Below are 61,884 nucleotides of genomic sequence, written 5' to 3'. Positions count from 1 at the left end.
TCACTGTGAAGCTGTGACTTATTAGTCAGGTTCGGCAGTGGTATTGGGCATTGGTCACGATGAGCTGACTTATTAGTCAGGACGGCCTTGGCGTGTGTCACGCAAGCCAGTAAGATTTGATCTAATCGATTATTAGCATTGAATGACTCAAAGAGCATTAATGCCAAACCGACCCCGAGGGTCGATGAATGAAATAAGCGCTTGGAGGCTAGTGGCTTACTCAGCAGCCACTCTCCCATTTGATTTAGTGACTTGCATGGCAGTCACTCAGTGTGGTTTATCGGAACCTCATGTGGTGTTTACCCATTGGTTTGAAAGCTTTATGCTCAGTGTGATTATAACGATAATCATTTGATAATGTTTATGTAAAGTGTTATGTTTTCTTGCTGGGCCTTGGCTCATGGGTGCTATGTGGTGCAGGTAAAGGGAAAGAAAAGCTCACCTAGCCTTGAGTGGAGAGCGGATGTGGTGGTGTGTACATATGCGGCCGCTTGACCGCCACGGTCATGGTGTTCTCAGAGGAACTAGGGGGTTTACCCTATTTTTGCCGCTTAGGTCGGCGGGTTTGTAAATTTAAAACAGTAGAGACCATTTTGTACTGAGAACAGCCTGTAAATGTTTTGTTTAGCTCTGCAGAGCAGTTGTAATAAAATCTCCATTTCCTTTTCATTGGTTTTATGCCTTAACCCGTTAATTACACTTAGAGCACGTTTTTGACCAAAGGACTCAGGCAATGAGTCAAATTTCTGGTCCACCGTTCACTGTAACTGTTCTGGGGTAGCCAGGGCGTTACAACAAGATGAAGACTTAAGCAAAATAATTTCTATAAATCTATAATATATTATATTAAAGATGAAAGAATTATTTTGAAGAGGGAAAATTTATAAACTTTATTGCACAAACATGAAAAATCAACATAGAACAAACATCATTTAGTTGTATTTAGCTTCATCCTCCTGTTAGATTAAAATAAAATATAGGCATATGAACAATCTATATATATGTAGGCGGAATTAATATATAGAATGAACATATACAAAAAGATGATTGAATATTGTATACCTCCAGCCATTGCAATTGATAACCTCGATCTAGCCTTAGATCTACAAAAGAAAAGAAACAGAAGTTAGAACGAGTACATGGGCTTCCAAGCTCTCACTAACTCTTTTAGATGGAGTTACTGAAAGTCAGAATGAGCAGCGAGCTTGGAGATCGGTACTCTATATTTATAGAGTGAGACCTACCATCAGAGTTTCTGCCACAGATTGAGATATTTTCTCAATCAGTTAGGATATGAAAAATCGGGTAACAACAAAATCAGGTAACAAACAATGTTGACCATTAATTATAATATTTTGTCAATAAATTAAATATTGACTTTAATATATTAAATCAATTAGTTGTAACAAATTGATTTTATATACCAAATAAATAAATATTCTAACATTCTCCCACTTGGTTAGCATTTAAATTAATGTATTACGTAAGTCCGACGATCATCCCTATTAGATAATAAACACATGAATCATGGCGATAAGTCATCTTTTTTATGACGAGTATTATCTTCCATATATTACAATATATTTATTATATAACAATGTAATTTATGTGGCTATGTACTTAAACGAATAAACCTTATGTTTATTCAGGTCCTATGAAGATAAAAATTTCTCAAATAAAATTAAGATGCGCATAAATATGAAACTCTTTAGCCATACACCATGCGATGTAGCCTCAAAACACGAAACAAACTCGACTTCCATAGTAGAAGTAGCAGTCAAGGTCTATTTGTTACTCCTCCATGATATAACTCCACCGGCAAACATAAACACGTAACCAAAGGTTGATTTACGTGAATCAGTACAACCAGCAAAGTCTGAATCTTAGTAGCCAATTACTTATAGGTTGTCGGTTCGTCTGAACATGAGTTTGTAATCCTTAGTACCTTGAAGATACCTCATAAATTTCTTTGCAGCTTTCCAGTGGTCTAATCCCGGGTTACTCTGAAATCTTCCTAGCATTCCGACAGCAAAGGCAATGTCGGGTCGTGTGCACAACAACAGAAGCATATGGGATGTTTTTCATTTCTTCCTTTTCAAAATCATTCTTGGGACATTGGCTCAAATTTAATTTATCACCCTTAACGATAGGAGCAACACTTGGTGAACAATATTTCATTCGAAATCTCTCTAAAACTTTGTTAATGTAGGTTTCTTGAGATAGACCTAAGATACCTTTGAATCTATCTCGATGGATCTTAATGGCAATGACATAAGACGCATCACCCATATCCTTCATCTCAAAGTTCTTTGAGAGAACTTTGAGAGAAATTGCTTCACCTCATGTAGCATGCCCTTATCATTGGTTGCAAGAAGAATATCGTCCACATATAAAACAAGAAAACAAATCTTACTCCCACTGACCTTCTGGTATATACATTGATCCATGACATTCTCTTCAAATCCAAAAGAAGAGATGACATCATGGAATTTTAAATACCATTGGTTGGACGCTTGTTTTAAACCATAGATGGACTTCTTAAGCTTGCACACCAAATGCTCACCATCACTAGAGGAGAATCCTTCTGGTTGTTTCATGTATACCTCCTCCTCTAGGTCACCATTTAGGAAGGTAGTTTTCACATCCATCTGCTGCAACTCTAAATCGAAATGAGCAACTATTGCCAGGATAACTCTGAGGAAATCTTTCTTAGATACCGGAGAAAAGGTCTCCGTGTAGTCAATTCCTTCTTTTTGAGTGAATCCCTTAGCAACGAGTCTCGCTTTGTGTCTCTCAATGTTGCCTAATGAGTCTTTCTTTGTTTTGAAGACCCATTTACACCCAATAGCCCTCACCCCATTATGCAACTTAACAAGATCCCAGACTTTGTTGCTCTTCATAGAATTCATTTCTTCATTCATAGCATTGTACCACAATTCCGATTCTTTGCTATTCATAGCTTGTGAAAACGTTTCTGGATCATTTTCGGCTCTAATATTGTAGTCAGATTCTTGCAAATACACAATGTAGTCACTAGGTATCGCCGATTTTGTTGTCCTAGTGGATCTTCTTAAGGCTACACCAGCAGGCTCTTGGGGAGCGGGTGGTTCAGCTTGTTGTTCAACAATTATAAGCAACTCTTGAACAACTTTATCCATTTGAACTTCAACATTGACTTGTGGATCTTCAAAAATTGGCTGTGGTGGTAACATCCATTTGGACTGCAGGGGTGTTATCAACCACAATCAATCTTGCTCTTGAGGTGGAGGGTTCTGAAGGATCTGTCTCAGAACCTAAGTCCTTGGATTGATCACTCCCACTAATCAATGCATTTTCAAGAAATTTTGCATTCCTTGATTCCACAATCCTAATGCTATTAGATGGACAATAAAACTTGTAACCTTTAGACCTTTCAGTGTAACCAATAAAGTATCCACTTATGGTCCTTGGGTCTAGTTTCTTTTCTTGTGGATTGTATACCCTAACTTCAGATGGACATCCCCAAATGTGTACATGTTGCAAACTCGGTTTCCAACCTCTCCATAATTCAAAAGGAGTTTTGGAGACTGCCTTGATTGGAACTCAATTTAATATGTACACGGATGTCTTTAGAGCTTCAATCCACAAGGATTTAGGAAGTTTAGGGTTGCTGCTAAGCATACTCCACACCATGTCCATCAATGTTCGGTTTCTCCTTTCTGCAACACCATTTTTCTCGGGTGTACTGGGCATGGTATATTGGGCAACAATCCCATTTTCTTGAAGAAACTTTGCAAAAGGGCCAGGTGCTTGTCCATCTTCAGTGTATCTACCATAATATTCTCCACCTCTATCTGATCTCACTATCTTAATTTGCTTATTGCACTGTTTCTCTACTTCAGCTTTAAATATCTTAAAGACATCTAACGCTTCACTTTTGTTATGAAGTAAGTAGATATACATGTAGCGTGAGTAATCATCTATTAAAGAGATGAAGTATTTCTGACCATATGAGTCCATGTCTGGACTACATATATCAGTATATATGATTTATAATAGGTCGGAACTCCTATGGATACCACTTTTCTTAGACTTGGAGGTATCCTTTCCCTTAATGCAATCCACACAAGTATCAAAATCAGTAAAATCTAAGGTATTGAGTACCCCATCTTTTACTAACCTTCTAATTCTATCAATGGAGATATGACCCAATCTCCGGTGCCATAATGTAGAGGAATTCTCATTCATAACACATCTTTTATAACCAGCATGAACGTGCACAGTATTATAAGCGGTATTGTTTTGTAAATTAAGGCAGTAAAGACCATCAGACAAAATACTATTTCCAACACATTCAGATTTATTATATAAATTAAAAAATTTGGTCGGACAATGTAAAGGAAAAACCAAAAGGTACAAGTCTTGAAACGGAAATCAAGTTTCTAGAGAAACTTGGTGCATAAAATGTCTTTTCTAACTTTAAAACAAAACCGCTTCCTAAAACTAAATGGCACGTTCCAATAGCCTCCACATGTGAGCCCATCTTGTTTCCGGATAAGATGCTTTGCTCACTTCCCACTGGCTTCCTTAGGTTTTGTAAACCCTGCAAAGAATTTGAAATGTGAATTGTTGATCCAGAATCAATCCACCATGTGTTAATATTAACATTAGCCATATTAGATTCATAACATACGAAGGAAATTGGATTACCTTTGTCGTCCATCCATTTCTTGAACTTGGCGAATTCCTTTTTCGCATGTCCCTTCTTTTTGCAGAAGAAACACTTGATGGAATCCTTCTTTATATCGCCTTGGGGAGGCACTTTATTTTTCCCCTTGTCCTTCTTGGATGGTTTGCGTTTCTTGCCTTGGGTGGCCATGTGAGCACTTTCACCTTGTTCCTGCAGGAGCCTTTATTCTTCTTGAGCACACATGGTTATCAGTTCATTGACACTCCATTTGTCCTTATGTGCGTTGTAGGAAATTTTGAAAGTCCCGTATTGAGGTGGAAGATGGTTAATGATGTAGTGGACCAGGAAGGTGTCAGGAATGACTACATCAAGCTTCTTCAGTTGAGCAAAGATGTCCCTCATCTTTGAAATATGTTCTCTAACTCCTTTAACACCAGTGAGTTTTGTGGATGAGAACTGGTGGATGAGGTTGTTGTAAAGTGGTTTGTCCGAAGTGTCGAACTGCTCATCGATCAGTTTGATCAAGTCTTTGACTTTCTCAGGTTGCTCCACCGATCCACGCATTCCCAGAGGGATCTTGGACATGATGAACATGATGCTGAGGCGATTGGACCGCTCCCATTTTTCATATAGTGCGATCTGAGCAACAATGCTAGTCGTAGTGATTGCAGCAGGTTTGTCCTTCCTTATTGCGTAGTCCATGTCGGCGCAGCCTAAATGAAGAAGAACTCGTTCCTTCCAGATTTTGAAATTATCACCCCTAAGCTCAGGAATTTCGGTAAGGATTTCAGCGAAAGTAGAGGATGATGAAGAAGCTGCATGAATAGGATTAAAAACTTAGATTTAGAAGATTGAGGCTTAATGAAGTCATGTTTTACCAATGTATAACATGCTGAAGAATGAAATTTTATTAAACAAAAATTGCCTATGGGCTAAATTTTTAATTTAATAAAATTGGATGTAAAGGATGATAGATTATTCAAACGAATTATTTTGGCTAAATTAAGGTTTGATACTTCTATCTTTATTAAACTTTATGATAAAACTATTAAATTAATTTTCATAACTCGTAAATTAAGAAAATTAATTTAAAATATTATCCTAATTAATTATATAAATATAATAAAATCCCTGTGGGGTAAAATTATTATATCTATATAATTAATCACAATTTATGTCCATTATGTGATTCTTTCAAATTAATATATAATTTTATATGATTAAAGATGATGTGGCTACTCCTTAATTATGTAAAATTATTTGGTTCACTAGACATTATGCTTCAGGCTCTAAGAAAACCTAAGAACAATTTCATTATAACATAACAGACAATCACAAAGAGTAGTGCTCCTAGTGTGGTCGTCCGAAGATCATTAAAAACCGTTCTAAATTGAGTATTTGTCTTAGTTTCATGCGTTCTTATGTCAACCACAAAATTGTTTATGAATTATTCATAATTTTATTCACCCTAAATGTTTTATGAATAAATTATGAATATTAATATGCTAAATATTATTCAACCTATCTTAATGTTTGAATATAATCTAAATATATCTAGCAAAATTATGGAATATACAACGTATTTAAAATTATAAAGTCATACAGATAAAATTAAAGATAATTATACTAAGAATAAATTTTGTATGAAGAACAACAGAATAATCATACAAATTAGTATAATTAAATATATGTACGAAAATAAATACAATAATTCCATATATATACTTAATGGCAAAAAAAATCATGCTAAATAAGACAATAAATTATTTACTGATTTGGTGAATAACTAAAATAATTGCACAAACTTAATTGTAAAGTAAAATGTAATTACATTCTTAAAATAACACAATTATTTAATATTGCATGAATAATGAAATTATATCACCAAAATCAAGTAATTGCACATTTTAATTAATTTCCATAATATATAATATACCAAAATTATATGTTTTAATTGAATTGGCAAAAGAATTAAAAAAATAAAATTTATTGTCTAAATAAGCATTAAAATGAAGAAAATAACAAAATTCCAAAATAAATCAAAATTTTAATTTTCGTAATTTTCTTCAATTTTTCTTAAATTTTTTTTAAAATCTGCCAGTCGTTTTCCCCTTATTATTGTCGTATGACCCGACAAACGACGGGTCGTTTTTCTGCAGTAGGGGGAAAACGACATGCCGTTTCCCCCGTCTTCTTCCTTCAGCCGGGTCGAAATCGACCCGATTTCTGCGTGCGGGTCGTACGGACCCGATTCAAAAACCCGATCGGAAAATAGCATTCCGACGACCAAAATACCAGTTTCAAAGCCCAGAATTCATGGAAATGAATAGATAAAGATATTCATGGCTTTAGATTGATTAAACAACAACAAAAAATTGAACTTTAATATAAAAATAAATAAAAAATAAAAATTCGGGCATAAACGGGTCCGAACAAAAAACCCGATGGAAAACAATGATTTTCACGTCCAAATTCATAGATTTTTGCCCATATTGAATCTGAAACAATGTCTAAAGAGATTCATGACGTTTTATTGTTGTAAAAACAAATAGAAACTAAACTTTAATATCAAAGAAAACTTTTGGCCATTATCGGGTACATGAAGGTTTCAAAGCTGATTTTAGATTCTCAAAACTTGATTTGGAAGCATAGATCATTAGAAAAAATAATCTGAATGATTTCTAATGGTACTTATGTGGAAAATTAGTTTTGAAACAAAAATTCAAAAAATATGAGGCATTAAAACCCTCGATCAAAATGAAAAAAATGTTATGAATATGGTCCTAAAACAATATATATATATATATATATGAAGATGAACATAAATATAAAGGCATATATAAAACAAATAAATATATATGCAGATAAGATTAGCAAGGCAGAGATGTAGATTAGGCGACTGATACCAAATGTTAGATTAAAATGAAATATAGGTATATGAACAATCTATATATATGTAGGTGGAATTAATATATAGAATGAACATATACAAAAAGATGATCGAATATTGTATATCTCCAGCCATTGCAATTGATAACCTCGATCTAGCCTTAGATCTACAAAAGAAAAGAAACATAAGTTAGAACGAGTACACGGGATTCCAAGCTCTTACTAACTCTTTTAGATGGAGTTATTGAAAGTCAGAATGAGCAACGAGCTTGAAGACCGGTACTCTGATGGACCCGAAACGGGTATGTTTAAATATTTATACTCGCAAGCGTACGAATCGTATTTATAGAATAGTTTTCGTGTAAGCGCGAGGTCGAACCCAAAGGAGTTGTCTAAAATAAAAAAGAAAACTATTTTAAATCAAAAGTAATAAATTCTAACCTAGTTCCAAAGATTGATGAGTTTTAATATTATGAACATAAAATAAAAGATTGAAAAATAAAGCTATTTAAGAGAATGAAAATAAACCAATAATGATTTGACAATAAGTGTTAAAAGAAAAGATTATTAAGATACTAGAATCCACAAAATGTAAGTTTAATAATATTTATTAGTATATTGATTCCTAAGTTTTAGTGATAGTTAAAATAATTTAAACTATCATTTTCCAAAAAGATTTATAATTTTAAACACAAATTTCTTATAAAAAGATAGAATTTTTCTTCACTTTTCAAAATTATAATTTCAAAGCATTTAGTGTAAATCAATCTAATGAAATAACAAATAAATCAATGAACATTATTTATAAGGCAAAACATAATATTTTTGTTCTAAGCATGGATGTGTACAATTTAATGACACACCTTACACAAAGAATATTATGTTTATGCACTAATGAAGAACAAAGTGTAAATATGTTCTAACAATCTGTTATACCCAGATTTCGAGCCATAGCAAATATGACCTCGAAAGCTGAGTTCGCATTAAATGGTCTCGTGAGGGTTTGGGTATGCTCTACGATTGTAAATCGGAGCCTGCAAAGTATGATACAGACCTCGAATGTACTGACCTCGAAATGAACTCGATCTCGAAAGATAGCTCTGAGAGCCCCTCATCTTCAGGAACAACTTCGGAGCAGGGGTCTCGAGCCCGATATGCTATCTCGAAAGCGATGTTAGCTCGGGAAATGTCAGTGGCTCGCACAATGGCATGAAACTTTAGATGCTGAAGCCTTGGAGATGCGCTATGATCATTTTGAATATCTACAAGTATTGTAGATATAGGATGTAATCCTCATTTATTGATGTAAATCCCCAAGAATCGTGGGATATTGTTTAGTCAGTTGTGCGTTTCCTAATCTTTGGGAAACGTTTCCTTGTATATCTGATTATTGGCATTTAAGGCCATTTATTTTTATTCACAAAAGAGTAACTACCCAAAATATGTGGGATAGTATTCTGCATCCTTCTCTATAAATAGAGAAGTCATGCACCATTGTAAAGGGCCGAAATTCTGATCCTTGAGAGAAAACTCTAGAGAATTCATGCGAAAGAATTGTTCAGAGATAATCTTGAGATTAATAACAGAGACTCGTGGACTAGGCAGATTTAACTGCTGAACCACGTAAAAACCGTGTGTCTGATTCGTTTGTTTGTTTTAGCTATTGTCTTTAATTGTTTACGTGCTCTCTTCTTTTATCTGTTGACGATAAACGGCGTCAACACAATCTAAAATACAAGATATTTAAGATGAAAGAAATAAATGAAGAAGAAAAATCCATAGACTTTGTTGCATTACAAGGGAAATCAACATACAACATAAATATTACCTAGTTACAAGTTGCTTCATCATGATCTTAATAATCTTATGAAAAAGATTAGAAGCACATAACTAGAGTAGAAATTACAAAATAAAAGGCATACATACTTGCAAAATGCTCTTGAAAAACCCAAATGGAAGAGAGAATGGTAGAGAGAAAATGAGAGAAAAAGATGGTAACCAAAACATTAAGCACCCCAAAATGGTCTTCAAAACCCTTATTTATAGTCAAAATGAGATTATTAAAATAATCAATTTAAATTAAGTAAATTGATTAAATTAATAATAATATGGTAAATAGGGGTAAATTGTAGGAGTGATGATGACTTTGGGTAAAAAGTGTGTAAAAAATGGGTAAAAATGTGGCATTTTAGACAAGGGGACAATGAGCAAATTTATGGGCTCAAGATGATTTTGGTGAAGGCACGGACAGGCGGCTGGGGAGCTGGGTTTCGGTGGCAATTGTTGGAGGCTTCAAGTGGTGGGCCACGGGTTGGGCTTGGGCCGAATTGCTGATGAAGACTGCTGGTAGGAGCCAGGCGAAATGGGAGTGGGCCTTGTGGGCTGAGTGATCTGAAGAGGCCCAAGTTGGCTTGTTGAAAATTGCTGAATGGTGAAGAATTGCTGAATGGTGGGTCACGTGAAGGCTGAAGCTTGCTGAAGAGAAGGAGCTTGTGGCTGCTGGCAAGGACACGTGGCTGGAGGGAAAGAGCCAGCAGTGGAGTTGGGCCGGCGTGGGCTTGGGCCGAATGAAGGAGATGGCTTTTTGCCACAATTTGCTTATTTTCTCTTCATAAATGCCACTTCTATCATTGATTTCCTTTAAATAAAAAAATGCAAATTAATTTCTATAAAATAGTACAAATTAACATCAAATAAATATTTTCAAAATACAAATACATCTTATTAATTTAAAGAAAATATTAATTTAAACTTAATTTGTTTTGACACTTAAGTTGAATAAATATGCATCTATTTTTACAACTAAACCCTCAACAATAATTCAAATAATTAAATTACAACATATTACAATATAATAACTATAAAAACATACAAATACATATAAAATCAAAATAAACCTAATAAATTCAAAATTACTTAAAAACTTAATAAATCAATTAAAAACTCAAGAATTAAGCAACAATTAGCACATAAAAAGCGGTAAAATAACTCTATTTTGTAGAGTTATCATACTCTATATTTATAGAGTGAGACCTACCATCAGAGTCTCTGCCACAGATTGAGATATTTTCTCAATCAGTTGGGATATGAAAAATCGGGTAACAACAAAATCAAGTAACAAATAATGTTGACCATTAATTATAATATTTTGTCAATAAATTAAATATTGACTTTAATATATTAAATCAATTAGTTGTAACAAATTGATTTTATATACCAAATAAAGGAATATTCAAACACCTCCATCCTTATAACTTTAGATAGATTAGAAACCCATAACTATAGTGAAAAACATTTTACAAAATAGAAACATAATTTCTTGTCTTGAAACTTGAGAATTCTTACAAAAACAAAAACTACAGAGAAAATGAGAAGAAAAGGATGAAGAGTGTAGCCAAGGGTTCCCTCATTGGTCTTCCAAAGGGCTCTATTTATAGCCAAAAATCCATAATTAAATAAATCAAGATAAATAAATAAATTAATTAATTTAATTAAAGCTTTAATTAATTTAATTAAAAGATATAAATAATTTGATTAAATTAATTAGAGAAGAAAGTGATGGAATGGTGTGAATTTAGATGTAAAAGAATGATGATTGGAATTTTGGGTGTAATAAGGAATAAAATGGGGTATTTGAGTGAGAAAGTTGGTGTATTTTCGAATTTATATGGGGTATATGAGGCATGATTATAATGGGGGGAAATAAAACTCAAAAGAATTAAATAAATGTAAAAAAATTAAGAGTATGGAGATAAAAAGTGTTGCTAAGGATGATATATGATGATACTATTCATTCAAAAAATGATTAAAAAAAGTGAGATAAACTCATTAAATTATCTAAAACCTACTAACTTTGCCAAAGAAGAATAATAGTAATGTAGTCACAATCAATACAATGAAAAAAAATATAGATGTTCTACATGAACCTCATTAAATAAAAATAACTAAGACTACAATATGGTGAAAAACTAAAGCTAAATTATTAATATCGTAATAATACTATTAAAAAAGATATCAATTTCAAATATTTGTCATCTTAGTGAATAAAACCAAAATAACTCAGAGTAATAAACATAAAATAATAATAATAACAATAAATATGTATTAATATTTATAAAAATAAATATTTAATTTTTATTTAAATTATGACTATTTTATTAGGAAATGGTGTATTAAAAATAATAAAAAGAAAAGAAACAAAACTTAAAAAGAAATAAAGAAAATGACAAATTTGAAAGCCAAAATATATAAGGTAGCATTTTTGTAATCCAAAACCCAAACAATTTAACCAAAGACCCATCGACCCGTAGAATAGTCATATATATATAGTATTAAATGAAAAAGCTGACAATTTGAAGGATCTAAAAAAAAATTAAAAATCTGCAGGGATGCTGGCGTTTCGTACGCCCGCATGAGATTTTTCCTATACTTTTATTGGTTTTTGTTGCTACCCAACCTTATAGAGTTGTTGACTATACAAGCGACAATTCTTCATTGCTCAACTTATAATTTTATTTAAAAAATTATTTGTAAAATAAAAATGTATATTAATTAATAAAAAATATAAATTTACATAAAAATAATTAGAAAAATATAATAAAAAAACAAATAAGAGTATACACGTGTGAGCTCTTTATTAGTTCACCTTATACTTTTATATAAAAAATTATTAAAATCTAATTAACAAATTATTTAAATGTTGATAAAATAATTAAGTATTTTTTTGAGGTGAATAAATTATTTTATTTTATTTTTACCAGCAAAAAATTCATTTAGGCATTAAAGTGCAATATAGCAAGCTACATAAGTATTTATGTCACAAATTTTTCAAAAACGAATTTCGACGCTAATCAAGTGCTGTCATGTGTACGACTTGATACACTTAGAGAAACTTCAACCTGGCATCATTCTACTATTTTGGTGTTGATTTAACACAATATCACACCCAACTAAACTGCAAATATTCCACCATTTTGCTGAAATGCTACAATGCCCCACCATATATAGTGCAACATTGTAGCAAAGACATAATAACTTTTTTTTTTTTTACTTTTTGTTTTATATACTAATATTCTATAAATAAAATAATATACATATATATATTTATAAGAAAATAATATAATAAAATAAAATACATTTTTTTGTGTAAATTTTAGTGTTGTGATTGGAATGAAAATAAGATATTGTGCTAAAATTTTAACATTTTGATGGTGATTCAACACTAAAATGACTTTTGCCATTAGAGTTGCTCTTAACAGTTAAGTGCTACCAACGTGCACATCAAATGTGTAACGATAGAAATATTTATCGCCAAAAAATTTATATAAGGATTTAAGTACAACAAAATAAACTACATTAGAATTTATGTTGCAAATTTTCCTTGTATTAATAATTAGCTACATTTTAAAAAATTAATAACAATTTTAGTTTAAAAACTAACAAAATAAAGCACGGGCAAAATAAATGAAACACACATGGATTCATTTTAAAATATAGTGAAATATATCTACTGGATATCAATTGAAAGAAAGATAGAAGAGTGTAAATATTTGAGGGAAGATTCTTTATAAAATTAAAATTGTTAACCAAATAAATTAAATTTAAAATCTAAAATCTTAATAAATCAAATAGGAAAAACTTATTTAGGAGTTGAAGCAGTACATCGAAGTAGCAAAATTTTTATTCACACACAATAACAACTTATAATAACAAAACTTCAAATAACATAACATAAGAAAAGAAACATAAGATCGTTCTTCATCTCCAAAATCGATAACTATGGATTCTCATGACATATACGAGCTTTAAATAGTTATTTCTATATCACTCAAACGACGAATTTCAAGAAGCTTTAAGATCCCTCGCTCCTTCTCTTCTTCCCATCGAATGAAAGCGCTACTATTAGAGATGTGCAAAGCTTTTTACTATCAATTCAAACTAATTCGAAAAAACAAATAAAAAAAATTCGACCTTTATTTCGAACCACCAAATTATTATATTAGGCGAGTTTAAATATTTTGCAACCTGCACAATAAAACTTGACCTACCCAATCAAAGATTTGTCTAGCTTTTTTAATTTTATATTTATTAATTATACATTATATAAAACTAAATTCAAATTATTTAAAAAAAAAACCCTCAAATTTAAAATAATAGTTATTTAAGTTACAAGTACAATGTAATAGAGAAAATAATATAAAAAAATAGCGAAATATAATTTTTTAGAAAAAAAAAGTTTCAACAGTTACCGATGGATGAATTAAAGTTTAATTTTTTTAACTAGGCAGGTTAAGGATTGGAAAATACCAACCCAATTATAAGTTTGAATGGTTTGAAAATCTATCAAACCCCCCTACAAATCATTCTATCAATGAACACCCCTAACTACCATGGTTTAAGACAAAAACTTTTCATTATACAATGTAATAATTACGATGAGCCCAAACCACAAAGTCAGTCTATTTTTTTTTTTTTTTAAAAGTCAATCTATTTAACTCTCTTTTCTCTCCCTCTCCTAATTCGCTCTAAAATTTGCTCTCAAGTTAAAGCAATTTTATTTTCTAACATTAACAATAATATTTGTAAGGGTTTATATATTTTTAGACTTTATGTTTGTCTCATTACTTGTTTGAATCCTTGTCTTGATAAATTATATTGAACATTGTGTTTTGTAAAATAGTTAAAATAGACTCCTAAACTTAATTTTGATGAAGAAAAAATTGAATACCTAATAACTATGTTGTTGTATTAATGATTTATATATTTTTAGATCTTGTCTTTTGTCTCATTACATATTTGAATCTTGTGTTTTGATAATTATTTTTTTGACCTTGTATTTTGTAAAATGGTTCAAATAGACTTATAAAATCAATTTTGATGAATAAAAAATTGAATATAACAACAGAGTTGTTAGGTAGAATGATTGTGTTTTTGTTCTGAATTGTTAGTTTAGTAAATTATTTGTGATTTTAGTTCAATTTTTTTTTACCAAAATCAAGTCTAATAGTCTTTTTGAACCATTTAACAAAACACATAGTCCAAAAAGTAATTTGTCAAAACACAGTGTCCAACAGATAATAAGACAAAATACAGAACTTAATAAAGTATAACCCTATTTTTAATCTAATGATTCTAATAAAAATAAATCTTATTATCTCTCCTTATGCTAAAATTATCTTGACTATATACTCCCTATTAATAAATTCATGACAAAAATACTCCTGAACAAGTTATTTATTATTTTCAATAGAAAAAAATTCTTATTTTAGTTATAAATTTTTTTCTTAATTATTATATAACAAATTATTATTTTGGTGGTGTGTAATGTAACTTTAACCGTAAGTGTAAGCTTATTTAATTACATTATGCATAAAACTTTGTCTTAATAATATATATGTGGCCTATCACTAAAATTAAGTCGTTATAATAAACTTATTGTCAACAAACTCTTAGGTGACAATTGGTTAGGGGAATGAAAATTGAGGAATAAGTATGATAATGAAAAAATGAATAAGAATCGAATGGAATACAAATTATTATGAATAACAAAATTTAATAAAAAATTATTAAATTTTTTTAAATCTTGCATTTGAATGATCTTTCCTTCTGTGTTCAAATAGAATAGTATTTCCATCAAAATAGTGAAAAAACAATTCCAATACTTTAAAATGTAACCAAATAAAAACATGAAATGAAATATGTTACAAATCTTAAGTAAAAAAATTAATAATTAATATCCAAGATTACACAACTAAAATATGTTATTCTATTTAAACTCCTTTACTTCTTAGAGGTACCTAAGTAAAAAATTTATAAACAACATTTACAGATTAATTTGTAATTAAAAAATTATATTTTTTGTAATAAAAATTTACATAACTAATTTCGTAACTCATATTTACAAACTTAGTTTGTGAATTTAATTAACAAACTTGTAACAAATATTTATAGAACTAATTTCATAACTAACATTTACAAACTAATTTACAACTAAAAAAATTCATTTTTGTAACAAAGGTTTACAAATGGTAGAAAAAATACATTTAGACTTTGTCTAGAGCTTGAATTTGATAGAAAAAGAAAACGAGGATAGAAAAGGTATGGAAAAGGGGGGAAAACTACGGTGGCGTTTGGTTGCAAAATAAAAATAGAATGGTAATGGTAATAGAAATGAAATTGAATGAAATGAAATTTTTTAATTCTTTTGTTTGGTAGAGACTTTGGAATCACTTACTAAATAAAGATTATTATATTTGGTATAGTATGAAATGGAATGGAATGGAATGAGATGAAATTTATATTATTTTGACCAATTATACTTTGCTCTTATATATGATTTTTTTAATCAAATTATCATTATTTTTAAATGTTTCTTTTACCCTTATATAAATTAAACAAATAAATAATATATATTATACATAATATAAATGTTTTGTAAAAACGAAGTACAATAAAACAAAAAATTTGATTAGATATTAGTACTTAATCAAATTTTTTATTTTATTAAAAAAATTTGTAAAATCTAATTTTATTTTAAATCTTATTAAGATATATATATATTGAATAAAAATACAATAAAAAATCATTAGTACTCCACATTTAAAAAAAAGAAACAAAAAAAAAGTAACAACAATATATTTTTTAAACAAAGTAACAACATGATGCATTGAAAATTAAAAAAAAAATAATAATTGATGCACAAAAAAAAGACAAAACACATTTTACATTTAAATGACAATTCCATCCAATTTTTAATGGAATCTCAATTCTTATGGATGTGTGAAAACCAATTGCAATGAAAAAGTGATTCCATTGTGAAAAAGTGAACTAAAGATTTCCATTTTCATTCCATACCAATAAATTCCTATCCACAAAACACTACTTAAGGCTCAATATTTTTTCTTTTTTTTTCTTCCACCTCGTTTGGTAGATAAGAAATAAGGGCCGTTGGAAAAGGGTAGAGGAAAAGAGATGAAGGGAGAGGTGAGATCCCTTGTTTGGTAAAAGGGAAAGAAGAAGGGAAATGAGAGATGGAAGGAGAATGTCACCCTCCAAACCCATAAATTTCAATCCCTCCAAAATTAAAGGACTCCAATAAAAGGAAAAATAAATACATAAAATGTTATGTTTATCCTTAAAAAAATAATACATATTTATATTGGAAATGATAATATGGTAATTTTCATAACTAATTTCTTTTTCATCATTCCAATTTCAATTTTAAATACCAAACGACATAGTAATTATTTCCATCTCCATCCATCATACTCTACTTCCTTTGTAACATATTCATCGATCCTACTCTACATCATTCTTACCAAGCATAGTGTTAGTTTCAGGAAGATGAAATTCCTGTTTTATTTATAAAAAAATCCCATCACTTTCTCGTCTTTTTGCTTCTGGGGTGTAAGTGTTCGGCAAGGCCAATCACATGTTTAATGCTTAAACGTGACTTCTACTAGTGGTAGTTGTAATATAGATGGACGGTTGATTCCACAACGAGACAAAGAAACAAAGTTTACAATAAATATAATAAAAGATAAATAATGATAGAAAAATAGAACAATTGATATTTTTGTTGTTTTTTGAGTTGAAAGATTACAAATAAAGATAAAACAAAGATAAGATAAATATGTGATATAACAAAAAGTAACAATTAGGAATGAGCAAGAGTTGCATACATGCAATACTTATTTATTTGAATATTTTATTTACAAAATTTATACAAATAAAAAGTTTACATTCCAACTATTCATTTGGAAGATTTAACATATAAGCATACATGCAATACTTATTTATTTGAATATTTTATTTACAAAATTTATACAAATAAAAAGTTTACATTCCAACTATTCATTTGGAAGATTTAACATATAAGCATAAATATATTTCATGAAAATATATTAAAGTGATTAGTATTATTTACCATGGAAATATTTGGACAGGTCTTATGAGAAATCCAAAAATGGCAATATATCATTGACAATAATGCAATAAAATATTGAATATAAAACCAAACACAAATATTACTTCTACCATTTATACAATACTTAGATTCTATATAGTTTTAGCAAAAGTAAATATATATGAATGGGACAGAGAAAATGATGAAGATATGATGTATATTATTTTTACTAATTTGATAATACATAACGTTGACTACCGTTTTCGCTATCAACCAATTAAACATAGGCTTAAAGAAATGCAGCAGAGAACACATATTTTTACGTGGTTCAAATTATTAATTAACTCTAGTCCACGAGTCAATTGTATTAGGATTTGAGAAGCTTGAAGTCTCAAGCTTCTATGAAGTTCAGGCAACGTTTTAGCAATGCTCTAAATACAAAAAGTGGGGATCATTTACAATGTGTGCTATAGCCCTATTTATAGATGGTTGATGATAATTAATTTCGTTAATGAGAAATTTATTACAAACATTCTCCATTGATGGGCTTATTCAAAAGGTTCCAACCCACAACTTTTTGGGGAAGCACGTCCCTGACAACGTCAAGGGATAGCTGCATGTTTTTCCATGTCAGGCGGCGTCGGGAGACATTCTACTTGTTGCTTGTACGGACTCAACACCACGGCTTGAGTAACAGTGAAGTATCAGACATCTGCTTGTGGTCCAGGGTCGCTGTGCTTGACACCTGACACTCTACTCCAAGCCCAGAGGACAGTTTTCACATGCCTGAAGGACTTTAATGGAGAGGGCATGGAGGACGTCCTAACTGTAGTCCTCCTCGAGGACATACTTCTTCGGAGGCAATGCACAGTCAACACGGGGAGAGGCTTTCCTCTCGAGGAGTTCTAGATGAACTCGCAAGGGCTTCATTATCTTCTGTGAAGCTTAATTACTCCTTAATGATTGTCACATGTCACTTAGCGAAAATATGGACAACACATAGAAAATGTTTGACAAGATCTATATATTATTATTAAATATAAATAGAGATAATAAGATGAAAAAAAGATATAAAAGAAAATAAATCACTCAACTATGTGAACTTGAAGCACATGGTGAATCAAAAATACCAAACAAAGTCATAGTGCATATATGATCGTTAGCCTATTATGCTACACATAAAAATGAGACTAAAATTTGGTATAATTTTGCTACTTAAAAATTACATGTCAAACTAATAAAAAGAGCTCATTTCATAAAGCCTAAAAAAGGATTGAAATGTGAAACAAACTAAATTTGGGGATTACAAATAAATACTAAAAAATGTTTATACTTTTTTGGACCATGTGTTTTGTTCAATCACCTGTTTGGTCCCTGTATTTTGACAAAGGACTTTTTGGACCTTGTGTTTTGAAAAATGGTTCAAATAGAACCCTAAACTCAATTTTGGTCAAAGTTTTATGAGCTAAAATTACAAATAATTTACCAAACTAACAATTTGAAACAAAAACAAAATCATTTTACTTAACAATTGTAACGCCCCACATCACTATGACTACTTTCTGGAATGACGACTGGCCCTACAAACCAACATGAGTGTTTCTAGCATGCTTTGTCCTCACTCGCACACTTCCTGGGAAAACTTCTGAGGAGGTCACCCATCATGAGATTACTCAAGGTCAAGCACGCTTAACTTTGGAGTTCTCAAGTGATAGGCTGCCGAAAAGAAGATACATCTTGTTGATATAAGTAGTACTCATCAATCAATTTAAGCTCTCTTCAATTGTGTAAACCCATATCTACATAATCTTAGAATCATCACACTTGACATTCCTCAGGCGGTGTGGGATTGCACAGCTTTACCCGGTCTTTCCCCTTACGGATCACGGGATTCTTACTGTCACAACAACTGTGTTGTTATATTCAATTTTCTCTTCGTCAAAATTGGATTTAAGAGAATGCAGAATCTAACTGTTAACAAGACAAAATATAAAGTTAAAAAATATATAAAACCTACTAACAATAAATATAATATTATAAATCATTTTTATTATTAATATCATTTGTGTGTTTTTTTTTTATTTTTTATAATTGCTATCTTGCACGTAGGTGGAGTGTGAGGGACAAAATAGAGCTAATGACATTTAGATTGATCTAACGTGTGATTGATAAGTGTGCAGGTGTGGCCGACGTTGACCAATGGGAGGACACCACTTGGGTGTGTGACATGTTGCCTGGAAGGAGGCAAGACACGGGTCACCAAGTGGGCAGGTGGAGCGGGTAAGGGGCCGAAAGGCCAGGTCGATGGCTGGACGAACGTCGAGTTGTGCGTGTCGGAGACACCAAATGGCAGACCCTGGCAGCTAGGCAAATTATTGGGCTTGGCTGGTGCTTCATACGGGCCTCATTCTTGGGTGCATCAAATTTTCTTTTTCTTTCTAAAAAAATGTGAGCTTTTCTTTCTTCTTTTTAGGTTTATTTTTCTTGTTTTTCCAAATGTCAAAAATATAATTTAATTCTTACAAAATAATAATAAATTTAGTAATAATAAATATTTTTATTTAAAAAATACATGATATTAATTTTATGAAAATACTAATTAAAACTTAATTTATTCTAATTATTCAAACCAATAAATGTATTTTTTTTACCATAATTAGCACATCACCCTCATATACCTGGTAGGAAACATGTGGTTGTTTGACTCTGCAAATTGTACGACCAGGACACATGTCCTTGGTCCGAGTGGGTCCATTTATATTGCAAAAAATATGCATAACAAACTTACATATGACTTGTTATTTCAATTAAAAAGAATTTGGAGCACTATCTCCTCTAAACAACATCTCTATATCCTAGTATCTTACCACTAAAAATAATAGCAATCCATCTAAATGCATGAGCACCTAAAACAAAATAAATAACCAATGTCATCACGAGGTACATATAGATTATTAACATGCTCACCCCTTAAAAAAGAAGCCTCGTTAGCCTTGCGAAAGGGTAGTGGTAGTGGATGACGACGGAGAAGGGGTAGACGACAGAGTATCCTTGCAGTAACGGATCACGGCCTTGATATTCTCTTCTTGCTCCTGAAAACTACTCTTTGTATGTATGTCAACACAGCTTAAGTTTTTAGAAGTGTACAGCTCCACCTCCACCTCCACCTTTTTTTTCTTTTTATTCTTTGAGGCTACTGATCTTCTTCTTGTTCTTGATACCACTGCATGGTCTTGATCTTGATCTTGATGTTGACCTTGATGATCATCAGATGGTAATGGCATCCCCAAGCAGCAGGTAAAGTAGCGTCTCAGCCTCTTCCACAGCTTTCGATTATCGAGGTACCGTTGGAGCCCAAAAAGGCCCAGAGACTCGGCTGAGGAGGAGGTGATCACAGGTGATGATGAAGACACTACTGTTTCGGCTGCCGTGGAGTGTCGTTTTTTGTGCTCAACAGAACCAAAGGAGATGATGTGAATAGGGTCTAGAACCCAGCTATCAAACGTTCTGTCGTACTTCAATCCTATTATAGCCATTGTTTTGTTCTCTCTTTTATTTGAAGAGCAAATACTTGTTTTGCTTTGCTCTTTCTCTTCTAATTCTTTCATATAGAAATTGTAAAGCTCTTTTGGATAGGGATGATTTTGTTCATTTTCTTCAGACCGATGGGATTTTATAATTTGGTGAGAAATCTCATATGGATCAAATTTGTCAACAAGTTTCTTTATTTGCAAAAGAGGTAAAGTTATTGGGGAGAAATTATAGTGCTTGATAGTGAGATTTTATAGCATAATTCATCACAACCACCTTATTTTGGGGAACATTTTTTTTATTGGACCCAATGACAAAGAAAATTAAATGAGTCTTGCTTGGTTTATGCTTCCTTGATAGGCTCTCCTACTCACCGTATTCATATTTAGGAGAAATGTCCAATACAAACTATCTTGAATGTGACTTTTTTTTTTCTTTTTCAAAAACCGTTGAGAATGGGGACACATTCAAAATTAATTGATATCAAAAAGTAAAGTGAAGCCATGATTTTGCAAAAGGGTCAACTATTGATAGTTCTTTTTTCAGTTTTAGTTATCTAATTTTCAATCCTAAATTATTGTTAGCTACTCTTCGAAAAAAATTGAAGTTGTCACCATGGATGAGGTCGAATAAAAATAATAAGTCACAGTGGATATGAATTATGTTATATATATATATATATACATAAAACTTGATCTTATAAAAGAAAGATTTTGCAAAATGAAGAAGAAAAAAACAACCAAAAAAGTACTTACTAATAAAGTAATTTGATCAAACTGTTCAAATTTAATTATTTAATTTCATATAACTAAAGGTATGTAGTTTAATCATATTCACCAAATTTGAGTCAAATATATAAACTATATATGATTTTAAATTACATGAGACCAAATAATTATTATTGAGAACATATGTTAGTAAATCTGTATTTTGATAAAATACAAAGTACTAAATAAGTTTTTTTTTTTTCATCTTTCTTTAGTAAAGTTAAAACTTTATGTACGTATATATAAAATAATTCATCCACTTCAATTTTTTTTCATAGAAAAGCTAACAATAATTTAAGAGTGAAAATTAGATAACTAAAACTGAAAAAAGAACAATCACCCTTTTGCAAAATGAAGAAGAAAAGAGCATTCAAAAAAAGTATTCCTAACACTCTTACAAAAAAGGGCAATTATGTCAGTCAAACGTGTCAGTGAACGCAGTTGACTGACGCTGTTGACCAAAAATTAGCATTTGTGACAGTTAGGCACTGCCACAAATGATGGGGCAATTGCGTCATAACATACACTGACGCTGTTTAATGGGGTCGTTTGCGTCAGTGTCCCATTGACGCAAACGGGCCGTTAACAGCGTCAGTGGGGCACTGACGGTAACGACCCGTTTGCGTCAGTGGGGCACTGACGCAAACGCCTAAGTGAAATGCGCGTTTCACTATGGAGCGTTTGCGTCAGTGCCCCACTGACGCAAACGGCCCGAATAACCTAAATAAACCCTCATCGTCCCGTGTACAGACCCATTTACCTAATGTTCAGACACGAAAATGCTTGAAAAACCAGAGAAACCAGCGGCGCCTCCTACCACATTTGCTCACCTAGGTACGTTTTTATCAATTTTTTTTTTCAATTTTAATGTAAAAATAGTGATTTATATATGTTTATGTAACTTATATATAGTTTTTTTTTAAATTTTTTGTATAGATTTTGTATTTTTGAAGATTGTAGTTTGAAAACCCATAAACTTTCTTGGTTTTTTGGGGTTTTCTACATCAAGAACCCACATTGCTCAATTACCACAAGTAAGTGCAATTTTATTAATTTTTGTGATTTAAATTTAATTTTTGTGATTTTTTTTTTTATAAGTTGACATAATTTCGGATTTTTTAATTTTTGGATAGTTTTATATTAATGATTATGTAATTGTTTTAGGTTTAAACTTTGCATTTTAATATTTGATTTTTTTAGAATTTTTTTATTATAATTTATTTTATTTTTATTAACTTTTTTTTAAAATTGAATTTAATTTCGAATTTACTTATATAAATGAGTGTATATATATATTAACGGATATATTTTGTATAACTTTCATTTTATTAATTGTTTAGTTTGATTATTATTAGTAAATTTTTGTTTATATTTTGTTTACTTTTTAAATTTTGGGTTTAATTGGTTAAAAATGTATATATTAAAATTATTTGTTTTTTTAAGTTATATTTTATTATTGATTTAGTTAGGATATTTATAGTCAATTTTTCTTTATGTGATTTGTTAACTTTTTAAAAAAAAAAAAACTTTATTTCGGGTTTAAGTATATAAATGAGTACATATAACAAATTATTTGTTGTTTAAGCACGTTATTGTTTATTTAGTTACAATATAGCTTTAATATATTTTTCTTTATATTTTGTTAACTTTTTTATTATTTTTTTGTTTATTGTTATATTTGAGTAGGTATTTTGTTGACAACTTTGTTGGTGAGATCAAGCTTTTGGAGGATTTTATATTAGAGGTAATATTTTAAACCTTAATGTATAATTAAGATATTGAACTTAGTAGAATGTACGAATTATAAAATAGTGGAGATAGGATCTGGGACTGTGTGCTGCGGTGATATAAGATTGTAATTGTGCATGTTTGATTGATTACTTGATTTGTTGTATTTATATGATGAATATATGTTTATTTAAATTTTGGGAAATATGATAGAAATAAGAGAAATATTGCCCAATTTTTTGTAAGATTTAGTAATTTGAGCAAGTTGGTGAATAAATTTTAGTTTAAGTAGGTTTAATACTTAGAAATTTAGAACACACAAGAGTACATATATTAACTTTGATATCTGAATTACTTTTATAGTTTTGATCACAAATGTTAACTCTAGATAAATGTTTTAAAAAAATTATACTATTGTTTTTCTGTTTCTGTTGCTGTTTTTTTGTTTCTGGTGCTGATTTTTTTTATCAAAATAGGCCAGGGAAATTGGCATAAACATTTGCAATTTCCCTGGTTAATACTTTATGTGACAGTGCCCAACTGACGCAAAACATACTCATTTTTAACATTTTTAATGGGCAATTACGTCACATATCAAACTGACACAAAAAATCAATTGTGGCAGTTATAAACTGACGCAAATGGCCTTTTTTGTTATAGTGTAATAATGAAAGTAAACAAACGAATACAAGAAAAATGTTCCTTTTCATATTATAAGTATAATTACTTTTTTAGTATAACAACTGATAGTACCTAAAAAAATAAAATGAGTAAATTTAAAATATAGCTTCTCAAAAAATATATATATTTTAAAAAAAAGATAGAAATTGTAACTTCTCATAAAGAACATTTTAAATTAAAAAAAACCTTAAAATAAACTAACTAATGTATATGTTTAGGACTATTCTCAAAACATAATCTAGCCCAAAAAGCTTTGAGCCATGTTAGTTTGAAAAAACCAAACAGTCAATTTTCTTTCCATTGACTCTTTTAATCTCATGGAGCAGACCGAGAAACTAGATTGATCAAATTGTAGCATAAAAAGCAAATTCGACTTGTAATGGAAAGTTGATTACTGCGTATCAAACGAAGTAATTAGATAATTACTCCAGGCCTGCTGATTGGTTTCTAATTTTAAAAATACTAATTTTACACCATTAGTTTGAAAATACTAATAATTTTGTTCTATACTGGTAGTTGTTTGACTGTTTCCATATAGGTAAAATAAAGAAAATATGAAAAATTAATTTTCACTTTTTACAAATGATTCAGTATTGTGTTTTTTAGGACTTCTACATGTTGATCGGGTTAAAGGGTATTTTTACCCGTTTAATGTCATAATCGGGTTAAAAAAAGTGAACCCGTAACCTGCCCAAATAAGAAAAACATTATTTTAACCCGTCAACCGAAGTGTGAAGGATTTTTTTTTTCAAATTATATTTTTGTAGTATTTTTTTCTTCCAATACTAGTATTAATAGTGTAAAATTTATCTTTTTAACCTTAAAACAATATTTCAAATTTATAGTAAAAAAAATAAAACAAAACTTAATTAATATAAAAATTATAGTCCAACCATGAAACATCACAAATCATACCATGATAAAACTTCCAAGATTAAATACAAATATAAAAAGATAATACCAATCCAAGTATCTAACGATCCCATGATTCCGGGTTGGTTTAAATTTAATTATGTATGTAATATAAATTTAACTATGTATATAATATATTAATATATTAAAATATAATAAGTTCTTAATTAGATGGGTCAGGTTATATTGGGCGGGTCAATAATTATGTTCAACCCGCCCAAAATAACAATTAAGCGGTTTAAATTTTTATCGGTTTTTTCGGGTTGCATTTTTTTTTGCAATTTTTTCGGGTTAGTTTGAGCGGATTGTAAATTTTTTTGCACAACCCTAGTGTTTTTTAATTTAATTTTCAATATTTTTCTAAACAATCAACCAATTATCGATCCCACTATTTAATGCTTTTAATTTATGAAAGGGAAACAAACCATAATGTTTTTTTTGTTGAAATACTTTTTTTTTTGTGGGTATGAAACTTTAAGATGTAAAATAACAAAACTCATATTATAATTATAATTATTATATCAGTAAGTATAGATATAAAAGAGAAATTGTTTATGATTCTGATTACAATTCAGATTCGTCATTTGATTACTATTCATATGAGGATCCAGAGATAATAAGAAGAATGAAAGATAAACAAGTTAAAGATAGACAATACTATTTGAATGAAATTAAAAAAATAGAAAAAGATAAAAAAAAAGAAGATTGAGAGAATAAAAATATAGAGAAAGAACCTATAAAAGAAGAAAAAGGGAAAGTGAAATAAGAAAAAAGGAAAGTGAAATAACGTAGAAACGAAGAAAAATGGATATAGAAAAGAAAATAGTAATGAGACTTAAGTGAAAATGATTACATTTTGTGAAAATTACATTTTGGCTTTTCAATAAAATTTTAAAATATATGGTATTTTTTTATAAGTATTATTTTATGGCTTTTTAAAATTTGTATACCTTTTAATGAGAGTTTTTTTCCATATTTTTGTAAAAAAATCATTATTATGTTATATTTTTGTAAAAAATCATTATTATGTTATATTTTTTTCCCCATAATCTAATTTTTTTTAATTAAATTTATCAATACAAAACAGAAAAGGTTTAATTATTATATTTATAAGAAAAAAAACCAACATTTTTAGTATAACAACTACATATTATCGAACGTGTATTTTCAAATGGTAGTAAAGAATTATGATTATTCTCAAACAGAATCTAGCCCAGGAAAACGTTGATTCGGGTCAGTTTGAAACAGTCAAACTCAGTCAATTTTTTCCATTTGACTCTTTTGATCTCATGAAGAGGAGACTGGGAAACTAGACTGATCAAATCATGCATGTTATGTCGCTACATAAAATAGGTAAAAGCTGAAATTACTAGGTAACAATTCAAATTCAAAACTTACAAGTGAAGCAATATTGTAATCAAAAGTAATTAGGTAATTACTCGTGGCTTCTGATTGGTTTCTAAATATAAAATAATAATTTTATATTATTACTTTGAAAATAATAATAATTATGGTTTCAAATCAATCAAAGGATCCCACCGTTTCATGTTTTTAATTTATAAAAAATAAATCGAAATCCTTAACCAATAAGAAAATACAAAAAATGGCTTGAGAGTCACGCATTGGGAAGATTATATATACTGGTCGGTTAAAAGAAGAATTTATACAAATACACGCCCAGTATTTGTTTCTTTCTATCTCCAAGGCGAAGAAGTTATGGATTTCTGCGTGCAAACCACAACTCAATTGATTCTCAATGAGATGAGGAAGAAGAAGAATGAGAGTGCTAAAAACGTTATAATGTCTCCTCTGTCAATGAACTTGATGCTGAACATGGTGGCCTCTGGCTCTGAAGGTAAAACCTTAGAGCAGTTCTTGAAGTTTCTTGGTTCCGACGGAATCAAAGAATTGAACAACATGTCTTCTGTTATTATGTCTCTTCTCCTCGCCTCTGCCTCTGCCTCTACCTCTTCCCCTCCTGCCACTTCTGGAACCCAAAAACCTCTGATGCAACCAAAGCCAGTGACCACCTTCTTCGATTTCAATGACCAACATCTTTTCTCGAAGAAGACAGAACAACAACAACAACAACAACAGCCTCTTTTTTCTTTGGTAAACGCCTTATGGGTTGATAAACGCTTTCAGTTGATACCATCTTTCAAAGAAATCACGGAAACCATCTACAAAGCCAAAGTAGAAAATGTTGACCTTTATAATGAGGTAAAAGTTTCATCTTTTTGTCTGTACTTGTTTTTCTTTGTATTTGTGAAATATTTTGTTGGTTTTTTTAATCCACATTGTCAATTTTTCATTTTTATATGTAGGCTGATCATGTTAAGAAAGCTGTGAACTCATGGGTGGAAAATGAGACGAAAGGTCTCATCAAAGAACTTTTGCCACAGAGTGTAAAATTGGAGCCGCCACTTTGTCTTGCAAATGCATTATATTTCAAGGGAGCTTGGGAAGATCCCTTTGATGCCTCCATGACTCGAGACAATAAGTTTCATCTTCTTAACGGAAGAACAATCCAAGTACCTTTCATGAATAGTCATAATGATTACCTCTGTTATGCATCCAATGATGATTACAAGGTTCTCAAACTCAGATATCAAAGAGTAGGTGAACGCACTGACAAACAAATACAGTTCTCTATGTACATACTTCTTCCTCATGATAGGTATGGATTACAAGATATGGTGGAAAAGTTCAATTTGGATACAAAATTGTTAGCACCCGAGAATCTTAATCATCATCTGAGGAGAGTGGAACTTTCTCATGTATCAATCCCCAAGCTGAAATTCTCATATGATGTTGATGCTAAGGAGTTACTTGAGAAAAAAGGATTGACTTTCCCTTTTAGTGAGAAGGATGCAGATTTCTCAAACATGGTTTTCTCTCCTGCCATTAATGTTTATATAGGTATTATGCTTCACAAATCTTGTATCGAAGTAAATGAAGAAGGGACAGAGGCTGCTGCGGACACCTTTGCTGGTACGATGTTCGGCTGTTCTGCATATTCTGAGCCTCCTCCACTTCATAGCTTTGTTGCTGACCATCCATTCGTGTTTATGGTTGTCGAAGAGTTTTCTCAACTTGTTCTTTTCACCGGAGCAGTTCTTGATCTAGAAAACTAAAAACCTTCTTGTTTATGATGATGCTTTGCCAATCATTAAATAATAGTCTCTAGATTTCGTTTTCAGCTAGTACGAGTAAAAGTCCTGTGTTTTTTGTTTATTTCTTTGTAATAAAGTATTTTCAAATGGTAGTAAGAAAAATTATGACTGTTCTCAAAACAGAATTTAGCCGAAGAAAACTTTGACTTGTGTCACTTTATAACAATCAAACTTAGATAATTTTCTTTTCATTTGGCTCGTTTGATCTTATGGCTGGAAAATAGACTGACCAAACAATGCATGCTATGTTTTTACTTAACTTAAGTAATGCTGAAATTACTGATAACAATTCAAATTTACAAGTGAAGCAATTTCGTAGCATAAAAAAACAATTGCCACTTGAATATTTATGAAAGTTTTATTAGCAAGAAAAGTTGATCCACGTCAAAGCTCATCATGAGAGCTTTCTTTGGGAGACTTGGGTTGATTCTCCAGAAGGTATGTTACAGCTAATGATGCATGTAATGCTGCTCCATATGGAAGAACATCTTCATTCAATGTAAACTTTGGTGAATGTAGTAGTTCATCCACACTCTTTTTCTGATCCTTCATCCCAATGAAAAAGAAGTATCCGGGAATTGCCTCTTGATAGAACGCGAAATCTTCTGCTCCCATCAGCATTGGCATTTCATGTATCTGCCTTTCTCCCACCAGTTGACTTGCAACATTTAGGAAATGTTTATGGAGATTTTGGTCGTTTACAGTTGCTGGATTGAAAGCCTTCTTTTCTGAATCGAATAGGACAGTTGCATTGCACCTGTGTACACTGGCTTGCCTTGTTATAACCTGTAGTAAAACATGGTAGGACATTGCTGATTATGCTATGACTATATATAATTTAATTATCTGTACAGTAATTAACCGGACAACTTGATTGAAAAGAAAAGAAACAATATACCTCTTCTATTCGATTTTTAAGTTGAAGAACGCTTTCTTTTGAAAATGCCCTGAAAGTGCCACCAATTGTTACAGAATCTGGAATAACATTAAAAGCAGCACCTCCTTGGAATTTTGATACAGTAACTACCTGCAAGATTATATTCATTAATTCAAATGTCCCATCTGTTCGTAGTTTTAATTGCACAATTAAGAAACAATTATAAATCCGCTCACAAAATCAGTAAATTTTGAAAAGGAAAATACAAATTTGACAGCTTCTCATATTCTCATTCTGATTCTTTTCATCAGGAATAAATAAAAAAGTGTCCTGCAAGAACATAATCTTAATTTGTTTGTTTATTATAATTCAAAGGCTATAAAAAGATACGAAAAGATGAGGAGAGAGAGAGAGAGAGAACCTGTGGGTCTAAAGGATCAGCTTCACGCGAAACAAGATGTTGCAAACTAACAATTACATTTGAAGCAGCTAAAATAGGATCTATTGTGAACTGAGGAATGGCAGCATGACCCCCCTTTCCACTTATTTTTGCCTCAAAAAAACCGGCAGCGGCCAAAATAGGGCCGGACCTACAAGCCACTGAGCCAATTGGGAGACTAGGAGAGACATGAATCCCGAAGATGGCTCCAACATTCTCTAGTATTCCTGTGTCTAATATTTTCTTTGCACCGCCACCTCCTTCCTCGGCTGGTTGGAAGACAAGGAGGACTGTTCCCTGTAAGAATTATAACAGAAATAGTTGAGAAATACTTGTCTGAAGATGACACGAATGAACCAGTTAAAAATAGCATGAGCAATGACTTGTGAGTGTGTGACAACCATAGTACAAATCCACTGGTTCTGTAACACTTCAAAAAATGACCATGTGAGATGTATCATGGGAGCGAGGCTAAGGCTGCAATTACTCATCTTTCTTACTGTTAAAAAATAGACTTAGTACTTCATGTTGACAAAGTAATAAATTTTTAGTCACTAATAATCACTGAAGGAATGTGAGTTTTGGCAATGTTCGAAGCAGACAAATCCAACGGTAAAGCAAATGATTATTAAGAGCAGATAAATACAGTTTTCATGATGTAATACATCGAATTGCTCAGTGACATCATCCAAATGGGGCCAGTTATTTGTATTACCCAATAAGTTTTTAGTCAACAAAGTTGACCATTCACTTCTCAAGCACGGTAAAACTTGTAGATAATTTAGTGTAGTTCATTCGAGATTACCAACAAGACAAAATAAATAGCTAGAAAAATTTAACCTTCAGTTCATGTTGATGCCCTTGAAGTATCTTTGCAGCTCCAAGAAGCATGGCAACATGTGCATCATGCCCACAAGCATGCATCTTTCCTGGGATTTTACTCTTGTGCTCCCACTCCACACTCTCCTACATTAGCAGTCAAAAAAGCCAATGATGTCCAAAGATAATTAATCACAAAGGAATAGTTTGAAAATACATAAATACATACAAAAAGTCAACAGGGCCAAATTTAGCAGGACTGATAAAAGTAAAATAAACCTGCACAGCCAGAGCATCCATATCCGCTCTGATTGCAACAAATGGAGGTGAACCAGTCCCGATGAAGCCAACCACCCCAGTTTCAGCAACTGGGTATTTGTAAGAAATACTCATTTTCTCAAGCTCAGCTCTGATAAGCTTACTGGTCTCAAATTCCTCGAAACCCAGTTCTGGGTTTTCGTGTATTTTCCTTCTGATACCCACCATCCAATCAAAAAATTCATTTTCTTGAATCAAGTCAAGGAATTTGACCGGGATTAGACCCAGCTCATGAGGGTTTAAGAGAGGATCATCATAACTTGACGAAGAAATGGCTAGTGGCATAAACACTAGAAATACGACAATCAAAGAGACCCGCTTGTTGTAATTGTTGATGAAGAAGAAGTCCATGACCTAACAGAGAGTAAAAAGAGAGAAGTGTTTGATTGGTGTTGATGTGAAAACAAGGAAGGAATATAACGAGTGTTAAGTGTCGTTTTTGGAAGCACTGGTTTAGTTTGGCCCCAAAAAGATAACACACAGACATGACACATTATAGTCTAACGCAGCTGACCTCAGGGGGACAGAAAACGACATTTGCGGCTGGTGCATCTGTGTGCATGAGTAGACACGTGTTTAATATGGGGCGAATGACAACCGGGCACGTTGTTAGTTGTTAGAACTTGGCTCGAGATATTTTACTGACACAGTCTTTGATATTTCAAACACATTGATTATTCTTATGCCAAAAGGAAAGACAAATCAGCCCAACTTATAATAAGAGGGAAATAATACACAGTGGAGTAGGGTGCTGGAAGTGGAAAAGTGACAACCCTATGATCTGAAAAAAAAATAGGGGGAAAGAAAGTAAGAGAAAACAAAATATAAGTTTGATACGAAAAAAAGATAGCAAAAAAGGAAATGGAGCATACAAATTTAAGTACGTCTCCAAAGCAACTTTATATGTTGGCCAAATGACCCCTCGAATTAGTTTCAACCCATCATTATTATTCTTTAATAAAATGGAAGAAATAATAAATAATATTTTTAATCCCAAAATATTTATCATTAACATAATATGCTTCCTAAATTATATTGTCTGTTAAAATTTACCTCTCAATTATTGGTATTCTTAAATCGTGCTCTTTATTACGATTTGCATAAAATAATTAGCATTTTCAACCCTTTTATTTATAGATTTTTAAGAACTAATAGAAAAATAGATTTTTAAATTTTTATAATTAAACGGGGCACAATTTGGTAGTTCTCAAAGTTCGGGAGGCAAAAATGTTAATTATTTTATGCAAATTGTAACAGGAGGCATGATCTGATTGTAGCACCCACATTATTTTGATATAATATAGTCATAATCTCATGATTGCATTGCATTACATATTATACAATATGTATAATTTGAGCATATGCATATTCTTATAAGTGTTTTCATGTATAAGTATAAAAATTGTGTATATGATACTTATGTGTATGTTGAACATTATTAACCATGTGGCGTTTGAGTTGTCTTTTATGGGTGTTTGATGAGATATAGAAGGCAAAATAAGTTAAGTGGTGAAAAATAGTACAATGTCGATTACTAGTATTTCGGTGTAAAATTGAGTATTAGTGGATTTACCAAATATAATTGAGGTATGATTAAGGTCTCATTGATGAAGTAAAAATGGTTTTAGAACCATTAGATCAAGTCTTGATGGGAAGTATACATAATCAGTAGTGTTGACGCAAACTCAAAACGAGCTTAGCATAAGTGCGCTACGCTCAATCGGGTAAGCATAACTATTAGGTATGAACTCATATGGACCTAAGGTTTGGTGTGAGTGTTTCACACATTAGGAGAATAGACCTAGCAGATGATTAAGTCGAAATTATTGAAGTGATAAGGTTTTCATAAGTCAAAAAGTTAAATGATAAGGTGAAATGTGTCAAATTTTAATACAATAAGGCCGAATCATTGAAAATAAATGATTGTCATCAACCTTATCACTTTCCATGACCAATGTAACGCTCTACTTCCTTAGAGTCGTTACTAAGTGAGTTAAAACCGTGCCATTAGCTCGCTAATCGAGGTTTTAGGTTAAAAGTGTAGCAAAACTGGAATAAAAAGTCATTTAAAGACATTTAATATAAAAATGGGGTCATTCATTGAAATCGTAAACTTAAACATTTAGGATCCCAAAATATTGTTTAGAAAGTACTTTACATCTCAAAAAAATAGTTACGGTCTACCTAAGCGACAAATAACCCAATACATTACATTCTCCAAAAATAACCCTGGCCGTGGTGGCCAGGCAGGCCGAACATGTACCCGTCGCCCCACACTCTCCATACTCATGGTTGGTCGATCTTTCCTTTGCCCTTAACTGCACCATAGATCACCTGTGAGTCGAAGCCCAGCAAGAAAACTCACCACAAAACAAATAACATATGCATATCTATCAACAACATATAACAAAGCAGCCAACAGGCTAAACACATAGCAATCATGCCCTCCCAGGTGCTTTACCAGGCCCTGGGTTTGCGGTCTTCACCGAGAAGATGTCTCCAGCATCCTAGGAGGGTCTCACCCTAACGGCCTGCACTCCGCGTGCTCAACGTCAATCCCGGTCCCTTGCCGTACTCGGCTTCTTGCAATTCTCGGCCTTCCCCGTTCCCGGCCTTCGTCGTTCACTCACAAATACTCATCACATATCACAATATCAACAAATATTTAAACATATACTAAATATAAACAGTAGGGCTACGCACTACAATTCAATCATTAGGGCCATGCCCTGAAGTACAAGCATTAGAGCCATGTCCTGCTCTACGGGTACAACTGTTATATTATTTTATAATATAATGTAATATTATATTATAATATAATGTTTTAGATTAAATAAATGTGACAAAGAGTGTCACATATTGTAACATATAATAGATAGTTACAATATTTAGATATATGAGATATATCCAAATATGTAACATATTTGGTGTTACAAATTTGTAACTTCCAAATATTACCATTTATTGTGTAAATTTGGTGTTACACAATATTGTGATGAATTTCATAAAGTCATATGTGAAATGGCTGTTAGAGATATGATTTTAACCCCAATAATGTGTTTTGGGGGTTACAAAATCAATTGGGAGAGTTTAGAACCATTTGGAAAAACAGCACAAATTGGTGTGCTGAAACTAGAGCTGTAAATACGGGTCGGGCTTTCTAGCACGGCACGAAACTGGCACGAGCACGACACGGCACGAAAAAATATGGGCTTGGGCTAGGCACGGCACGACACGACAAGCCCGAAGGCACGACACAAAAGCACGACACGTAAGCACGAATACAAAAAGCCCGAAAGCATGGCACACAAAAAGCCCGAATTAAACTCAAATAAATAAATAAATTATTATTATATCATCATTTTTTAATAGTATGTAAAAAAATCATGTTTTGATGATTTTATCCTAAAATTAAGCCCAATCCAATTGCAGCCCATTAAGTTAAAAAGGCCCTAGGGTTTCATCTTTTCATTTCCTTCCCTCATTCCCTCTTGGTTCGGTCAATCACTTACTCTTACACTCTCTCTCTCTTAAACGCACGGCGACAAAAACTCTCTCTTAGACGCACGGCGGTAGCAGCAGAAGCTCTCTCTCTCTCTCGCTCTTCTCTTTGATGCACGGCAGGCCAGGGCAGTTCTCTCTCTCTTTCTCTTCTCTTAGATGCACGGCAGCAGCAGGCAGGGCTCTGTCTCTCGCTCTTCTCTTTGATGCACGGCACGGCTGGGCAGCTCTATCTCCCTCTCTTCTCTTAGATGCACGGAAGCAAGGTAAACTCTTAGTTAGACGTTGTCTCCCTCACTCATGAATATGAATTGATTTTTTTTGTGATTTGAAATCAATTGATTTTCTGTTCTATTTTGGTATTTTGTTCTTTGCTGTGTTTTGGTTCCTGGATTGTGTTTTCAAATTTGATTGTTATCTATATGAATTAAGTCATTGTGTACTTGTCAATGTTGTTACACGGAACTATGTGAAATCTCCAAAATATGTCACTGAGCTATGTATCAAAAAAAAAAAAAAAAGCAAAGCATGCAAATGGTAATATATATTAGTATGACTAGCGTGAATGATTTATAGGCACAAGATTTGAAAGTTTTGGGTTTTGGAATATGCGAAATAGCACACAGATCAATTGGGCACTGTTTTCTGTGTTTACAATTCTTTGCAATGGAAATGATTCAGTGTGCTGTAGTCATTGATTTGGTAAAACTCTGGCTCAACTTAGCATAATTTAGCAACTCCAAATTGACAGGCCAACTAAAGATCAACAATGCTTACATGCATGAATATGAAATAATAAATATACACTTTGCTTATTTTTTATCTTGATGTTTATATTCTAGTTTTGTGTTATATAAAAGAAGCTTCTATTAATCACCTACATGTGAAAGTGAAACACTAGCCAAAATATTATGCACAAACTATATTAACTTACACTTACATTTGCTAATTAATATATATATATAAAGATATTTACATGCGAGTAGTTGATCTAAAAAGAATTACTTAAGTAGTTATTAATAATGTAAGTTTGATTACCTAATAAAATAGAAGAAAGTTAGTCCTTGGTTGTCAAATGTGCCTCTTATAGAACTCATGACTCTTTTTTTATTTTCTCAAAAAAAATTATAATGCAATTGTTATAGTTTGATTGGATGATGATATTTGTGGCAATATATGATGATATTTATATATATTTATTCCATATTTCTCTTTTTTATAGGCATTATGTTGGCTAATACAACTAGAAATCTAAATGAAGCACAAGATGATTTATTAGCTATTCCAACACATTCTGAAAGTGTTGATGATGCTAGTAATACTATTACGGGAGAAAGTACAACAAGCACGGCCAAGCGAAAGAAAAGACAGACATCAATTGTGTGGGAGCATTTTGAGGATGTATGGCAAGTTCAAGATGGAAAACAAGTGAAAAAGGCTAAATGTAAGTATTGCAAATCTATCCTTGTTGGTGAATCATCTAAAGGGATTGGCCATTTAAGAAGACACATGAGTAAATGCTTAGAGAAAATAAACTTGGGTAATGATTCAACTCAGAGTCAACTTTTTGTTCAAAAAGATGGAACATGTGTTCGTTCTTGGAGTTATGATCCTCTTGTTGCTAGGGAGTGTCTGGCTAGATACATAGCACAAACATATTCACCAATTAATATTGGAGAAAGTGTGTGGTTTGAAGAGTTCATTCAAAATGCATTTTGTCCACAATTTAAGTCGATGTCTAGAGCAACCACTAGAAATGATTTGATCAAAGCCTATAAAGCTATGCGTGCACATTTGTTTGGTGAATTGAATACTTTGAATGATTCTGTTGCTTGCACATCTGATATTTGGAATGCTCGTTCTAAACAAGATTATGTATGTGTTACTGCTCATTACATTGATTCAGACTGGAGGTTAGAGAAAAGAATCATTGGGTTCAAATTAATGCATCATGAGCATAATGCCGAGAACATATATAATGCTATCACTTCTGTCATGGATGATTTTGGGATCTCTAAAGGAGTTGTGTCTCTTACTTTAGACAATGCATCTGCAAATACAAAGTCAATTGAATATTTTAAGGCTTCTGGCTTTTCATTGAATGGTGGACTTTCTTTTCACCAAATGTGTGCATGTCATATTATAAATTTGATTGTTAAAAGGGGAACAAAGCTGGTGAATAACAGAATTGAGCGAATAAGAGATGCTCTTGCTTGGATTAGTGCTTCGAATCCAAGGATTGCTGAGTTTGGACGGTATTGTGTTATTGATGGTCGAAGACCAAGAAAGTTTGATATTGATATGCCAGTTAGGTGGAACTCGACTTATCTGATGTTACAAAATGCAATTGAGTATCGAGACACCATTTCTCTTTTCTACAATTCTAAGAAGGAGAAAGGGACTACCTTTTTGGACAACAATGACTGGTATGTTGCTCAAAAGTATCTTGAATTTATGAAAGTCTTTTATAATGCAACTGTTAAGCTTTCTGGGGTTTATTATCCAACTTCTCCACTAGCCATCACATTGTTCAAATGACACATTTATTTAAAACACATAGAGAAGATGAGCTTTTAGGACCAGTAGTGGCTGCCATGGAAGCAAAATTGAAGAAATATTGGTGTGAAATTCCTCTTTTATATGCATTAGGTCTTGTCTTGGATCCTAGAGCTAAATTACTTGGTCTTGAGAATATTATTCATCATATGGGTGTTAATTTGAATATGGATTTTACTTCACAAATTGCTTATTTGCACAGCAAGGTGTTCGATGTGTACAATGTTTATGAGATCAAGTATGGTAACATACCTAGGACACAACCACCATCCCAACCAATTGAACATGATTCAACATTTGTGAGTTTGAGCTATGTCAAACCAACTAGCTCAAGCGAAAATCTTATGCCCCCTCCATCATCAAGAACTCCTAGATACAACGAGCTCAGCAAATATATTGATGCTGATTTTTCTTTAGTTGATCCTGCTACTGAAAATCATAGAGAGGATTTTGATCATTTGGGTTGGTGGAAGAAGCATGCATATAGGTTTCCTGTCCTTTCACAGCTAGCACGTGATGTGTTGACAGTCCCAGTGTCTACTGTTTCTTCAGAACAAGCATTTAGCACTACTGGCAGGATAATTGAAGAGAGATGAACTTCTTTGTCTCGAGAATTAGTGGAAGTTTTAACTTGTATTAAAGATTGGGAACAAGCTAGGAAGCGTTTCCAGCATGAAGCAGAGAATATAGATTTGGTTCATCAATTTCAAAACTTATTTACTGAAGAACATGGTGATGGTGGTAGTGGAAGTGGAAGTTGTAGTAATACTACATGTGTCGAATCGGTAGTGCATTGATTTTTATTTTCTTTGTTTGTACTTTGTTGAAGTAAACTTAGTTAACTTATGATTGCACTCTTTTTTCTTTACCAAGATTTTATTTCATTAACTTTTTCTTGGTAAATTTTTTAATGAGGCAATGCTTATTTTATTTTTATTTTTAAATTTGGAATTTTTATTGTATTAATTAAGTAAATATACATATATATATATATGTAAAAAGTAAAACAAGGAAAAAAGTGGGCTCGAATTGAGCCCAAATTGGGCCCATATTTTGGCTGACTTAAGGCCCGTTTTCAGGGCACAAAAATAGCCCATTTTAAAAAATGGGCTGGCACGATCTGGGCCTGGCCCGGCCCGGCACACGGCCCGTTTGGGCCGTACTTATGGGCCGTGCTGGGCTTATATATTTATATGCGGGCTGGCCCGGCCTACTTTCTTACACGGGCCGACCTGGCCCACTTTTTTCGGAGGCACGAAAATGTGGGCCGTGCCGGGCCGACCCACATTTACAGCTCTGGCTGAAACTGGGCTGTGGCCGCGACCACTGAATGATGGTGGCCGCAGCCTGGGGGACAGAGAGCAGTGGCCGCGGCCACAGGTGCATTTCAGGCAAATTTTTCAGTTTTTTCCAAATATATTGAACGGTTCCAAAAATCCAAATAACTCACAAATTGTTATATTATTTCATATAATATAATATTATATTAAATAATGTGACAAAATATGATTTGTCACACAAATGTGATTTGTCACACCTTGTAACATGTGTGTGCCCAAATGTGACATGTTTTGGAGATATAAAATCAGTTACAAATTTGTAGCTCTCAAATATTACCCAATAATGTGTATATTACTTGTTACACATTTGAGATTGGATTTCATAAAGCCATAATGAAATATGGATGTTGGAGACATGTTTTTAACACCCAATAGGTGTTTGGAGGTTACAAAATCATGTGAGAAATGATTTGGGACGTTTTGGAACGATTTGGAAAATGACAATATTTGTGCTGAAACTAGGTTGTGGCCGCGGCCACTGTCTTTCCCTGGCCGCGACCTGGGGGACAGAGGCCAGTGGTCGCGGCCAGTGAGGCTGACAGCCTATGTGAATTTTCAGTTTTTTCCAAATTGAACGGTTCTAACATCCCAAATAACTCCCAAATCTCTATTTTAATTCCATAAACATCAAATTAAACATTGGTAACAGCCATGGGGGTTGGTGGAATTTTAAATTCAAAGGGGTATCTCAAACTCTATAAATAGGAGCCTAATGCTCACTTGTAAGACATTATTTTCCATCCACAAAGCACTTGGCTGGAAAATACACCTTGAGGCTTAATTATTCCAGAAAACATTTCCAAAAATCTGTGAGAGATCCCTTAGTGCTTGAGTTAGGGGGAAATAAGCTTTTGGACAAAGGTTTTAAACCTTATTCAAGTTGGTGATCCTCAACCCTCTTCACTTAGGTTGTGTAAGTGAGAGTTTACTATTGTTTTGTTCTTGCATTTTTTCTCTATTGATTTTCTTCTTATTTTCATTTTCTATTTACTTGTAACTTTTGTTTAGAGTTGTAATCTTCTTTTCTTTTGTTTCAAACACCTATTGACTGGGCTTAGAGTGGCGAAGGAGTTGAAAGCCAGGGTCGTCCACTGCTACAGTGATTCCCAGCTCATGGTAAACCAAGTGTCTGGGGAATATCAAGCACGGGGGGCCCAAATAGCGGCTTACCTGGCCAAGGTCAAGAAGGAGTTATCCGAGTTTGAATATAGCCTAGTCGAGCATCGCTACCTCCAAAGAAGTCGAGACTCTGAGCATAGTACCAGTGGAATTCTTGGAAAGCCCGAGCGTAGCAGGAAGTGCGATGGAGGTCGAGATGATCGATGCCAGACCGACCTGGATGACGCCCATAATAGAATATATTTCGACAGGAAAATTTCCTGGCGAGCAGAAAGGCGCGAGGAGAATACTCTATCAAGGTCCAAGGTATACAATCATACATGGGACACTATACCGACGCGGCTATTCCTTACCTATACTACGGTGTGTTCTGCCAGAGGAAGCCAAAACTATTTTCCAGGAGGTGCACGAAGGCTTATGTGGGGATCACGCTGGGGTGCAAAAGCTGGCCCTGAAAATACTAAGGCAGTGATACTTTTGGCCCACGTTATCAAAGGACTCCATATCCTATGTCCAAAAGTGTGTTAAGTGCCAGCGGTTTGCCACCATCGCCTGAGCTCCGCCAGTCGAGCTAAAAATGATGTCATCCCCCTGGCCAATGGCGGTATGGGGAATCGATTTAATTGGAGCCCTGCCCCCGGGGAAGGGAGGAGTTCGCTATGCAGTAGTGGCCATCGATTATTTTACGAAGTGGGCGGAAGTAAAGCCCCAAGCGACAATCACTGCAAAAAGAGTCATCGACTTCGTGGTCAAGAATATTGCTTGCTGGTTTGGACTGCCAAGAAAGATTGTATCAGACAATGGGACACAGTTCGATAGCGATCTCTTCATTGAATTTTGTGAAAGACACTGCATAATCAAAAGCTTCTCCTCGGTAGCCTACCCGCAGACCAACGGGCAGGTAGAGGCTGTGAATAAAACCCTCAAAGCAAGCCTTAAGAAGAGGTTGGACAAGGCCAAGGGAGTATGGCCCGAGCAGCTACCGCAGGTGCTGTGGGCATACCGGACCTCCCACCAAAATTCCACGGGGCACACCCCTTTCTCCTTAAGTTTCGGAAGTGAGGCCATCCTCCCTGTCAAAACAAAGATAGCCACACATAGGCTTCAGACCTTTAGCCCGAAGCGGAATGACGAACTACTCAGCGCGTCCCTCGACCTGATTGATGAAAAACGAGAAGATTCACAACTACGACTCGCACATTATCAACAAAAAATCACTTGTTGTTTTAATTCGAAGGTCAAGAAGCGTGTCTTTGGTTTAGGAGACCTGGTACTCCAAAGGGTATTTTTAGCAGGCAAGGACCCCAAAGATGGTGCCTTAGGTCCGAGCTGGGAAGAGCCCTATCAGATAGTGGAAATCATACAGGAAGGTACTTTTAAATTGGCCCTTACGGTGCCACGAACCTGGAATGCTATGCATTTGAAAAAGTACTATCAATGAGCCACATGTCTATGTAAGGCTCGAATATAAAAGCCATTTAATTTTAGAAATATAAAAAAAAAATTATGGTATATTTGTATCTTTGTATGGTTCCATCTGCGTGTTAGTTCACATGGTAGCGTTGATCCAAAATAACCCAGAAAGTCCACTTCCTGATTACTTGGGGGGCAGATAACCTGAGAACCAGGTTTCGAAACTTAGAAGTTGGTAAAATTGATTAACCAGTGTTTTTCTAAAAAAAAACATGAGGTGTCAATAAAACTAACGTGAACTAAGTTTTTAATTAGATATCCTGGACACGACCAGGTTCCGAAACTTAGAAGTTGGTAAAATTGATTAACCAGTGTTTTTCTAAAAAACGCGAGGTGTTAATAAAACTAACGCAGACTAATTTTTTAATTAAATATCCTGGACACGACCAGGTTCCGAAACTTAGAAGTTGGTAAAATTGAATAACCAGTGTTTTTCTAAAAAACGCGAGGTGTCAATAAAACTAATGTGAACTAAGTTTTTAATTAAATATCCTGGACACAACCAAGTTCCAAAACTTAGAAGTTGGTAAAATTGATTAACCAGTGTTTTTCTAAAAAACGCGAGGTGTCAATAAAACTAACGCGAACTAAGATTTTAATTAAATATCCTGGACACGACCAGGTTTTGAAACTTAGAAGTTGGTAAAATTGATTAACCAGTATTTTTCTAAAAAACGCGAGGTATCAATAAAATTAATGCGAACTAAGTTTTTAATTAAATATCCAGAACACGACCAGGTTCCGAAACTTAGAAGTTGGTAAAATTAATTAACCAGTGTTTTTCTAGAAAACATGAGGTGTCAATAAAACTAACACGGACTAGTTTTTAATTAAATATCCTATACACGACGAGGTTCCGAAACTTAGAAGTTGGTAAAATTGATTAACAAGTGTTTTTCTAAAAAAATACGAGGTGTCAATAAAACTAACGCGAACTATGTTTTTAATTAAATATCCTAGACACGACCAGGTTCCGAAACTTAGAAGTTGGTAAAATTGATTAACCAGTGTTTTTTCTAAAGAAAAAGCGAGTTGTCGATAAAACTAACGCGAACTAGGTTTTTAATTAAAAACCCTGGGTATGACCGGGTCGAAAGCCTGATACTTAACAGGTATGATATAAATCGTCATTTTTTATTACGGTCAGAAGTATCTATCTCGACCTAAGGGTAATTTCATAAGGCTTTAAACGTGCACGTCATGAGAAAGAAGAAATACACAAAAAAACCAGTAAAAGAAAGTTCCAGTAGAATAGAGAACTTACAGTGTGTTCGTCGACAAAAGGAATGTGCAAAATATAAGGAGAGTTTGTAAAAAAATCCTTGGTGGTTGTGCTTACGAAGGATTCAGTGGCAGATTTTTGGGATTTTATGAGAAAAGGAAGAAGGATTTTCGAAGTTCAGAGGAGAGAAAACTAGGAAAAATTTCAAATAAGAGGATATGGACACTGAAAATTGCCAGCCCTATTTATACGTAATAAGCATAAAGAAACATAGATCGTCCGATCAAGCTAGTGCGAGATGCGAGGGTCATGTTTCGAAAGATTAAACGGCAGAAAAAAATGTGGCCAGGCCATTTAATGCAATTATCGAAACCTGAACAGGTGCCAATCGCGGCGTTCCACGTGTCCAGTAGTCAAGTAATGAACAAACATGGATAATCGCAACAGAAGTTTAAAAGTCCCCACCGTGTCAGTTAGAGAATGATGTCATAAGACACGGGCAGGGACTTGGGGGGCAAATGTACGCTCTGATATTCAGCCCGGGTATTTTATGCAGCTTGAGTACAGCTGGCTATCTAAGAACAACTCTAAGGGACCCACAAGTTGATATCTCCTCAGCGGAGGCAGTGCGACCCCCCAGATAACAACACGAGCTGAGGAGAACGAAACATTAAAGTGCGAGCTGGAGATGGATATAACTTACAGCCTCGTGGACACGGGCTGGCATTATGCTCAGGTCGAAGTCCTCTGACCACCTGCCACGCCCATGAGTTTATTAAGCTGGATACGTTATGTATAAACGTGCGTGGCCAGACATCGCATGTCCATTTATCCCTGAATTTTCGGACACATAATATAAACGTGCGTAATCAGACATCACGTGTTTGATTATGCCAGGTGGCCCATGATCATTTTTACCTAATGATTAGACCTTACCTTAAGATATATTGTAATATTCATCATTTGTAGAAGACAGGTCACAAAAAGAGATGAATATTCACGTGACAACCTCAACACCTATCCTGGGATGGTTCTTCTATAAATACCAAGACCTTGGATAAAAAGGGTGGGGGTTTTCTCTGTGTAATGCAAACATTCTGTTAAAATATAGAGAGACATACAACACTAATATCGACTCGTGGACTAGGGGGATTTTAACCTCCGAACCACGTAAAAAAGGAACAAGTGATCTTACTATATCATTCTAAGCATCTTTAAGAGTTATTATTTTTGTTACGGTTTATCCTTAAGCACTAGTTTATTCAAATTAATATTCGTAATTCACTGTTGGCGAAAAACTGTGTCAACAATTACAATATTTAATACAAAACTAGATATTTAATACTTATATTAATATAAATTTAAATATTATAAAATATCATTATAATAATATATAATACATAATCTACATTTTTATTAAACAAATTATCATTTATATTTAAAAAAATTATCATATTATATATATATTTTAAAAAAATTATAAACAATGTTTTGGTTTAATTTTAGTTATGTTATTATTTTATATATAATATTTTTTTATTTATTTGAAATTTATATGACAATAATATAAATATAATAAAATTAATTAATAAATTATATAAATAAGACCAAGCAAACATATTTCATGTTGCTTATCTAGTATCATATATATATGTATATTGTATTATTTTTAGTTTAAATATAATATTACTTTATAAAAAAATAAAATGACAACATTTTAAATAATTAAATTGATTATTTACTTAAAAAATAATTTTTTAAAATAAAATTATTGTATTAAAATATCAATATTTTTATTATTTTAATTTTATAATTCAAATTTATTTAAAAAAAATAGTGTGATCGAGTCTAGTATCAAACTCAGTATTGGACTCAACACAAGTCCATTCCTGTGTGCCAAACGGGCCATACAATATGATATACAGTTTACAAAACATGACCTATAAAAAAAGATTTTTTTTAGTTATAGTTTTATTGACACCACTTACTATTTAGGGATATTAGTATTTTTTATTTTAAAATTATTTTTTAATGCCACGTGGGCATTAAGTAAGTGACATGGAATCATCAAAATATGACATGTAAGCAAAATTCGTGCCATATAAGTAGATTTAACGATTGGTACAAACAGTTATACCAAAAGACAGAAAGTACTTTCGTTGTTAAAAAATTAACTTGGATACTTAAGTACAACTAATATAACAATTTTGATAATTTTGTCGCAAAAATGTCAACTATTTATGGACGAAAGAATACAAGGAAGAAGAAAAACTTATGGCCCAAAAGAAATAGGAAGTTATATCCAAAAGAAAAAGAGGAAGAAGAAAGTATGGTCCAACATATAGTTGTAAATGTGGGTTGCACTTTTTAGTACAACATAAATTTGACTTGAACTTAGAAGGCACGAGCATGACACGACACAAAAAATATAGATCTGGGCTAGGTATGACACTATGTTACAAGCAGTACTGATCGTAAATATCAAGCATGAAGACACGACACAATAAGCCCGAAGACATGAATGAGTTAGCTAGAAGGCACGACAAGGTAAAAGTATGAATTAAGCACGATAATTATACATTAATAAATGTAATAAATGTTTATTTGTGAATTATACATGCAAATTAAAATGATAATAAAAGTTTAATATAATTTCGCATATTTATGGTCTTATAATTAAAATAGTTATAAAATATAAAGTTTGTATTAATTTGTTGTAAGATTTATGATTTATAAATCTGAGTATTTATTAGTAGATATTCAGATTCTAATAATTATAAATATTTTTAATATAAATTTGTGCAAACTATTGTTGAAATATATATAAAAATTAATAAAAGTATAATTTAAACAAAAAAGTATATTTAACTTAGTGGTGAATTAAGTATTTGAAATGAGGTTGGGGTTTGAATCTCCATCCTTATTTGTTATTAGTAAATATTAATATGGGTTTGGAAGTAGAGCTGTAAATACGGGCCGGGCTTTTGAGCACGGCACGAAACCGGCACGAGCCCGGGAGGCACGAGCACGACACGGCACGAAAAAATATGGGCTTGGGTCAGGCACGGTACGAAAAAATATGGGCTTGGGCCAGGCACGGCACGACAAGCCCGAAGACACGACACGAAAGCACGAACAAACTAGCCCGAAAACACGACACGATAAAAAACCGGATATTTTGACATTAATAATCATAATAAATTTTTATTTGTCAATAATTAATAAATTAAAATGATAATATATGTCTTATTTTTTTCAATGTTTATATTTTTATAATTATATTAATTTATTTTAAGATTTGTTAGTTCAATTTTTAGCATTTATTAGTAGGTATTAAAATTCTAATAATTATCTTTGATATAATTTTGTGTAAAATATTGTTAAAAAGTACATAAAAATATCTAAAATTATAATTTAAACAAAGAAATGTATTTGATTTGGTGATAAGTCAATTGATGGTTAAAGAGGAGGTGGAGGGTTCAATTTCCATCCTCACATTTTTTAGCAAAAAAAAAAAGTGGGCCTAAAAGTGGGCCCAAATTTGGGCCCGAATATAGAAAGTGGGCCGGCCCGAATAAGGAAAGTGGGCCGGCCCGACACGGCACGAGCACAGCACGACATGGGCCGGGCCCATGGGCCGTGCTGGGCCTACTCTTTAAAAAATGTGCCGGCACAAGCACGGTACGAATTGAATATGGGCCTGGCCCGAATTTACCAGAGGCACGAAAAATGTGGGCCGGGCGGCCCACATTTACAGCTCTATTTGGAAGTGAGCTTAAATGAGGAAAACATGTTGACTTAAATTGGGTCGTGCCTCCGGGCGGTGTTGGGCCATCATTCTCAATTTGGGCCAATCATTTGTTTTAGTTGATGAAAGATAAATGAGATGAAGAGAAGATATTGTTTTGATATTAAGTTTTTTATATTAATCAACTTTTTATATATATTTTAAAACTTTAATGAATTTTTAGTTATTGTTTTTTTTTTACTTAAAAAATTAATTTTATACATTTTTATTTCATTTTTAAAGCTTGATTTTTTTAACAATAAATAAACTTTAAATGAGTTCGACCAATTAAACAATGTCTCGTAGCGTATTTGGTTAGTCTTAACAACGAGATATTAATATGGTCATAAACATAGTCTAATGGTACTACACATCTCCTCACAAAGAGGAGGTCCTAAGTTCGAATCCTTCTTCCTCCAATATAAAAAAAAAAAAAAACAACGAGAATGGTGATAAAATGTATTATTATCATAAAAATAATATTGGGTATTAAAGTATTATAATATGAAAAAGAATTAAGTATTATCACCTTTCAAAATAATAACTTTTAAGTTTTAGTTTCAAATTTTATGACTTGAAAATGTTGATTAAAAATTAAAATTATGTATTTTCTAAATTTTTTATTGGTTAGTTGTATTCTCCATAAAATAAAATAAAGACAAAATAAAGAAGTTTCAATTTTTATTATTTATTTATTACAACTTAAATTGACCAAAATATATTGCTGCAAAATATATATATTATTATTAGGGGATTTTTTATTTTTACGGATATTGAAAAATTATAATTGAAAAATATGGTTAATAGAAACTTTCTTCAATTATACGACTTAATGTAAAATTTTAAATATTTTTTTGCAAAAATATGGCTTGCTTTAAAAACGGGTCTAAAGATAATTGTGGAGCTATCTTCTCCTCTAACTCCAATGACAGCCATTGTCGGAGCATTGTAAAGCAACCAGAAATCGATGTCCGGTAATGATGATGGTGAGAGCCATTGCCGGAGCTCTCCTCCTCGTTTAGAAAATATGAATTTGAGCAAAGGATGTGGTCATTAAAGTTGGAAACCTAATGATGTGAAATGACATCATCATCATCATCACTCGCTTCTTCATTGTAATATAAATCAAACTTTGAGTAATCTTCCGATAAAGACAACAAAATAGTTATAACTAGTAGTGTTCTGTTGTTATATAAGAGACTCTTCAATAATAGGTGTCATTATTTCTTAATTTTTTAAAAATTATTTTCTATTCTATCAAAAGTTTTTAATAGAGCTGAATATATAAGTGAACATCATTAAGTACATGCGGTCACAACTGGCAAATTTAAAACCCTCATTTCTTTGATGTAAGTTTAGTCAATTTCTGCTTGAAACTTCGTTTAGAACAATGCAAAAACTAGTAGGGTCAGGTCAATCAAGAGGTTCATCTAGAGGGTAGGTGACAATTTCCTTTGGGGTTGTTTTTGTTTTGGTATTCTTTCAAAATAAAAATATAAATAAATGAATCAACAAATAAAAATACAGAAAATTCATGGTCTGAGAATAATTTTGTACAGTGAAAAAAAGAAAACCGCCATGATCATTGTGAGATAGAATATTTAAAAGGAAAGAAGAAGAAGAATAAGAAAAAGTCTTACTAGCTTTGGTATAGCTACCTATATCTATATGGAAAATTAATCAAATAATATATTTTGATTCAACGTAGATGAAAATAGAGCCAACGTTAAAGTGTAATTTTTATGAATAATATGTTACATTTCATGTGGCTTTCCTCTATTGATGGTCATTTCACATGTACTCGATATGGGGTTGCATTGGATTGCATTTGAAAAATATGGTGGTTGCATAGGGTCGCATTTGAAAATTGCACAACGGTTGCATCAGGTTATATTTTGCAATCTGCAAAAGAGTTCTTTAAAGTTGTTTTCGATTGCAATGAGTTGCTTTAGGTTGCATTGGACTTTCATTTCAGGTTACATTAATTGCATAATGATGAAATTTCAAAGTGAGTTTTTTAAAGTTATTTTCAGGTTGCATGAGTTGCATAAGAATGAAGTTAGAATATTAACATTTTAAAGTTGCTTTAGGTTGCATGAAATTAGCATGAGTTTTTTTAAGTTGTCATGGTTTGCATATGAGTTTTCATTAGTTCTTTTAAGTTACCATGAATTGCATTGGGTTACATTTAGTTGCATGGGCTAGCATTTAAGGTTGCAATGGATTGTTTAATTTTCTAAAATTGCATTTGGGTTGCATTTAAAATTGCATTGAGTTGCATGAATTTGCATTGGGTTGCATTTTTTGCATGTGTTATTTTAGCTTGCATGAGTTGTAGTAGGTTGCATTAGGCTTGCATTTGAGGGTTCTTTGGATTGTAAGATCTTGGAATTTAAATCTAGATGCATGCTTCCTATTATTTTTCTAAACACATAATAGAAACATAGAATAACATGACATACATATAGGTTTGCTGAAAAATGGACCAGCGCTGTAGCCTTATTAAATGGCGCTGCAGCCCTATTTCCAAGTCAAAGAGCCCAGCTCTTTGCCCTACCTAGCGCTGCTGCGCCCTGAATGGAGCTGCTGCGCCAATTACAGACCAAAAACTTTCTGGTTCTTCTTCCTTGCGATTTCTCTTGAAACCAACCATTCAAACCAATCCAAAACCTTACCAAAGCACCCAATTCAACCCATAAACTTCATCTACATCATACCCTCATCAAAACCCAATCAATCTTACACAAAAACTCCCATTGATTCCAACTATCCACATCAAAACTATAAGCTGAAAACTATAAAGAAAAACAGAGTTTGGCTTGTTTTCATGGATGAATTCTTACCTCAAATGGGATTTAAGTCCTTTTCAATGGATGAACCAAGTCTACAACTTCCACGCTTTGATTTCCTAGCTTGTATCTTCAAATTGGGACCAAAAACTTCAAAGGAAGAAGGAGAGAAAATGATGAACGGTTGAAGAAGAAGAGTGCTCTGTTGCGGGTAAGCTTCTACAGCCCAAATACTGAGATATATCTTATGGGTGAAATGACTATTTTGCCCCTAGGTCATTTAAAAGTTTCTAAAAACTCCCAAGGGTAAAATCGTCCTTCCCAACCTATTTCGTTAAACATAATTAATTCTCTCCAATTCCCGCTACTCCCGATAATATCAAACACCAATAATTTATGTCTCATTACCCTTTAATTCCCAGTAACGCTCTAATCATTAAAATCACCCCGAGACTCACCCCAAGCCTCGAACTTAATCCCGTTATGACTAAACCGCTACTCAATATTCAAAGATCGTCTCATGTCGAACAGCTCGAACAAATCCACATTATAATGCGGTCTCAACAATATATCACCAACATGCATACAATTATACAATTACGCCCTCAACGGACCAAATTACCAAAATACCCCTGTCGTGAAATGTGGACCCACATGCATGCATTTAACATCATATTGTAATATAATTCACATAACCATGCATAAACTCATTTAATGTCATAATTAAACAGTTATGGCCCTCCCGGTCTACTGATCCGGCCATTAAACCATATAAGGGAATCCGAGGCATTACAGGTTTTGTATTAAAATGATATCGATTTTTTGTTAGTTTTTTATGATTATGAGTTTTTTCATTAGATTTTTGTAGGATTTTCTTAGAGCATAGGAGGTGTGGGAAATTGAGATTTTGACTCAAAATTTTTATTTCAAGCACACATTTGAAGTAAGTTTTCAAAATTATAAATATAAATCATTGTTAAAATGACATTTAGTGATATTTTTCTTTATTTGTTGTGATTATTTGGAGATTTTGAGTAGGTTTCTCTGAAAATAACTTTGTTGACAATGTAGAAAATAATTTTAATTTTAATTTTACATATTATATTGTGTATAGATTTGATTATATGTTTAAGATTTTTTTTAATTTTATTATTTTTTATTTTAAAAATTATGTATATTTTATATATTTTTTTTATTAACATTGTAGCTAGGTTGATTATATATAGTTATGTTAAAATAAATTTTTTAAATAATTTGAAAAATTAGAAATATAAGAAAAGTTATATATTTTTTGTTGATTATTGATTTTTTAGTGACTTAGTTGTTAGAGTTTATAAGTCTAAGCTCTATATATACCACATTTTTTGTTTAGGTTAATTAGTGATTCATTGGAAATTGTTTAGTGATATTTGTTTAGTAATCTTTTATATATTAATTAAATCATAGGTCTAGATTTATCTTGGAGGATAAATGAAGAGATTTCTATTTTAAAGTGATATTTTATTGTCACTATATGAGAAATGTGGGGGTGATGCTCCAAAGTTAATCAATTTATTTTGTTGCTAATTAATTGATTAATTTGGTCATTCTATCAAATAGGTGATTTGGAATTCCACATTCCACATTCTAAATAGGTGATGGAAGGTGCGAAGGCTTGGGATGAGGATGTTCTTTCTGATTTGTTTAATGACATGGATCGGGAGCTTATTGCTAACATTCCTTTGAGTGTGAACTTTGAGCAGGATACTTGGCATTGGGCCAAAGAAACTAATGGACAATTTATAGTTTAGAGTGCCTACAATTGTCTAAAGTGCTTGAATGGTCAATGGTGTACAGACACCAGTTCTGGTTTCTGGCGTAAGTTATGGCAGCTAAAGATTCCTCCTGAAGTTCGAAACTTCATTTAGCGAGCTGCTAGTAGGTGCCTCCCGACGCGAGTAGAACTACGCTTGAAACATATTGCTGTGGAAGTTGAGTGCCCTGTTTGTAAGTTGGCCCCTGAAACCATTTTTCAAGCTTTAGTTTATTGTTGTTTTGCCAAGGCTTGCTGGAATCAGGTGCATATGGATATTCCCATTGGCCTTAATGCCAATTTTACAAGCTGGTTGAGTACAGTTTTCTCTCATAACTCTAGCTCGGATGTGGCTACTCTTATCATGACATGTTGGGCTATGTGGAAAGCTAGGAATGATCTGGTTTGGAAGCAGTTGAAGCCTTCGGTTGATCGAGTTTTGTCCATAAGCCAGTCCTATCTTCATCAGTGGTTAGAAGCTGAGAAGTATTTCCATCCCTTTCAGATGTTTCAGTGGGGAGTTGCATACCAGGAGCGTTGGACTAAACCTCACGATGGAATGATGAAGATCAATGTCGATGTGTCTGTTCATGAAACAGAGAATAGATTTGGCTTTGGTTGTGTGGCGAGGGATAGTAATGGTCTCTTTCTTGAAGCTCTGTGTGGTTGAAGAAGAGGCAAAGTTACTACGGTGTTGGGTAAAGCTCTAAGCATCAAGGAAGCTCTTAGTTGGATCCAAAGGAAAGATTGGGCTAATGTTATAGTTGAGTTTGACTGTTTGGTTGTAGTGCATGCTATTCAACATCAGGTTCAGATGTTTTCACCTTTAGGCCTGATTATTTCTAACTGTTGTAGTTTCCTTTCTGGTCTTAAGAATGTCTCGATCTACTTTGTTAAACGATCCGCGAATCAGGTGGCTCACTTTTTAGCTACAGCGCCTGATTTCACAGCTGATTGTATTCTTAAACAGGAGCATCTTCCTGTGATGGACCCAAAACGGGTATGTTTAAATATTTATACTCGCAAGCGCACGAATCGTATTTATAAAATAGTTTTCGTGTAAGCACGAGGTCGAACCCAAAGGAGTTGTCTAAAATTAAAAAGAAAACTTTTTAATATCAAGAGTAACAAATTCTAACCTAGCTCCAAAGATTGATGAATTTTAATATTATGAACATAAAATAAAAGATTGAAAATAAAGCTATTTAAGAGAATAAAAATAAAGCAATAATGAGTTGACAATAAGTGTTAAAAGAAAAGATTATTAAGATACTAGAATCCACAAAATGTAAGTTTAATAATATTTATTAGTATATTGATTCCCAAATTTTAGTGATAGTTAAAATAATTTAAACTATCCTTTTCCAAAAAGATTTATAATTTTAAACACAAATTTCTTATAAAAAGATAGGATTTTTCTTCACTTTTCAAAATTATAATTTCAAAGCATTTAGTGTAAATCAATCTAATGAAATAACAAATAAATCAATGAATATTATTTATAAGGCAAAACATAATATTTTTGTTCTAAGCATGGATGTGTACAATTTAATGACACATCTTACACAAAGAATATTATGTTTATGCACTAATGAAGAACAAAGTGTAAATATGTTCTAACAATCTAAAATACAAGATATTTAAGATGAAAGAAATATATGTAGAAGAAAAATCCATAAACTTTGTTGTATTACAAGGGAAATCAACATACAACATAAATATTACCTAGTTACAAGTTGCTTCATCATGATCTTAATAATCTTATGAAAAAGATTAGAAGCACATAACTAGAGTAGAAATTACAAAATAAATGGCATACATACTTGCAAAATGCTCTTGAAAAACCCAAATGGAAGAGAGAATGGTAGAGAGAAAATGGGAGAAAAAGATGGTAACCAAAAACATTAAGCACCCCAAAATGGTCTTCAAAACCCTTATTTATAGCCAAAATGAGATTATTAAAATAATCAATTTAAATTAATTAAATTGATTAGATTAATTAAATAAAATAAATATGGTATGTAGAGGTAAATTATAGAGTGTAATGATGATGTTGTGGTGAAAATGTGTAGGAAAAAGGGTAAAAAGTTGGCATTTTTGTCATAGGAGACAAAGGGACAAAATGCATTTTTTGTTGGGCTCAATAAGGGAAATGGCAGCAATGTGGTGGCTGGGTGTTGGAGGGGGGACCACGGGTTGGGCCTAGAGTGGGCCTCACGTGGTTGGGCTTTTGGAGAAACATCATTTTTCTTGTTACTTTCTTTCAAAATTACCATCTTTCCTTTGATTTTCTTGCTTTTCAAGGGCAATAATTTTCCTACACAATAAATTATAAACTAAATTAAAATTAAATATTTTCATTAATAAAATATATCATATAACTCCCATGAAAACATTAATTAAAATTTAATTTACATAACATTTAATTTCAATAAAATCATATTTTTAGCATTCAAACTAACAATACTAATTTTAAATAATTAAACTACAACATATTATAATAACATATCTATAAAAACATATAAAAATCTAGAAAACTACAATAAGACTAATAAATTAAAAATTACATAAAAACTTAATAAGTTAATTAAAAACTCATGAACTAAGCAACAATTAGCATGTAAAACATGGTAAAATAACTCTATTTTGTAGAGTTATCATCCTGCTCTTTGTAATTCTCTTTTATTAGCCGATTTGGCTTAGTAATAATATTTTGTTTTCTTAAAAAAAAAATCAAATTGGATTACTAAGTGAAGTAATTATGCTAGCTTGGATTATTAATTGCAAGAGGTACATATATATTCTCCCACTTCTACTTTTAATATTATTAAACAAATATTAGAGGAGTTTGAATATCTTAAATATTCATCTATAGTGAAGTAGATTCTAAAATTTAAATTGTATGCTGCAGTGATAATGGAAAGTTGAGAACTTTGTGTGTTTTAGTGAAGTATGTTATGAGAAATTTGGTTGTGTGCTGCGAAGCTATAAGGAAGAAACTTATTGTGTGTTGTTTGAATTGTTTGTTTTGTTATTCATATGCAGATGGTTAGGTCACTATTATAGGGGAAATGTTGTCCGATTTTATCTAGGATTACAAACAATTAGCTTTATAGACATCCAATCACGTGCTTATTTAGTGTCGTTTTTTTTGCATAGGCATAGGAGAAAATATGGATACTACATAATGTGGATATTGAAGGATTTGATTGAACATGCGAGTTCAAGACATTACTTGAGAACACTATTACTAATTAAAATTTATAAATTATTTTTGACCATATATATAAATGTAATCAAAAAATTAATTAATATATTTTACTTTATATTATATTGCAGCTAACAAGTATGTTATATTCAGATGCATATATTGATAAGTTGCGACAAGAATAGGCGACAAATGTGTCACTGATAATCCAAAGTTACCGACCTCGTTGTTAGACTTTCTTACTTTTTACCGCATTATTGGCTAAATGACATAAGTTATGGGCATTTTGTCTTAAGATACATATAATAACACAGATGGATCGTGAACATGCAATGAGGGCTACTGAAGGCTCTTACAGTAATAAATATGAACAAGAAATGGCTCAACTTCGAGCGGTAGTGAATAGACAAGTTGAAGAAATTGAGAAATTGTTAGCAGAACAACGACAAAGACAAGCACCATCACCACCTATTGAAACTCCAACACCTCCACAAGCTCCACCTCCACAAGCCCCACTCCACTTGTTCAGAAAAAGAATGCCCATAACTTATGTCATTTAGCCAATAATGCACATGAGGCATGCAACCAGCACATAATAAATGCACACATAAAACTTACAGGTGAACTGCGCATTATCCTTTCCTCGATGTTTACATATGAACGATCTACAAGAACATTTTAACCATAGCTCTGGTACCAACTTGTAACACCCTCACTTATTTTAGTTAAAATCATATTTGAGGTGTTACGTTTTAAAGTTATATCATAATTACTTTCAGCAGAAGTCTGAATTTTTTTTTTGAAAACTTATTTCACATTATTTACATTAAACATAAAGTGTGTCTCAAACATATTATACATAAGTATTAATTAACCCAATTTGTTTTCAAAACATAACTCCACACTTTATTATAAACATACACACTGATATACTGAAATAACTCACAAAAGGTTGATATGTTCATATGTACAAATCAGGGTCAGGACCATACTTCAATTCTCCTTATGTCATTCACTCATTTTTTTATCTACCTGCAACACAAGACAACTGTGAGCCTAAAGCTCAGTAAGTAAAGTAATGCATGCAATGCTAATGATTACCCAATGTCAATAGACATACATAACTTCTTTTTAAATTTTTGGGCCCCTTAATATTGTGCACACTGTTTGATTAGGCCAATGTCTGCAGGGCTTGTTACACATATAATATAAAATCCCATGGGTTCTCCTCCGACTAGCCATCACCACAGTAGAGCACAATAAAAACCTTATTCCATCGTTGCCCCGTCGGGCTCAAGAGTTAAGGCAGCCACACACTGTGGTGTCAATACATATAATAACTCATATGGAGGACAAATAAAAATGAGAACATGATAAACAATATAATTGGTTCACTAAAACCTAGCCCAAATTATTGGGCTGCCACTATGAGCCTAACTATAGGCCTCTGTTTACACTTACTTACATTCTCATTTGTCTTTTCAAAACAGTGGCACTGAACTTAAACTTCTTATTACAACTTACTTTTATGTTGCGTAAAACATGCCAAGACATCACATAATTAATCATCATAATATCATGCATGGTCTTATATCATACAATCATTCACTATATCATTATTATGACATGCATACAAATTTATGATGAAGTGTCAATGTATGTTAATACCACTTACTCACCACATATTCATATAATGCATACTTTCACATAACATGTAATTCTTGTATTGCAGTTGAGCACTTTACTTTCCTTCTGTCCAAAATATATTTCACCGTGTAACAAGTGGTATCTTAGGTGTTGATGTTCTTATCCTGGAAATGGCATGAATTTCACATCATAATTAAGGTAGTAAGGCATTGAACTATCATTTAAAATATCCATAAAATATCAAATCAAATTTCATATCCAAATCATGCTTAAAATGCCTTAAATCACTTAGATCGAGCATTAGATTTATCTTAGACACTTTGAGAAATTTTGACAGAGTTTCCCCTTTATTTAAGCTATCCCCAAATATCAGTATCAATTAGTAATCAACATCAAATAACTTGCCATAACCACATATCTCAAATACTAACATAATTCATCACAAAGTTATCATAACCGATTTTGATAAAATTATAATTTCCAAGATCATCACCCAAATTAAATGAGTCTCCACATCTATTCAAACATTTATAAACATATATACCCTCTTATAAACTCAACCAAATAACCAAAAATCAGTTTGTACTCCAAGAACCCCAAAAACTTCATAAAACACCAAATTTCACTTACCGAGCAATTTTTCGGCCAATCTCTTCTAGCTTTTCTAAACCTCAAACCACTTGGAAACCACCAAGAAATATCTTAAAAAAGATAAAAACACCATAAGTAAGCTCTCAACAAAATTCAAAAACGTTGTTTAACTTCCAAGTATAAGAACTTACCATAAAAAAGCCAGAACTAAGCTTAATCTACTTCGTTGGCTTTGATTTCACTTGGATCTCCTTAGAATTTCTTCAAACCAGCAAAGAAATGGTTTATGGTTTTCTTTCCTCTCTGTTTTTCAGAGTCTTCGCTGTGCAAAGTGATAAGGTTGATGACAATTGTAATGCCCCAAATTACCTAATAAGGTTTAGGACCTTGATTAGGAGGCCGGGAGGGCCATAATTGATTTATTATAGTATTTCATGAATATATGCATATTTACGTGGATTAAATTATTATATGACGGTGAGTGCATGCGTATGGGAGAATTTATTATTGTGAGGGTATTTTGGTAATTTGGCCACTGTGGGCGTAATTGTATATCTTGGGTGCATGATTGTGATTAATTAATATAGCCACATTATAAGGTGGATTGGTTCGAGCTATCGACATGAGACGATCATGAGATGTAAGTGTTCGGTCTAGTCATAATGGATTTAAGTCCGGGGCTCGGGGTGAGTCTCGGGGTGAATTTAATGGTTAGAGCATTACCGGGAATTAAAGGGTAATGGGATATGGCTTATTGGTGTTTGAGAATATTGGGAATAGCGGGAATTGGAGGATGTTATTTGTGATTAATGGAATAGGTGCGGAAGGACGGTTTTGCCCTTGGTGGCTGCTAAGGTTTTATTTTAGACCTAAGGGTATTTAGGTCTTTTTACCCTAAGAGATATATATCAGCCATTAAGGCTATAGAAGAGTAACAAAAAAAAAAAACAGAGCTTCTTTTCCTTCTCTCCCGATAGATTTTCTTCCTCTTTTCTCTTTGGATTTTCGAGCTCAGTTTGAGGAATCGAGCCAAGGAACCAAGCTTAGCCAAGCTAGGGTTGTGCTCCACCATTGAAGAGGGTGTGTTGCCAAGATTAAGGTGAGTTTCTAGCCACTAGAACTCTTGGTTTTGCTCTGTTTTCTTAGTTAAGTTTCTGCTGGTTTTTGAGTTGGAAACTTGGGAATTGGTTGGAGTTTTGGCTAGGGTTCTTGGGGTTGTGGTCCCTAGGACATGTGGGGATGGTTTTTGGGTTCATTTGGCACCAAAAATGGGATTTGGAAGCATTGGAATCGAGTTAGAATTGAGAAAGTCGAAGAAGGAAGTTTCAGGGATGGTGCTGTCTGGGGGTAGCGCTACAGCACCCATCAGAGGGCGCTATAGCGCTACACAGGGCTCAGTTGGGCGGTTTGTGACTCTGTCTTGAGCGCTGGGGCGCTAGAAGGGCAGCGCTGTAGCGCTCTCTGTTCCTTTAGAACCCTGTTTTGGGGTGTTTTTAAGGGCTTTTGGCTTGGGGTTTCAATCCTTAAGGGCCGGGATCGAATCTACTCACTATGTGGGCATGTTTCGAGGTCCCGAGGGTGGGGTTTAGGTTAAGACCCTATCTTTGGTAATTTTCATTAATTGGAGATCGTTTTGGTTATGGCTAGGTGACCGTCAAAGGATTAAGGATCGATCGTTCTCAAAGGTCGTTCTTGTTTTAACTTCTACTCGAACCGGAGGTAAGAAAACTGCACCCTGTGTATTTGTGACATGCATGGCTGTTCTTGATGCATGTTGGTTGACTGTTAAACGTGGCATGCATGGCTGTTATTGGTGCATGTTGGATTGTTGAATATACTGCATATGATGCATAAGAAGCACGTGATTAGGACATGCTTTATATACTGAGTATGATATTATTCAGAGCTTGAGCCTCTTTGGTTGCGCGTGGTCCTATTTGTACTGGTATCTGTTAGTAAGCATGCTAAATACCTTGTTTATGGATATTGGACATGTGATATATGTTTGGTGGCATGGCTTACTTGTGTATGGCGCTGGCTTACTAGTCAGAATCGACAATAGTGTCAGATCCGTCTGTGAAGCCGTGACTTATTAGTTAAGTTCACCACGGGCTGAGCACTGGTCGTGTTTTACCGACCCAAGGGTCAGAGGTGGCAGTGCGTTGTGAACGCCGGGCCAAGTAAAGATTAGATCTAATCGAGGTCGGCATTGAATGACTCATATGGGGTATTAATGCTGGACCGACCGGAAGGTCAATGAGAACTATAAGCGCTTGCCTGGTCTATGACCAGATGTTTATGGCCAAGGTGTATGACCCCGGTGACTGTTTGTCACATGGCCAAGGGACGCTGTCCATAGCACAACTCTAGGGTCGGGAGGAAGGTTATGTTGGTGACCATTCACCATGCACCTGCCCTAATCAAACTTACGAAAGAATCACTTGTCAGTTAAGCCCTGGTGACCCTATCGCCACATGGCTAGAAGGAGCGATGCTCATCATTGTGGCTTTTGGCTATTGTCACCCATTTGCTTGGACTAATAGTCCTGAATGGTTATTATGATCGTTGTTGAGACTATGTCTCGCTTTATTGTGTTTTCTTGCTGGGCTTCGGCTCACGGGTGTTACGTGGTGCAGGTAAAGGCAAGAAGAAGCTGGACCATCCTTAAGTTGGAGAGCTTAGGTGATGATGTGTACATATGCAGCTGCTCGTCCGCCACGGCCGAGGTTTAAAGTGGAACTAGGGTTGAACCCTGTTTTGCCGCTTAGAACGGCCTGTTGTAAATATTTTCTGTAATAAACTCTGAAACTTTATTTTCGGGATCCCAATGTATAAACTAAACGTTCTAGTGAAATGTTACATCTTAACCAAAGTTTTTAATCCCTAAACAGCTAATCCTACTTAGTTCACAATTTTGGCCAAATGACTCGGTTAGCGAGTTTAGCACTGTTTACAAGGCACACCGTAACGGTCCCTAGGGTTTGGGGCGTTACAACAATCCTTTATTTTCAATGATTTTGCCTTATTATATCAAAATTTGACACATTTTACATTATCATTACATTTTTTGACTTATGAAAACCTTATCACTTCAGTGATTTCGATTTAATCATGTGCTAGGCCTACTCTCCTTATGTGTGAAACACTCATACTAAACATTAGGTCCATATGAGTTCATACCCAATAGTTATGCTTACCCGATTGAGCGTAGCGCACTTATGCTAAGCTTGTTTTGACTTTGCGTCAACACCATTGATTATGTATACCTCCCATCAAGACTTGATCTAATGGTTCTAAAACCATTTTTACCTCATCAATGAGACCTTAATCATACCTAAATTATATTTGGTAAATCCACTAATACTCAATTTTACACCGAAATACTAGTATTCGACATTGTACTATTTTTCACCGCTTAACATCTTTTGCCTTCTATATCTCACTTTTCTCACTTGATTTCACACCTTGTCCATATATTTCATCATTTCTTATATTTTGAGCACATCAAACACCCATAAAAGACAACTCAAATGCCACAAGGTTAATAATGTTGAACATACACATAGACATCATATACACAACTTTTATATTTATACATGAAAACACTTATAAGAATATGCATATGCTCAAATTATACATACTGTATGATATGTAATGCAACACAATCATGTGATTATTGGCTATATTATATCAAAATAATGTGGGTGCTACAGAATTGACTCGTGCCAAATAACTTAAATATGTCCACATAATAATGTAATCTCAATTCTAAAATACATATATTTGCAAATATACCCTCAATGAGTTAAAATTACGAAAATGCCCTTCTAATAAGATACAGGCGCACATGCATGCTTAATACACCTAAACATGTTATAAGAGTCATATCATAATATAATCATGTATATAATCACATAAACACATAGTTAATCCAATTATATACCTTCTTGGCCCCTTAATCAAGACACTAATTCTTATTAGGGAATTTAAGACATTACATTAGTTATTGGTTTTTGGTTATTGGCTTTTTGTTTGGGTGTTTGTTGATCTCCTCCTCTCAAAGGGGAGTGAGATGAGAAGACGATTCTCGAAAGGGAGTTTGAAAATCTACGAAACGAAGGATGATGCACTTTGATGCTTGATGTGAATATGGGATGATGGTTAATCAGTTGTCAAGCTTTGTTGACATTACTTTTGTTTACTAATTGGGCATTCACATCGAGACATAACTATACATATAAGTGTTTCCATCAGTACAAAATTAGTTTCATTTTGTTTAAAGACTTTTCTTTCAAAATCCTAATTTTAATATTGTTAATTACTCTTAGTTATTGTATCTATCTATTTTCTTGTTAGGTTCATCTTTTCTCTTCTCTCCATTCTTATATGGAGTGGTGGTGTTCTTGATTGAGGCTAAAGTTTTCATGGACTATATTATATAAATATCTTTCTATTTTCCAAATTTAAAATAATTATTCTTAGTCTTTCACTAAGTTATGATTAATGTTCTAAGTATGTACTCATTTACTTTATTTATTTAATTTGTAGTATCGATTGGAAAACTATAGATTGGAGGTAAAAGCTGTTTGGAGAAAAGCTATGTGCAAGGAGATGTTGCAGTTAATTGCGAGAGGATGTTCGAGATAGAGCCTTTTCAAACTTTCAATGGTATTCCAATAGTTTATTCTCTCAAAAACTGTTGTTTTTTCTTTACATAGATGAAACTTTTCGCAGTAGTTTTTTAAGTTTTTCTTCTTTGGGTGTCTGAAAGAAGTTGAGTCAGTATTTTTATGATCATTCCTAGTTTTCTCTTTCATCTCAATGACTTATTATCATTAGAGATATTGCACTTATTATCTATTTTCCAAGTGTTATTTTTTGGATTAGTCATTAAGCATGCACTTCTTATAGATGATGAGTTCACTTGGCTAGAATAAATACTACTACCATGTGTTGATACCAATATATTATAAAAATATTTCTGTATATGAAATTGGTCTTTTTTATAAAAATAATATTACTTTTTAATATTTAGAATCAAATTAACTTAGTTCGGATATTTGTATAATTTGTTTTTTTTCTCCAGATATTTATATTATTTGTTAAGCTAACAAATTTTGAATTTAGACGGTTGAGTTTCTAAAAACTCATTTGAAGGATAATTTTCTAAAATGAATTTTCATGTTTAATCACAATCATTCCTTTTGAAAAAAAATCACAATAATTTTAAATGGGACAAAAATAAACCCGCTTATGAAAATTGATTCTTTTTGTGGGGGTAATAATATGATATGATGTCATATTTTTGCCAAGGAAAAATGATATCATAAATACTTTTTATTTTTATTTTTGAGAATTATAATATCATTAAGTATAAACAACGTGCATTTGCATGTTCGCATAGTTTTATTTAGAAATTATTATATTTTTTAATTATCATTTAAATTTTAAATAAATAAATAATGTCGTATATTATAAAAGAGTGGCACAAATATATTTACAGAATTAAACCAAAATATTGTCTATAGTTTTAAAAAAAAAAAATAATTTCATACTTTTTAATTAAAAAATTCATTAGATACACACTTTTTACATATAAAAATATGATGTATTCTAGTTTCAAAGTAAAGTAAATTACTTGATGTTGTTTATTAGTTTGAAATTTAGTGTTCATAATAATTTAAATTTTGGTATTTTTTATGTTTTAATTTATATATTATATATGGTGATTTTAATTTAAAAATTAAATACTTTTGTTAGAAAAAAGATTCAATATAATAAAATATTATTAAGGAATTCTAAATTAAAAGTATGAATTTAAAAAATTTATTTGAACAAATTTTAATTATTTAATTAAAAAAAATCAAAGCGAACAAAATTTATATATAAATATATATTATTCAATTAATGGCTAGAACTACTAAAATAAGTAATTTCTCATTAAAAAAACTAAATGAAAAAAAAGAAATATGTATATTTATGTCTTATGTCACTATTACATATATGCTTGGATAAACAAAATATATTATGTAATAACCCGGATTTTTTTTATTTTTTTTATTGTGTTTTATGTAAACATTATTTTGTGAATTTTCTTTTTATTAAGAGTAGGAATAATAATTAAAATAATATTTGGTGAATATTATTTTAAT

General features: G+C 32.6%; 2 protein-coding genes across 2 annotated transcripts; one reads left to right on the top strand and one right to left on the bottom strand.

Annotated features, from left to right (window-relative positions):
* The first annotated feature begins 26,730 nt into the window (after nucleotides 1-26,730).
* On the top strand, nucleotides 26,731-28,284 carry LOC133797162 (serpin-ZX-like). The gene is made up of 2 exons (XM_062234980.1): nucleotides 26,731-27,301; nucleotides 27,406-28,284. Exons 1-2 carry the CDS (start codon nucleotides 26,798-26,800, stop codon nucleotides 28,213-28,215), a joined length of 1,314 nt encoding a protein of 437 aa, XP_062090964.1. The 5' UTR covers nucleotides 26,731-26,797; the 3' UTR covers nucleotides 28,216-28,284.
* A 218-nt stretch (nucleotides 28,285-28,502) lies between these two features.
* Nucleotides 28,503-31,188, bottom strand: LOC133797161 (IAA-amino acid hydrolase ILR1-like 4). Its single transcript, XM_062234979.1, has 5 exons — nucleotides 30,669-31,188; nucleotides 30,411-30,536; nucleotides 29,553-29,867; nucleotides 29,153-29,281; nucleotides 28,503-29,040 (listed from the first exon to the last, which is right to left on the bottom strand). The coding sequence occupies exons 1-5, from the start codon at nucleotides 31,056-31,058 to the stop codon at nucleotides 28,639-28,641; spliced, it is 1,362 nt and encodes a 453-aa protein (XP_062090963.1). The 5' UTR covers nucleotides 31,059-31,188; the 3' UTR covers nucleotides 28,503-28,638.
* Between the last annotated feature and the right edge of the window lie 30,696 nt (nucleotides 31,189-61,884).

This window comes from Humulus lupulus, chromosome 8 (genome assembly GCF_963169125.1).
Source record: "Humulus lupulus chromosome 8, drHumLupu1.1, whole genome shotgun sequence".
In the NCBI taxonomy this organism is placed as follows: Eukaryota; Viridiplantae; Streptophyta; class Magnoliopsida; order Rosales; family Cannabaceae; genus Humulus; species Humulus lupulus.
The sequence above is the reverse complement of the archived record's forward strand: the minus strand, read 5'-3'. Positions and strand labels throughout refer to the sequence as shown.

Coding starts and splice junctions, on each gene's coding strand:
- LOC133797162 (XM_062234980.1), top strand. CDS start 26,798: ATGGATTTCTGCGTGCAAACCACAACTCAATTGATTCTCAATGAGATG. Junction 27,302..27,405: donor ATGTTGACCTTTATAATGAG/GTAAAAGTTTCA, acceptor TTTTATATGTAG/GCTGATCATGTTAAGAAAGC.
- LOC133797161 (XM_062234979.1), bottom strand. CDS start 31,058: ATGGACTTCTTCTTCATCAACAATTACAACAAGCGGGTCTCTTTGATT. Junction 29,868..30,410: donor GGCATCAACATGAACTGAAG/GTTAAATTTTTC, acceptor TAATTCTTACAG/GGAACAGTCCTCCTTGTCTT. Junction 29,282..29,552: donor CTGATCCTTTAGACCCACAG/GTTCTCTCTCTC, acceptor ATAATCTTGCAG/GTAGTTACTGTATCAAAATT.